General features: G+C 39.7%; 1 long non-coding RNA gene across 11 annotated transcripts; it reads left to right on the forward strand.

The window, feature by feature from the left end:
- Positions 1-6369: 6369 nt before the first annotated feature.
- Positions 6370-11540, forward strand: LOC133778022 (uncharacterized). 11 transcript variants are annotated; one of them, XR_009868973.1, is made up of 8 exons: positions 6370-6564; positions 6667-6720; positions 8065-8165; positions 8392-8563; positions 9197-9293; positions 9584-10070; positions 11262-11315; positions 11429-11540. It is a non-coding gene; the product is annotated as an uncharacterized LOC133778022 (long non-coding RNA). The 11 variants fall into 11 exon arrangements; XR_009868978.1 differs by having other exon boundaries at positions 11277-11315; XR_009868971.1 differs by having other exon boundaries at positions 6371-6564; positions 9584-9751; positions 9940-10070; positions 11262-11540.
- The last annotated feature ends 60549 nt before the right edge of the window (positions 11541-72089 follow it).

Below are 72089 nucleotides of genomic sequence, written 5' to 3' on the forward strand. Positions count from 1 at the left end.
TTATTATTTTTAAATAAATATAATTTAATTATATAAATTATCATAAAATATCTTAAAATTATCATATTTTCATTAATTAATTTTTGTATAAGTTTATGTTTGTTCTAGTTTTTTAATTTGGCAGTGACAACAAGAGATTATATATTATATGTTTTATATAATATCAATATTATACATGGATTTTAAATTTAAGTTTGTTGCTAGTTTTTTTTTTTAGTTTTTTAAAAGAAGTTTTGTTATTAGTTGATAGTAGATTATATTATTGTTACACCCAGATTTCGAGCTATGTTAAATATGACCTCGAAAGTTGGATTCGCAAATAAGTGGACTCATAAGGTTGGAAACATGCTCCAGGATTGAATGTCGAGCCTGCAGGACATAGACGACCTCGAGTATGGTGATCTCGAAGTATTAATGATCTCGAAAGGTAGCTCCGGGGACGCTCTCATCTTCAGGGATGATCTCGGATCAGGGGTCCCGAGCTCGACGCACATACGATCTCGAAAGCCATGTGGCCTCGGGAGATGTTTCTAGCTCGATAGATGACGGGAAACCTGGGAAGCTAAAGCCTTAGAGATACGCGATAACCACCTTGAATATCTACAAGTGTTATAAATACGAGATGTAATCCTCATTTATTATTATAAATCCCCTAGAATCGTGGGATATTATTTAGTCAGTTATACGTCTCCTGGTCTTCAGGGGACGTTTCCTTTTATATCTGATTATAGGCATTTAAAGCCATTTATTTTATTTATACAAAAAGAGTAACTACCCAAAATATGTGGGATAGTATTCTTCGATCTTCTCTATAAATAGAGAGGCCATGCACCATTGTAAATGACTCAAATTCTGATCCTTGAGAGAAAACTCTGGAGAATTCATTCCTGAAGAATTTCCAGAGATAATCCTGAGCTTAATAACAGAGACTCGTGGACTAGGCAGATTTAACTGATGAACCACGTAAAAATCGTGTGTTTATATTGTTTTATTTCAATTGGCCATTATCAGTTATTGTTTATGTGCTCTTCTTTCACTGTTTGACGAAAAACGGCGTCAACAGTTTGGTGCTTTCATTGAGAGCCTTAAGCATTCATCCCTGAGAAAATCATGGCCACAAACAATCAGAACACCCTTGAAGAAAATTACCCAAGACGTCCTGGAAAACAACCAATGGAGAACCCAGATGTTGAAGAGAGAAGTGGGTCCTCTGATTCCCGGCGACCACCTCCTCCACCAAGAGATGAGGATATGTACTACAATCCTGAGCGGTACGTTCCTATTATGGAACTTGAAAACCAACAACTGAAGCAGCTGTTGGCAGAAGCCAACAAACGAAATGAGGAGTTGACAAGGATAGCCGCAGAGGCGCAGGTGGCTCAGCCCCCGCCTCCGCGCGAAAACCAAGTCCCTCCTCCAAGGGACATACATGTTCCTCCTCGGAGGCCCCACGGGCGTCCGCGAAAGGTTGCTGCCACAAGGAGGCCGACTCAACCTCCGGCACCAGCAGAGCCATCCGCTCCACCTAGGCCCCAGAGGAGTACTCAAGCTCGGGCCCCGGCTAACCCGCCTGTGGAAGTGCCTGCAGGAGCTGAGAATAACCGAACCCCTGCAGAGGCTCGGACTCAGGTGCCTGGGAGCGCACCGAATGCAAGTGACCCATCTCGGGCAAATTCTGGACCCTCCAGACCGCGACAAGGGTGGTAGCCACCGTCGCCAATACGGTTCCCTCCGTCACCTATAAGATACCCTTCGCCCCCACACAGAAATGCTCAACCTGTTCGGGATCAGGATCAAGGGCATGCGGGGGAAAGACAAGGAAACAGGGAGACTTTCCAGGATCGGAGAGGTGCTCCATCTGAGAGAAGTCAGACGTCTCGATCTCGCACTGCAGAGACGAGGCGACGTGGAAAGAATCCATCGCGAAATAACCGAACAATGAGTTTCACCAGTGATGAGTCCGGAGAGACCAGGTCCGTCAGTAAACACGACCGAGGTCGTAAGAATACTGGAAGTCGCAAGAATCATCCTGACCTGCGAAATCATCTGAATCAGAGTCGGGGGAATGGAGATCAAACAAATCCGGACCTGAGGGATCGCTTGAATAAGCGTAGAGATCCCTTGCGAAGACGCGAGCCTGGAATCACTGTCAATGACAGTCAATTCCAGACAGCACCTCCTACTAACCCAGTCCAAGAAAGAATCGATCAGCTCGAAAGAGCCTTTAGGCTTTTAAAGAATGAACGAGGAAATGGTCGATATGAGGACTCTGATGAGGAGCTCGAGCCGTTTGCTCCCCATATTTCTGATACTCAATTTCCTCAAGGGTTTCGGATTCCTCACGTCCCTACGTTTGAAGGAAAGACCGACCCGTGTAGTCACCTGAGCACGTTCAACACTATCATGAGAGCCAGTAACATGGGTTACGAGCTCAGGTGCATGTTGTTTCCAACATCATTGGCAGGACCTACCAAAAGTTGGTTCGAAAAGTATAAGAGACACTCAATAACCTCATGGGAGCAGTTGTCTAAAGACTTTAAGAAGCAGTTCAGAGCAATGGTAGGGGTCAGACTAGAAGCGTCCACCTTGACTAACGTCCGGCAGCAACCGGGCGAAACATTGAAGAGTTACTTAACAAGATTTAATCTGGAAGTAGCTCGAGCTCGGGATGTCGATGACAGTGGACACCTCATGGCTATTTGAGCTGGCGTATTACCAGGAAGTGCCCTTTGGGACGACATGCAAGGAAAACCGGTGAAGAGCGCAGAGGTTTGTCAATGTAGAGGAAGCGAGGTCGACCCTCAAAGCGACCTCCCAGTCCGAAACTACAACGATAAATATCAACTCTGCCTCAACCTCGGCGGACCCAGCAGCTCCAAAGCCTGCCACGGAGAACCCCTCCAAGAGGAAAAAGAGCGAAGGAAGTAACCCCGAAGCTGAGGGAGGAAAGAAAAATAAAGGGGAAAGGTATTTCTCCGTGTATAGAGTATACACCGAGCTCAATGAGTCTCGAGAGAACATATACCTGGCTAATGAGAACCAGGTCCCCTTTAGGCGCCCCGACCCGATGAGAAATCAAAAATCCAAGAGGGATTCCAGTAAATATTGTCGTTTCCACAAAGACACCGGACATACAACCGATGAATGTCGACAACTGAAGGACTAGATCGAAGGGTTGATCTCGAGAGGTTACTTCCGGCATTATGTCAAAAACCAGAGTACTGGTCAGGCGGCAGCGAACCAGAGAGTAGTCGCGCCTCCGACCACGCAAAACAATAACTCCCGAGCTCGGGAAGAGGACAGGCCCCCGCCGATTGATGGAGAGGATGTAATAACCATTTCGGGAAGGCCTCACCTCGCAGGAGGGGGCAGGAATGCCCAAAAGAGGTATGTTAACGAGTTGAAGACAGGGGACGAGTCTCCTTATGAACCCGAACTTAGGGCACCAAAAAGCCAGAGGATTGAAACACAGCCAATAACATTCACCGAGGAAGACGCCTCTCATGTTCAGTTCCCTCATCATGATCCGCTGGTCATTACTCTTTAGTTGGCCAATAAAAGGGTTCACTGAGTTCTCATAGATAATGGGAGCTCAGTCAGCATCCTTTACAAAGCAACCCTAGAAAAGATGGGACTCTCCCTTCGCGACCTGAAACCGTGTGCAACTACTTTATACGGCTTTTCAGGAGAAGGAACTGCCTGTATGGGATCCATTGAGCTCCCCGTGACCTTGGGAGACTATCCAGTCTCGGTGACCAAGATAATGGAGTTCGTGGTAGTAGACTTACCATCCGCCTATAATGTGCTGCTCGGTAGACCCGCCCTGGTCGGGCTAGGGGCAGTTTCATCAGTACGGCATCTAGCCCTTAAGTTCCCGACCCCCAGCGGAGTCGGGACATTAAAAGGAGACCAGTTGGCAGGAAGAGAATGCTATAGCATCTCCTTGAGGGGAAAGAAACAAACAAACGCTCAAGCACTCGTTATCATACAAAAAAAAGACGGAACAGTTTTAGAAATTAACGAGGAGATTGATCCGAGGATTGAGGAGAAAGCTGACCTCGAACCTTTGGAGGAGCTCGAAGAAATTCAGCTCGAAGAAACTGATACTTCGAAGAAAGTGAAGGTCGGAAAACACCTCCAAGATGAGGCAAAATAGCAATTAATTTGCTTTCTGAAGAAAAACCAGGATGTCTTCGCGTGGTCGCACTCAGACATGGTGGGAATAAGCCCGAATGTAGCAAGCCACGCTCTAAACATAGACAAAAGCTTTCCCCCAAAGCAACAAAAGCAAAGACAGCTCGACGAAAACAGAAAGAAAGCATTGAAGGAGGAGGTTGACAAGTTAAAGGCAAACCATTTCATTAGGGACGCCTTTTACCCTAACTGGGTTGCCAATCCAGTTTTGGTCCCGAAGCCCAATGGGACGTGGCGAACCTGTATTGACTACTCAGATCTCAACAAAGCTTGCCCAAACACTACTACAAAATTGTACTTAGATGACATGCATGAGATGACGTTTGTAGTAGAACTGTCGTGCCATGTTAAAAATATACATGACACAACAGTCGCTCACAAACTGTTGGGCCATGCAAATTAAAACTCACATGAAATGACAGTTCTAATGAGAATGTTGTAACATGTCTATTTTTAACATGAGACAACAGTTCTACTTAAACTGTTGTCTAATGCAATACAAATTTTCTAATCAAGTACTTGTAACGCCCCACGTCATTATGGTTGCTTCTTAGAATGACAACTGACCCTACAAACCAACATGAGTCTTTCCAGCGTGTTTTGTCCTCACTCGCACGCTTCTTGGAAAAACTTCTCAGGAGGTCACCCATCATAAGATTGCTCCAAGTTAAGCACGCTTAACTTTGGAGTTCTCAAGTGATGGGCTACCAAAAAGAAGATGCACATTGTTGGCATAGGTAGTACCCATCAATCCATTTAAGCCCTCTTCGACTGTGTAGTCCCATACCTACACAGTCTTAGAATCATCACACTTGACCTTCCCCAGGCGGTGTGGGATTGCACAACTTTTTCCCGGTCTTTCCCCCCACGGATCACGGGATTCTGACTGTCACAATACTAATTTAATTTGTATTTTTTAAATATAATTTAATACATTTTATGTAAATATATTCATAAAAAAAAGTTTTAATTAATAATTTGAAACACACAATAGCTACTTGTTAAAGAATACATTTTATTTTTAAATGAGTTATTCAAATAATTGTTTAAATTTTTAATACTTTTTTTGTAATATTAATTGTTAATTGAATTATTTATTATATATTTAATAAAAAAATATTTCTTTTATTAAAAATTCATTAATGATAGTGTTGTTTGGTAACATTTAAAAAATAGTTTTTTATTTAATTAATCAAATATTTGACAATTAAACATAAAATAGTGTTTGGTAACTTTATTTTTATTTATTATTTTTAAAATTTTAAAATTCATTAAATTTTGAAAATATAATTTTTTTACTTTCAAATTTATTTTAAACCGTTTCGAGTTTTTGTTTCTTCTCTTCTTCAAATCAACACCTCATTTTATATGGTTAAACAAAAATTAACAATAAAAGTTATCAAACACATTTATTATTTTTTGTTTTTAAAAACAAAAAACAAAAATAGTTACCAAACATATTTTTATTTTTTAAAAATAAAGAAACAAAAATAAAAATAATATTTCCATTTTTGAGTTTGGTAAAATTTTTGTGTTTAAACTCAAATATTTTACCAAATTTTATTTTTGTTTCTTTATTTTTTAAAAATAAAGAAACAAAAATAAAAATAATATTTCCATTTTTGAGTTTGGTAAAATAAAATAAAATTTTTTTTTGAATTTTTTAAACGCAAAAATAGAAATATTATTTTATTTTTGTTTCTTTATTTTAAAAAAATAAAAATATATTTGGTAACTATTTTTGTTTTTTGAAACAAAAAATAATAAACACTTTTGATAACTTTTATTTTTATTTTTTGTTTAACAATATGATGTGTTGATTTGAAGAAGAGAAAAAAAAGAAAGTAAAAGTCGAAAACGGTTTAAAAAAATTTAAAAGTGAAAAAATTCTATTTTCAAAATTTAATAAATTTTAATTAAAATTTTAAAAAATAATAAATAAAAATAGAGTTACTAAATACATTTTATGTTTAATTGTCAAATTTTTAATTAATTAAATAAAAAACTATTTTTTAAGTTTTACCAAACAATATAATTTTTTTTTTTTTACAAACACAACCTATACTTATTAAAAATTGATAGTATTAATTTTATTTTTTCTTTTAAAATTAATAAAAACTATTTTTTAAAAAACATATTCTTTTTTCTCTTCTTTATTTTTTTAAAGAACGACTTTCTTAATGATTTCCGGGTTAAAAAAATTGCCACAGACCCCCCTCCACCTCCATTTGACCTCGCGCGCAGCTCCTCTGTGACGGCGCCCCCACCTCCATTCGACAACCCCGAACAGCACCTGAAGACAGTAGCCCAGCCGCCGTTCGACCCCAGGACAACAACCCCGCCATTATTTCGACATCCGCAACAGATCTTGTGATTGGAGTCAACCTCTCTTCTTCATTTTCTCTTTTCAACTTATTAGTACTGTCTTGTATCTCATCTCATGTATTTCTTTCTGTGTATCTTTCATTTTAGATAGGAAGGAGAAAGATCTAAAGAAGCGCAGCAGCAGCCGCAAAAGAAAAAAAGGTGGTTTTCTTGTCCAATTTTTCAATTGTTTACTCATTATAAGTGCTCATTGCCCAGTTATAATCTCTTCGATGCCTTTCTTGATCAAAATTCAATACTTTATCTGCTTCTCAATAAAACTGTAATAATGAATGCTGAGATATACTTGGATACTTAATTGCAGAGAACTATAGACAACTTTTTGTAATGAATTGATTCAAAAAATACAATAGCAATCTCAAATGGGACTTCATTGAAGTTTAAAAACAAATCTCAGTGCTTAATTAGAAACAAATCTCAAATGGCGATTACTACTTGAATACAATAATAAGTAAATAAACAAAACTAGCTTTCTTTTAATTAGAAAAACAGAGTTCTTCATAAAAAAATTTATAGGTAGAACTATGAAGAAAAAAAGTTCATTGCTTAATTTGTGGCAATAAGAATCAGAATGGACAGTATAGTTCAAATGACAATAATAGATGTGCGTGTATATTAAATTTGCACCCAAAATTGACTACATAAAACCAAATAAGTTATGAACTTTCTACCATTTGCTGTTAAAATAATCCAAATTAATGAGATTTATGTTCATCTCTTGTTGTCTTGACTGTAAATACACATGTTATGTCAAATGTTAATTAGAATAAGTATTGCTACTATGATATGATTAGCTCAAGAGTCAAGAGGGAACAAGTCATTTTGTGCTTATGTGCTCATATAAAGGGGATTCTGTTTCATGTCAAATTAGTACTGGTGGCTGATTGGATCTAATTCTTTCGTTTCATTAGGATAATAAGATTAGATAGTTCCCCCCTTTAATAACAAGTTTGAGTTCTCCTTCATTTATTTTTTTATATTTTCTGCTATATGAAAACTCATTAGAAAGCTTCGTACCATTTTCATTGATATATAAATTCTGATAAATGAGACTTTAAGTGGCAAGAGTGAAACACGATTTGGAACCTCCAAATAGTTTCCAAACATGTTTAACATGTCCTGTCTTCTACTTCTAGGCCTCACTTGATTAATGCTCCTCTCTCACTTATAATAGATGACAATAGAAAATAGAAAGAAAAAAGATGAATGAATTGATGATTGTCTATGAAAAAAAGAATTTGATATGAGGGACGGACAATTGCATAGTATAAATTATCCCACTATTTCTAAATGGAAATTCTATTAATGTATCAAACATGCTCCTTAAATGCATGACAAAAACAACACATGGCAAAATTATCTGAACTCACATTCCTAGCATCTCTTCTCTATAGTTATGTGTATGTATTTGGTATTCATTTATGTTTTATCTACAAAAATCTCTAATGCTATAATACAAGTCTAAGAAATGTCCTACTACTGTAGCATTCTTCAAGAAGAAGATCGTCTGAATCTAGTTCATTGTCAAGCTCATCAGAGGATTCTTCTAGCAGTGATGAAGAAGAGAAGGAAGCAAGAAGATCCAAGTACAGAACAACTATTTTATATTGATTATCTTTTCTAAAATAATATCAGGTTTCTATAAAAATTCTTTACTTGGCAATTGGGGCTGCTGCAACAATTCTCTACAACTACTTCTCATGCTCAAGCCATACCAAATTTGTTTTATGCTTAAAAAAGTTGCTTGTAATAATCTACCAATATATGTAAAGTGCAATTAACACCTTTTTTTTGTTTGTAAATGTTGTTTAGAGATGGCTTGCTGAATGGCCACATGAAAGAGACAGGATGCAATGAGTTTGTAGCTGAAAACTATATTGAGACAAGATATAGTTTTCTTTGATAAAGAGACCAACACAAGCGAAATTGTTGGCATTATGTTTGGTGACACTTTTTTTTAATCCAAGTTGCAATGGGAGAGAAGGTAACTGCTGAAATAATTCAAATATGTGCATTGCAATGTTGTGCATGACCTTTTAGTTTTAGTAGCTAAATAATGTGTTGCAATTGTGATTGCTTTGGTTAGAGGATAACATTCAAAACATCATCATCATCATCTCAAAAATGGCATCCTCTGGACAAACTGCTACTGCTACTGCCAAAGCAGCAAATGTAGTTTATCAAACATTTAGTTCGATAAGAACTGTATGTATTTATGTTAAAATTTGATTTCACTTTTCAATAAAAGGATATACTATAACTATACAGTTTCTTCAATTTCAAAACTTAGTTGCACATCAAGCTATTTCTAACTACCAGTAAAAAGTTAATTATTTTTGGATTCCTTTATGAAAGTATTCTCAATATTTTGAAATGAGCATTCAAATGTATTGTCTTTATACTATGAAGTTATATTTGTTATATCTTGAAATAATCGAGTATATATAACATTCAAATGAGTGCACGTTCGACACACTTGCCTTCTAACTAGTATATAAATATATATAATAAAAATATATGTATGTTTACATTGTCTCCTGTTGAAAGTCAATTGTGTTTTTGGGTATTTATTTCTTTCTCTGTGTTGTAAATCAATTGTGTTTTTTTATGTTTGTAGGTGGTGGTGGTGGTGCTCGTGATGATGAGGATTGGAGATTGTATTTTATATTATGCAAACAAAGCAGTTTGATGAATGCATAAAAGAAGGTTCCGAGGTATTGAGTTGTTTTCCTTTTGCTTTCTATTATACTATATATAAGTCAACTGTGATTAATAATCAAGACATTTATAATAATAACACCAAAGCTAGAGGATTATTTGTCTCTAATATTGCTTTTGTATTTTCTCATTTTCAATCTATCAGTTCTAATCTTATAATAAAAAAATTGTTTCAGAAAATAATGCTTTTATGTTCAGAAGGTATATGCAAATATTAACAATTCATTAATGCTCTTTTTCTTTTTTAACTTGCTCATCAACTTAAAAATGTTTTACATTGTTACAGGTATTGGGATATGATGTGAAGAATGTGAAAGCACTTTACCATAATTAATTGTTACATCATATAAGAGGGACCATAGAATATATATATTGATTGTTGTATGTTCATTTGATTTTGATCAACAGTAGCAGTTTTATAAGCTTAGGACACACAAGTAATCCCTGGATTAAGGTACTGTATCAGCTTGCATATATTATGATTCTTGAACCATTTATTCCCTACATTAAGTCAATGTTGTAGATTGATGATCATGGAGATTAATTGTCATTGAAAGCCTACTTTTTTATGTTAAATTTCTAAAAAATTTACTGTGAAATGTATTGTTATGAACTTATGGCGTATACTATGTGGAAGTTCAGTACATTTCGAAGAGCTGTAACTAGTAGCCTATAATCTGGCTAAATGGGCAGGAAGAACAGGTGCCATGGAGAGCTGAACAATGAACATATCCCTACATGCATATTCCAAGACCACAAGGAGTTTTAGTAAGGTCAGTCTATGCCATTATCCATTTACATCTGGTGTGCTAGGGTCTTAAGTCTTTGTGTTGTTGTTTATTTCTCTATTCTGTAAGCCTTTATATTATGTTAGTTTACTTTGTTTTTAGTGTAATTCCCAGGTTTAGGTCCTGGTGTAGTTTGTCTGTTCTAGTTCTTGTTGGCTGGTTCAGCTGTCTCTGTTGTGTTATTAATCTATTTGGTTGCTATGTTTGACACAAGTTATAACAAAAAAAAAAGGATATCTAAGCTCTACTATTGATCATGTGATTCTATTTTTTTTCCTGTATCTCAGATACGAGAATTGTTAATTGAGTTGTGATGAGTAGACTTTGTTTAATTGGGGTTTCTCATTGGCATTGGCTGATGAAATTTTCCATGATGAAATTATATAAATGATACATGAAAAGGGTTTTGAGTGTTACATTTTTATTATTATGTTTTGCTTAAACTTGCTAGTTGACTCTATGTATAGGGAATGATACCAAGGTAAGGACTGAGGTTTATATATGGTATACATGTTCTATTTTGCTTGAAAATTTAATAAAGCCAAATATGTCATGTGACTTGTGGTTTTTATTTTTTCAAGCCATTTTTTAGAATGATAAAACTAGTGCAGTACTATTATAGAGTGAGAAACAACATATATGACTAGGCCGTAGTTGCGACGGGAAATGGGTCATGAATTATCCTCTTGCATTTTTTAGATTTTTGTTTGTATGTTGATTAATGAGTTGCTCTGTTTCGAATGGGATGATAAACACAGCACACACAGATATAATTATTATATATATATATATATATATCTAAAAATATGTATTTTTTCATTTTGAGTAATGAATTGCTCTGTTTCTCGTTCTTGTAAAATGGGTTTCAGTGGTTTTATATATTATTGCAACATCTTATCATTGATGTTAGTTTTCCTTTAATTACCCTTCATAATTTATGAAAATCTATATTTGAATGAATACTGTTTTCTTATTTATTGTCTAAAATGTGCGAATTGGCTGGCACCATTTTGTGTGCCTTCTTGCCATCTCTTATTGTCCTATTATTTGGTGAGTCTCTTAGTCTAAGGTAGCTTACTACGTATGCTATTTTTCTCATGTAGCTTTCTTTGAATTCTTCAGTTAACTATCTGCGATTTGCTTAACTATCTGCTATGTTTCTTTTAATGGAATTAGGCACATCTTTCACAGGTTTGCAACTGGAGTGGACACATAAAGCTTATTCAGATGGTACGTGATCCCTTAAGCTGAACTTTGAGGGGAATATCTGAGTAAAAGTTTATATGTGTACATGTAGCTAATCTTTGCAATTGCGTATTCCAATTTATTTAAAATTGTTTCAGGTTTGTACTATTCCAATAGGAACATTGGATGCTACAAAGCTTCTATGTTTGTATGTTTGTATTATTGGATGGATCTTGGTCTTATTTCTAATATATGATTTTATTATTGATATTTATTAAAATTTAAATTTATTTAAAACTTTCAAAAATATAATATATATCATATAAATTACAATTCAATTAAAAATAAATATATTTTTTTTTAAAAATTGAGATATAATTTATGAAGGTACTCATTGCGAGTCCTAATAAGGTGTTTTTAACATCATAAAGATTTTTTTAGGACTCGCAACGCGTGCCCTAAAAAACTTCACTTTTTAAGGTTCTTAAAAAGAAGGCTCGCAGGGGGAGCATCCTAAAAACTTTTTTGAGGCTTGCAATGCGATCCCTAAAATGCTTTTTTTGTAGTAGTGATAGTTTTTTATTTTGAGTTTTGTAGTGTGGTGAGAATAATACATATACACTTGGTGAAATTAATGAAACTCGAAATGAATAGGCAGCCAAACTTATTGAGCACATGAGTCATAGTTAGAGTAACTTTTGAAATCATAATTAAAAAATATACTAATTGTAGTTTTTAGTTAGCACTTACATAGTTATTCCAAGTATATATTTTGATCTTGTAATTTTTAGATTTGGAACATACTGAGTTCTGTTGATTTTGTCTGCCTATTGATTTTGTCTGAACTATGTTGTAATTACGCAGGAAATTATGAATGAATATAGTGGTTGAAAATAGAGAAATGAAAAAATTCTCATATTCTACATGAGACGTCGGTTTCTACAAAATTGTCGTCTTATGTATTACAGGGGACGATGCTTGCACATAAATTGTCATCTCATGTACTGCAAGAGGATGACACTTGAGTAGGAACTGTCGTCTCATTTACTGCAGTGGATGATGATTGCACATAAATTGTCGTCTCATGTACCACAAGAGACAACGTTTGTATAGGAACCATCTTCTCATGTACGACATGAGATGACACTTTTATTTAAACTGTCATTTCATGTTTTACATGGCATGACATTGCATGGGACGACGGTATTAGAACCGACGTATGAGAGTCCATACAACGGTTTAAAACCATCATCCCATGTCAATTTTGTAGTAGTGAAAAGACTGTTTTCCGTTACCAAGGATTGACCAGCTCGTAGACGCCACGGCGGGGCATGGCCTGATGTCGTTCATGGATGCCTATTCTGGATATAACCAGATTCCCATGCATGCCCCCGACCAAGAACACACGAGCTTCATCACGGATAAAGGGCTATATTGCTATAATGTCATGCCATTCGGGCTCAAGAATGCTGGAGCCACATACCAGTGGCTCGTAAACATGATGTTTTCAGAGAAAATAGGGAACAGCATGGAGGTTTATGTTGATGACATGCTTGTAAAGTCTCAACTCAACAAGAACCATGTTGATGACCTCGAAGAGTGCTTCAGCGTGCTTAGGAAGTATGACATGAAGCTAAATCCTCAGAAGTGCACTTTTGGGGTATCTTCAGGAAAATTTCTGGGCTTTATTGTGAATTCCCGTGGAATCGAGGCTAACCCCGACAAGATCAAGGCCCTGATTAAGATGCCCTCACCTCGAAGGCACAAGGATGTCCAAAGTCTGACTGGCAGGATGGCGGCCCTAGGCAGATTCATCTCGAAGTCTACAGATCGCGGTCTTCCATTTTTCAACTTGCTGAGAGGAGGTAAGAAGTTTGAATGGACAGAGGAATGCGAGCTGGCCTTTCAGGAGCTCAAAAAGCACCTTGCGGAACCACCCATCCTGTCAAAACCTGAAACGGGGGAAATACTGTACCTATACCTTTCAACTACCGAACACGCGATAAGTGCAGTGCTCGTCCGAGAAGAAGAAAGGGTGCAAAGACCTGTTTACTGCATCAGTAAAAGATTACTGGGGGCAGAGTCAAGATATCCACTGATGGAGAAGCTCGCGCTCAGCCTGATTCATTCATCCCGTAAGCTCCGCCCCTACTTTCAGGCACATCTCATCCATGTGTTGACTGATCAACCACTTAGACAAGTCCTATCTAAACCGGAGGCTTCAGGTCGACTTCTTAAATGGGCTGTTGAGCTTGGACAGTTCGAGATCACCTACCACCCAAGAACGACCATTAAGGCACAGGCATTGGCGGACTTTATAGTGGAATGTACGGGTATAGCCGACGACGAGGTAATAACCACGGCCCACGAGCTGTGGAAACTTTACGTCGACGGCTCGTCAAATGAAAATGGAGCAGGGGCAGGGATCATTTTGGTTACCCCCGCAGGAAGCAGATTTCATTATGCCCTAAGATTTGGCTTTAAAGCATCGAATAATGAGGCCGAGTACGAGGCTTTACTCGCGGGACTTCGTATAGCTGAGGAGCTCAAAGCTAAAGCTATACATTGCTACCGTGACTCCCAGCTAGTGGTTAATCAAATCTTGGGTGAATACCAGGCTCGCGGCACGAGAATGACAACTTATTTGGAGAAGGCAAAATCAGCGTTAGAGTGTTTCGAATTCTATACAATCGAACAGGTTCCCCGCGAGAAGAATTCAAATGCAGATGCCTTAGCTCGACTCGCAACGTCCGCCAAAAATGAAGAGCTGAATGTCGTACCCATAGAACACCTATCGGCGCCTAGCATTAACGAGCCAGAAGAGGAAGATGTGTGTATGATCGAAACAGAGCCGACCTGGATGACCCCGATAGTCGATTATCTCGAAAATGGAGTTCTTCCAAAAGATCGGAACCAAGCTCGAAAGTTGATGTATCAACTTCCCCGTTACACAATCTTGGATGGAAGGCTGTACCGAAGGGGATATTCCATGCCGTTACTCAGATGCGTAACCCGTCCCGAAGCTAAGAAAATCATTGAAGAAATTCATGAAGGGTTCTGCGGAGATCACACTGGGGGACACAGCCTGTCCAAGAAGATCATACGGCAGGGATATTTCTGGCCAACCATTAAAGCGGATTCTTTCGAGTATGTGAAGAAATACGACAAATGCCAGAGATTCGCCACGATACCTCGAGCCCCACCATCCGAGCTGACCATGTTGACATCCCCATGGCCTTTCGCGATATGGGGCATCGACCTCATAGGCTCTCTCCCGACTGGCAAAGGCGAAGTGAAATATGCTGTAGTCACCGTGGATTACTTCACAAAGTGGACGGAGGCTGAACCATTGGCAACTATAACCTCAAAGAAAATCCTTGATTTCGTTGTAAAGAGCATCGTGTGCCAATACGGAGTGCCGAGGAAGATCGTATCCGACAACGGAATCCAGTTCGATTGCGACCTATTCACCAATTTTGGTGAAAAGAACGGTATAATAAAGAGTTTTTCATCAGTGGCTCACCCTCAAGCGAATGGCCAGGTCGAAGCTGTGAACAAAACTCTCAAGAGTTCACTAAAGAAAAAGTTGGAGGAAGCAAAAGGACGGTGGCCCGAAGAATTGCCCCAAGTCCTTTGGGGATACAGGACCACGGCTCGAACCTCAACAGGACATACCCCGTTCTCTCTAGCATACGGCTGCGAGGCAATGTTGCCCATAGAAGTCGAAATCCCAACGATCCGAACTCAGATCTACGACCAAAATTCAAACCATACTCAGCTCGAGGAAACCTTAGACTTGATTGAAGAAAAAAGAGAAGAGGCCCAGTTGAGAAATGCTGCCTACCAGCAACGAACTACCAGATACTTCAACAAGAGGGTTCGAGATCGAAAATTCGGAATGGGAGATCTGGTGTTAAGACGCGTATTCTTGGCAACTCGAGATCCGGCAGTTGGAGTGCTTGGGCCGAACTGGGAAGGACCATACCAGATAGAGTCAGTCATCCGACCTGGTGTGTACAAACTTGCGAGATTGGACGGGAGCCTAGTACCGCGAGCATGGAATGGTGAGCACCTTAGACCTTACTATCAGTAGTATAGGAAAAGTGTTGCCTATAACCATGTGTTTCTATTTGTATTAGCTTATTTATTTTTGAATGTCATCAAATAAAAGTTCCATTTCGTTCAAATATGTTATTTCTTTTCATTTTTGCATTCTCTCTTAATTTAATAACCTATGGTCACACTCATAGGATATTAAGGGGGCATCATTGGTACATATACCATCAGCTTAAAAAATAAAATAACATATACAAAAAAAAAACATATAAAGTATTTGGACGTAACCAAATACGCGAGCCTAGATAGTTCGGATATAACCGAATTATCAAAAACATATAAAGTATTTGGACGTAACCAAATACGCGAGCCTAGATAGTTCGGATATAACCGAATTATCAAAAACATATAAAGTATTTGGACGTAACCAAATACGCGAGCCTAGATAGTTCGGATATAACCGAATTATCAAAAACATATAAAGTATTTGGATGTAACCAAATACGCGAGCCTAGATAGTTCGGATATAACCGAATTATCAAAAACATATAAAGTATTTGGATGTAACCAAATATGCGAGTCTAGATAGTTCGGATATAACCGAATTATCAAAAATATATAAAGTACTTGGATATAACCAATTACGTGAGCTGAGATAGTTCGGACATAACCGAATTATCAAAAACCGAAAATGTTTAGAGTTAACTAGATGTGCAAACTTAACAGGTTTGGAACAAATCAGCCAAAAGAAAAAAAAAACTAATCGATGGTAAGTAGAAACCTAAACCTATTTCGAAATCGAGGCTGGAATATCTTAAAGAAAATAGTTTCGAACTCCTAACCTTGGAGCAAAAACCGAGGATGAGAAAAAGTGACTAAGCAAAAAAGATATAACCAAACCATCCACATTACATACCATATAAGTACTTTTGGGTTCATGGTTGAAGTAATATCCGACTTTGAAGAATAACGAGGTCGGAAGCGGATAATTTGAACAAACTATGCATGAATGCATTGAGCTTCGAACCTAAATCCACAATATGTTTGTATGACTAAATAAATATAACTGATTCATCAATATAAAATGTGCCAAATATTTCGAGCCAAGAAATGTAAAGCATATATAAGTAATATTTAAAGAATTTGTATCGGCTCCGAGGGCATAAATTAAAATAATTACAGAAATAAGGGGACGCCGCCCCAATAAATGGTTTCCCCGAGATCAGAGTCAAGGAAGAGGAGTCTCCTTGGCCTTCTCAGCATCTGCAGCACCGGATTCCTCAGGACGAATAGCATGGCTATCCTCCTGGGCTCCCTCCGAAACGGCGTCCCGAGCAGCCTTTTCCTTCTCGAGCTGCTCAGCCTTCTCCTTTTCGAGCTGCTCAGCCTCTTCCTTCTCGAGCCGAGCATTCCACCTTTCGAGAAGCGGCGCCTCGTGAGGACCTAAGAAGCTGATGTCCAGATCTTCATTGTAGGCCCACATTCGGTACATAGCAGAGTCAACCGCTTGATCCTTCTTCTCTTTGTATTCAGCAAGGAGGCGAGTTTTTTCATCCTCCATGATCTCGAAGGTGGCAGCCTTGTCCTCTTCAAGCTTCTTGTTGGTCTCCTGAAGCTGGGTGATCTCCTTCTTATGCTCCTCGAGCTCAGATTTCAGCTTCCCGAGCTTGGTGGCCATGTCTTCATGTTCCTTGGCTCCTGCCTCAAGCTTCGCATTCGCTGCCTTCAGATCATCGCATGCTTTGAGCTGGAGATCCTTCTCTTCCTGAGCATGAGACTTGCTCGAGTGGATCTCATTGTTCAGCTTATAGTTGAGCTGGGCAGTGAAGGCAAGAGCCTGAAAAAGGAAGGAACCACCATTAGCTCCAGGTCAGTGTGATCATAAGTAGAAAAGGAAGGACTATAGAAGGATACTCACCGCGGCAGTATGCTCGATACTCTTCTCGTAGAGAAAAGTGCAGTCTTGGGTGTCATTTAAGCACTGCCATTGGGGAGCTTCGAGACTGCCATTGTTCTGGCCGATCCAGGACATAACATCTGAGACCAGCGTAGCGGCATTATCGACCACATATGCATCCATGTGGGTGGAAATTGATAGCTTCTGAGCTCGAGAAGCAGAAGGCCTTCTAGAAGGCGGATCCAAGGATGACTGAACCACCACGGGGGGTTGGGCCTCTGCCATAGCGGAGGGACCGACCAGCGAGGTCGGCGCCACTGCCGAGGCGACGACCTGCGAGGACGGCGCCGTTGTGGAAGCACCGGCCTGGGAAGTCGCCGCAGCGATGGAGCTCGAAACCGGCGGAGCAAGGGGAGGTGTTTTCTTGGACCTCTTGGGGCCTTTGCCCGGCTGGTCAGTCTTCTACGCCCCCGCTCTGGGGCACTTGCTCCTCTTGGCGCCGGCGCCGTCGATGATGTTGTCGAGGTTGGAGTCCATCTTGCCTGCACAAGTCACAACACAGAGCGAGTTAATAAAAGAGAAGCATACAAGTTGTTTCAGTATCACAGACGTATAAAGTGATGATAGAAGAAACCTAACTGGAACTCTCCCCCAAGCTCGAGCTTGGGGACCATGAAATTCCCCCATCTTTAGAGGAGGCGGGGGGAGTGCCTTCCCTATATGTGGGCGATAACCTCGAAAGGTCCCTATAATCGTTGGTCCCATACTGAACGGCTACCCCGTTCCACATCTCGTCCGTGGTGTACATGGTGTCGTATTTCCCGAGCCCACTATCAAACCTATGGACACAGTCATCTACCCAACTCCATATGTAGAAGTGGTATCTATCCTGTGGGCACGAGACTAACCTATTGGGCCTGTGTTTTAGTAAGGTGGGGGACCACATTCTCGAGGTAGGAAGGACTTTACCTTCATTCGAATCCGAGCTCGAGGCTTCATCATTAGCCTCATTCCCAGACAGCGGACTCCTCGGGCGAACTGGAAGTGGCGGCCTCGTTTCTCTCCTCGGAGGAAGGGCGCCTGTGGGCTGTGGCACCTGCTCCCAGTGTTCATATTTTTTATTGGACCAGTCAAAGGTGGACTGGCCCTCCCCCAAAAGTCCGCACTTTCGGAGCTTATCCTCGTGTAGAAGATATAAGAAGGACCTCCTGCCATGTGGGAGTTGGAGCAGGGTCTCTCTATGCTCCTTCATTGTATCGTCAGGAGTGGGACGCTGAAAATTGGCTGAAAGACAACATATTCCTACTAAGTAAGGATCTAAGAGCTAAAGTCACGAGCACAGAAATAAAGATAAGAAGAATACTTACGAATCCGCCTGAACGAATAGTGTCGAGACGGGGACAGACCGTCTGTCCAGAAGAAGGCCCTTTTGAAATCGGGCGGATGATTGGGAAGATCTTCAAAGACCTTCTTCTCCTTGGGATAGCTCGAGAGGTAATAAAAGCCATCCCCTCCCCGAGCTCGAGAGGGGTTACTTTTTAGACAAAAGAGATACAAGATCTCTTGAGGCGAAGGTCCTTTCCACCCCATCTCGTGGTATAAGGACCTCAGGGCAGACAGTATCCTGTAAGAGTTGGTGTTGAGTTGGAATGGGGCCAACCCAACGAAATCCGTGAAGTCCTTGAAAAAAGACTTCAAGGGCAACAGAGCTCCTGCCCTCATATGTTCCTGGCTCCAGGCCGCGTATTTCACACTGGCGTCGCGGCCCCCAGGGGCGAAGCAGCTTCGTTCATGGTTGACTGGAGGTCGACACTTCAAGGAGCCTGACAGGCTAAGGCCGTGGAAAGCCAGGATATCAGTTATCTGACTAGTTATGGTAACCGAGCTCCAGTAGTGCTCGGCCTCAAACATTTCTCTCCTCGGCTGCGAGGAAGAAGGTTCCCCCATTAGTGAAAATCTGAGCTCTCCTGGACGGTACGCGACAGTAACCTTTAATGCAGGATCGAGAGGAATCGGCCTAGGTCCTGAATGGGATTCCGGATAGAGGGCCTCCCGAAGAAATCTCCTCTTCCCCTCTATGACCTCGTCTATCTGGCGGCGGTAGTGAGCTCGAATGTCCTCTTGCTCGCGCGCAAGCTCGTATTCTCTTATCCGACGTTGATTCCGGGCGAACATCGACTTTGGGCTCGGAGATTTTGGCTCGTAAGGGATTGCCAGCAACGACCCCCACCGTCTTTCCAGATTCTGTGACATCTAGCGAGAAAGAAAAAAATGGTGAGGGCCATGCATGCAAGAGTTCCGAGCTTGAACTTATGAGCTTGGGGATTTAGGAGCAAAACAAGCTAAATATTAAGACCCTTATTGAAGAGTCAGGGCGTGCGTTCCACGAAAAAGAAAGGAGCGTGGATAATCTTTTGAAAATCTCGAAAATCAAGGGAAAAGAAAGTGGCGGTTAACCAGGAAAGGCAGCCTTGGGTTTCGTGCATTTATCAAGGCCCATATTTTTTACCCGAAAACTTAGTGTACAAGAAACGTCGCCTAAAAATTTCAAAACCCAGAAAATTGGAGCCTCACTCAAATATGAAAACTGGGTATAAACCAGTGGTGTAAATCCAGTATGAAAGTCTAAAAAGCATAAGAGCCTATCGGATCAAAACCTCCTATCATATTATGCTAAGGATGTAAACTAGTATATACACATACATAGCAAGAATAGTATGAATAAAAACTGACAAAATGGGAAACAAAGATTGCATACTTACACAATAATGGCGATTGCAGAGAGATTGTCGATTGAAGAAGAGGTTGCAAATAAGAACTCACGGACTCGAACAGACCGGGGTTTCTTTGTTTCTTTGGCCGAGAAAACATGCACAGAACATAAACTTTATGAGGAGGTCTCTGGTTTCGTTTTTCTTCTTTTCTTGCTTTTGGTGAACGAAGGTAAAAATGAAGATGAAGAATGGGGTCTCGTATATATAGATGGAAAAAGGGGGATTAATCCGGGGCGTTGAATGAAATCCTTACTAGATCGGACGGATGGGAATCAATGACAAGATGGCGCCGAAAAGGTGGCAGACGGATGATCGTGGGCATGTTTCCAAAGTACTCAAGTACCAAAAATGAGCAATACCCAACTGACGCGTGTCCATTTTCAAAAGTGTGACGGTACAGTTCTCAAAGAAAGTAGTTCAAAAGTTTCATTCTCTTAGGATTCGAACAAATACTTTTGAGGGGGCAAGATGTTACACCCAGATTTCGAGCTATGTTAAATATGACCTCGAAAGTTGGATTCGCAAATAAGTGGACTCATAAGGTTGGAAACATGCTCCAGGATTGATTGTCGAGCCTGCAGGACATAGACGACCTCGAGTATGGTGATCTCGAAAGGTAGCTCCGGGGACGCTCTCATCTTCAGGGATGATCTCGGATCAGGGGTCCCGAGCTCGACGCACATACGATCTCGAAAGCCATGTGGCCTCGGGAGATGTTTCTAGCTCGATAGATGACGGGAAACCTGGGAAGCTAAAGCCTTAGAGATACGCGATAACCACCTTGAATATCTACAAGTGTTATAAATACGAGATGTAATCCTCATTTATTATTATAAATCCCCTAGAATCGTGGGATATTATTTAGTCAGTTATACGTCTCCTGGTCTTCAGGGGACGTTTCCTTTTATATCTGATTATAGGCATTTAAAGCCATTTATTTTATTTATACAAAAAGAGTAACTACCCAAAATATGTGGGATAGTATTCTTCGATCTTCTCTATAAATAGAGAGGCCATGCACCATTGTAAATGACTGAAATTCTGATCCTTGAGAGAAAACTCTGGAGAATTCATTCCTGAAGAATTTCCAGAGATAATCCTGAGCTTAATAACAGAGACTCGTGGACTAGGCAGATTTAATTGCTGAACCACGACAAATCGTGTGTTTATATTGTTTTATTTCAATTGGCCATTATCAGTTATTGTTTATGTGCTCTTCTTTCACTGTTTGACGAAAAACGGCGTCAACAATTATACTATATGTTTAATATGAAATTATTATAATACGTGAAGTTTAAGTTTAATTAAATGTTATTGAAGTTATAAAATGTATGGTTTAATTATTTTTAAATAATTATCATTGTAAAATATCTTATTTAATTTGTTTAATTATTTATATATTTTTATTTAAGTTTAAATTATATTTACAATTTATAGTTAAATATAAGAATATTTTGTTATATATAGAATATTTTGTTAAAGTTGACAGAAAAAAATAAAAAATCGTTAAAACAAAGAATTTCCGTTATCTACACACTAGAAGATATATATATATATATTTATTGTAGCCCAAACTAAATGTCATTATCTAAATATCACATAAATATTCAGCAACCAATTCGATGATTCACTATTTTGTTTGTCTGGATAAACAAACCTATACAGAATAAATAAATAACCCACTAAATAATAATAATAATAATAACAATAATAATAATAATAAATATGAAGACATTCTTTGATATTATAGGGAAAAAAGATTTAAACATGAAACCTAAAAAAAATATTTATATTATTTTAAAAATAACAAACATAAATTACCATTAGGATATTATAAAGAAATAAGTATAAAAAATTTCAGTAGTGTATAATTACCATTAGGATATTATATGTTTGTTCTAGTTTTTTAATTTAGCTGTGACAACAAGAGATTATATATTATATATTTAATATAATATTAATATTATACGTGTATTTTAAATTTAAGTTTGTCGCTAGTTGATAGTATAATATATTATATTATATATTTAATATCATATTATTCTAATACGTGAAGTTTAAGTTTAATTAAGTTTAATTTTAGTTATAAAACGTATAATTTTATTATTTTTAAATAATTATCATTGTAAAATATCTAAAAAAATATCTTATTTTAATTTGTTTAGTTAATTATTTATTTAATTTTATCTAAGTTTAAGCCATGTTTACAATCTACTGTTAAATATAAAAATATTCTATTAAATATAAGAATATTCCGTTAAAGTTAACAGAAAAAATTAAAAAAACCGTTAAAACAAAAAATTTATGTTATCTACACACTTTTTATATAGATGATATATATATATACCTATACTAGGTAAATGCAATGTACAAGACACGTTGGCTTAGTTTAATTATATTTTTAAGTGTTATTTAATTTTTAAATAAATAAACAATGCATATATTATAAATTAATGACATAAATATATTAAAAAAAAAGTTATTAGCAACAAAAGTTTATTATGCTTTGATATTGTAGCATTAAATCCATGATTTTTGTCAGATTTTTTAAGGCAAAAGTCCATGACGTTAACATATTGGTGCACATGTTCCCTACTCACTCATTAATTATTTTAATTGATTTTAAAATTTTAAAATTCAATAAAATTATATTTTTAATTAATAAAAATGTAAATTAATTTAAATAGTGAATTAAAAAACTATATATTATGTACTTTTTTAAAAGGAAAATAATATATATTACATAAAATTACTAAAATAAAATTTTATTCATTATGACATGTTTACATATTTACTATTTTTTTTACTTATTAATCAAATTAAAATTGTGTTATTTTATTAGTTCTTACTCACACCAATCAAACAATTTTAATTTAAGAACATAAAAACTAATATTGTTGACGTCGTTTTTCGTCAACTTAATTATGTAAAACAATTACACAATTAAACATGAAGGAAATAAAAGAAAGAGTGTGGTTGAGCAGTTAAAATCTGTCTACGTCCACGAGTCACTTTTATTAAGGTCTGTGTTAAAGCTTCAAGAAAGAGCAATTTTCACAGAGTGTTTCTCAATACAAAATTGTGCATGAGTACAAATGATCAGATCCAGGCTATTTATAAACCTAGTTACAAGAATATCTTCCCACAAGTTTAGGGGAGTTACAACATGTATTCAAAATTAAATTCAAATGTATTATTTAAATAAATATCCCATAAAAATAGGGATTTAATATACAATTTTAACCAATCCCAAAGAAATAGGAATTTAATATACGGTTTTAACCAATCCCAAAGAAATATGGATTTCAAATTAGCTTCTCCGTGTATGTATTTAACGCACTTTCGAGCTTGATCACTGCCTCAACGCGCTTTCGAGATCACTCATAGCCTCGAGCTCACCATTCCAGTTGTCGTCACCTCCTTGCTTGATTAGTCTGTTGAACTCATCTCTTGGAGGAGACTGATGCTTTTAAGCCTCCAACTCATGCTCGAGCGCTGATGACGTAGCTATGGAACTTCATGAAAATATGTACAAGTATAATGCCAACACTTGTTAATCCCAAGCTTACACTTTACGAACCTACATTTCGAGGGTGTTTATTTATTATCAAAATTTGGGTATAACATTTTTCTCCCTTAAAACTGTTGGTTTGAATCCCATGATAAGGGAACTTTTGAACTTCTCTTTTGAGAAACGTGCCCACCTACCACACTCGAGGGTGGACTCGTGTCATTATGGGATTGCATGTTGAGAGTACTCAAGTACTCTCTTACTGCACACATCTTTTCCCATTCTTCTTTTTGCCGCCAATCTTCGAGATTGAACGCGGTTTGTTCGATCCCTTTTATTTCCTTTTATACAGTTCTTAGGCCTATATAAACCCTTTCCTCGATCTTAGTTCATCACTTTTGCTCTGGTTTTCAAAAAGCTTGCATGTTTTCTGAGAAGAAATGAAAGGAAATTTCAAGAATCCCTGAATTTCCCACTCAATCCCCTTTCGAAAACGAGTTTCTGAGGATCTTTTTGCACCAATACTACCAGTCGACTCTCCAATTCTCTCATCAACTTCCAACGTGTAAGTTTCTAATCTTTTGTTGTAGTGGTTTATAGAAAAACCTTTTCTTTTTTCTGACTAGTTCTTGATTTGGTTCTTGGAAATTTATAGAATAGATTGTATTTTGATCCAACATGCTAGTATAAAAATGGTAGAAAATGAGTGTTTTAGGTAAATTTGCAGAATAAATGGTATTTTTTTCCTTCTGGGATTTGAAAAGGTTACGCGAGGGTATCATATGTAAGCAAGGAATAGGGTTTAGAAATAAAGTTTATATGCACACTTTTCAATGATAATCCATATTTGGGTAATTGCCCACTTTCCCTTGAAAATCAGGATTTTTTAGAATTAACTTCACACTTCGCACGTGGGGACACTCTCGATGCCCCGAACTTGTATTAGCTCGATTAGGTCATTCGAGTTGCCTTCCTTATTTTCAGCTTTCAGTCTCGAATTCTCAAGTTTTTCTAATTTTAACTCACCTTCCTCCATCCCTTTGTCTCGAACTTTCGAGCTCAAGTATTCAAAAAAAATTTTTTATTCTTTCCAAGTGATGGGCCCTCAGCTTTTTCTTTCTAATTAGATGTCACAATCTTCAGAGAATAGGACGGTGCCCGAGCTTACAATCCCTTACCACCCACCATCTCTTCGAGTTGAATCTCTGTTTACTAGAAATCAGCAGTAGATCCGGGAGCACGAGGAATGTCTCAAACCTAAAGACATTCAAGCACACTTCCGACGTCAAATCACCGAGGTCAAAGAAAGAAAGCAAAGGAGATTATGGTTTGCTATATATCCAGATCCTGATTTTGAGATCCATCCAATTCCCTTAGATCCGCAATATAAGGTTACAGTAGCTTATCTCCAAGTTAGTTCTCCTTTCAATTCATGGAAATCTCGTCAAGCCAGAACCCCTCATCTGCCCATCCTCTCTCTTATATTCCTACTCTTTAGTGTGAGTTTTCGAGGTTGAACTATAGAAGAGTACTATTAGCACTACAAGATAGATTTCGAATATCCTGTCTCGTGATGGTCTTAAGTTGACTGAGGAGCTCATTTGTCGAGCTCCTAAGTTTGATGAGAGAAGTTGCTACGCTTTGGGTGAGGACGACCCGGAGAGAAAGGTCAAGCTTGCAGCCTAGAGTCGTGAGCATATGCGAGCTGGGGCAGTTTTGCCTTTAAATGATTACTTTAGGAAGTTTATCGACTATGTCGGTACAACCCCTTTCCATCTCCAAACAAACTCTTATATAGTTCTAGAAGCACTGAAGTCACTTTATCGTGAAATGAAATGGGAAGGTCCATCTCCTTACGAGATCCTGTACCTTTTTCTACTGGAAGAGCAACCCCACAAGAGCTAAAGGTGGAGTGGGTTCTACTATTTCTCCAATTGGCCTCGAGAGAAGAGGTTGTTCAAGGATATTCCCAACCATCCTCCCAACTTCCAGACACATTTCTTCTAGACAAACAACCTCAAATCGTCCAAATTCCTTTCATTCCAACACCCTAATAAGTTATATGATGTTTTTTCAACACTTAGTTTCTCTTACAATCTTTTTTAGAGCTCGAATAGTCATGCCTTTTTGTTCCTTTACAACCAACTATGACCGCCAAAAACCAACTCAAGACATGGAGGCTCGTAGGGAGAAAATTTTGAAGCTCTCATACAGGTAGTGACCCCTCCATCTCCTACTGCACGAGCATAAACTGCGCCTCTGAAAGCTTCTAAATGAAAGTGAGGCCACAAACGACTTTCCAACCAGCAAGTATGATGGATGGGAAGATGTCCCCCTTCCTCCCACCTTAACTCCTTGAAAGAAAAAAAAAGGGAAAGACTCGAGCATAAAGCTAGTGGAGCCTTAAGGGTCGAGTAGCGAGGCTCAAGATGAGGCATCTCCAGGCTCGTCGGGAGGTAAGGTAGTATTGGATATGTCTACGTGGTCTCCAACTCTTTTGAAATATGAGTCCAGCTTTCTTGTTCTATTTGACAATTCCAGAACAACTGTTAGAAATAAAAAGAACGTTCAGAACGTTCTCTCTCTCTCTCTCTCTCTCTCTCGTTCCCTTTTTGACACCGTTCGCATTTTCAAAGGAAACTCGAGTTTTAGGACTCGGATTCAGGCAAGGATTGAGACATAGCGATTCTAGGGAAGATTAGAAGCTTATTAGCCAGAGGATTTAGCTGGGAAACAATTTATTCAAAGGTAATCCAAGTTTTAAGTTTTGAGTTTTCGAGTTTTTAAGCTTTGATTGGATTTTATGTTTCGATAAGTTTTTGGATGTTTTGAGATTTGGGTTTTGATGGTTTTGGACCATTGGGATGTTTGGGAACTTTGTTTTCGGGATTTGGATATGTTTTTGGAAGTTTTTAAATGAAGAAAACGAAGGTTTTGGCTGGGTTCGTGGTTCGGCTGCGGCCCTATTCTTGGGCGCCATAGCCTAGGCTTGATGAAGGAGGAGATCTGCTGTTTTGGAATTTAGGGCCGTGGTGCAGGGTAGGTGCACCGTGGTGCGAGGTGCAGGCAGAGAAGGGGCTTGGCCGTTGTCTAGAGGTGGGCCGCAGCTCAGGGCTGGGGGGTCGCGACACTTAAGGGAAAATTTTCCCAGGTTAGCTTTTTAGTTGTGGGAACTTAACTCTAAGGGCTTGGGATCGATCCTAATACTTGGTTAGGTAGGATTCGATGCCTCGGAGTCTAGGACATGGTTTGGAAGTCTTTATTTACTCATTTTTTATGGGATTCTATATTATGTTTGTGACTAGGTTGTCGCTAGGGACTTGGAAATAGGATTGTGCTCGAGGGTCATTTATTGGTAACCTGTGCTTGAACCAAAGGTAAGAAAATTGCACCCAGTATGTGATGCATGTGATTATGACATGGCATGAATGTCGAATATGGAATTGATCAGAGCTTGAGTCTCCGTAATTGTTCATGATCATAATTATGCTGGTGATTGTTGATTAAGCAAGTTGAATGCCTTATATCTGGATATATGACATATGACATATGCCTGTTTGCATTACCTCATTGAGGAAGCACCGACTTATTAGTTAAGAAACGACAATGGTGTTTAGTGCTGGTCGTGAAGCTTTGACTTATCAGTCATGATCGACAATAGTAGTGAACGCTGGTCGTGAAGCACTGACTTATTAGTCAAGAGCGGCAATAGCGCGTCGAGCGCTGGTCGATATGATTTGATCTAATCAACAAGAGCATTATATGCTCGTCCGACCCCATAGTCGAAGAAAACTAAAGCGCTTGGCTAGTCTAAGGCTAGTACTCAAGGCCAGGGCTAAAAGGCCCAGGTGACTTGATGGTCACATGACTTAGGGCACAGAACACCAGGTTGACTTCATGGTCATCTATTAGGACACAGTACCCTGGGTTGACTCCATGGTCATCTATTAGGGAAAAGGGCCCCAGGTTGACTTGATGGTCATCTGTTCAGGCGTAGGACCCCATAATGACTTCATAGTCATCTATTCAGGGCACAGGACCCCAGGTTGACTCCATGGTGATTTATTCAAGGCACAGGATCCCAAGATAACGACTGGTCATCTATTCAGGGTGTAGGACCCCAAGTTGACTCCATGGTCATCTGATTAGGGCTGGAAGCCCCAGAATGACCCCATAATCATTCATTTGTACTTGCTTGCATGCATGAATAGGGTTATTACTGCTAGACATGCCTATTATGATTTGGTGACATGTTATTAATTGATTATGAGCATGTCTAGGTTTTCTTGCTGAGCCTTGGTTCACGGGTGCTATGTGGTGCAGGTAAAGGTAAAAGAAAGCTTAACCATCCTTGAGTTGGAGAGCTTAGATGACGATGTGTACATATGTGGCTGCTCGACCACTGCAGCCGATGGTTTAAAGAGGAACTAGGGTTAAACCTTATTTTTCCACTCAGGTCGGATGGTTGTAAACTTTTATTGTAATTAACCTTTTAAATGTATTTTGGGATCCCAATGTATACATCAAATGTTTTAGTGAAACATTTGTATCCTTGACCAAATATTTTAATCCTAAATTGTTAATCACATTTAGTTACACGTTTATGGCCAAATGAGTCGTTTAACGAGTTTAGCACTATTTAAAATACACAGAGTAACGGTCCCTGGGTAGTAGGGCAGTACAACTTGGTATCAGAGTGAACCAAGGTTAAGGGTTCCTATAGACAAGTTGGGCATGTACACTCGTCACTATAGACAAGCTTCACTCATGGTATGGTAACTATTTGTGTGGTTATGTGATTAACAACTTAAATATGATAAATGCTTTACCTGCACGCCTTATTAGGGAGCATAAGATTCTGTTAGGGCCTTGCCCTTGACTATTGATATGATTAGATGATTACATGCTCAGTGAATATATAAATGTGTTATTTTCATATGGGAATTGAGAGCATGGTATGTATGTTGCAAGAGCAGGGGTTATGATTGATGTATGAATGTTGTGGGTGTGTTTTTAGCACTACGGTGGTTTGTGAGTGTGGTGCTGTGTGATTATTCCCGTGTGGAAGGCTTTTGAATATGCTCATCATGTTTAATGAGTCAAGTTATTGACTGCAGATTCAATCAGAGGTTATGTACCCAAGGCAGTTAATGAGACCTGGTGGTAGTTATACCGAGGATGTGAATTACAGCTAGGGCTTGAGTTCTTCACTTGCCCCTCAGAATTTTTCAGCAGTTGTTTATAGATATGCAATTAGGATTGCAGAGACAAGAGGATGAGTTCAAGTGTTTAAAACAGCAGCATGTTATGTCAGGGAACACCTCTCATGCTAGGAGTGGCACCAGTATTGGCTCAACTTGGGGTTGAGAACAGGTTGGAATTTCTATTGATCGATTTCAGGAATATTACCTTCCAGCTTTTGAGGGAGGCCTAGATCCTTTCAGAGCTGAGCAATGGATGGGCATGATCAGTTCAAACCTCTATAGTATGGGGGTGGTAGGTCACGATAGGGTAATCTGTGCTACATATGAATTGCGGGATGATGCCCGAACGTTGTGGGAAGTGGTATCCTAGACACGAGATACAGTTGCAATGAACTGGAAAGAATTTAGGCAGCTATTTAATGAAAGATATTACTGTGATGCAGTCAAGACTGCTAAGAAAAATGAGTTTATGAACCTGGTTCAGGGAAATACAACAGTAACAGAGTATGTTAACAGATTCGATGAGTTAGCCAAGTTTTCTTTTGATATGATACCCACGGATGTAGCTCAAAAGGAAAGGTTTATCCAAGGATTGAATCCCATAATAGCTCAGGGCGTTAGAGTCTCCCCAATACATGAAATATCTGCCTATGCTCAGGTGGTAGGGAAGGCTCTTGTTGTTGAGAGCATAGGAAATGAGATTGAGAAGGAGAGTGTCAGAGAGCGTGGAGCTCAGACAGTGATACCCCAGTTTATTGGATCAGGCAAGGACAAGGATTGGAAAGTCTACCCAAAATGCACTCGGTGTAAGAGGCGTCACTTGGAGAATGCTGAGCAAGAGCATGTTTCCTATGTGGGATGGTTGGGCACTTCAGGAGAGATTTCTGAAGGCGAAGGAAGGATGAGAAAAAAGGGGCGGATAGCTCGACTCCAGCTTGAGTGTTTGCTATGATGCAATCAGAGTCAGAAACTGAGAGTGAGACTGAGGCTGGTTCCTCAGTGGTGGCGTGTCAGCTTTTTAATTCTGATTTTTTGTATTATGTTAATTGGTTTGGTGCCATGGTGTTCTCTGTTTTGTTGCATCTAGAGAGGCATAGACTTGATATGCAGGTTACATGATTATGTTGTGATGAGAATATCATACTCTATTGGTAATTTTAAAAGATGGGTTAGGTTATGTTGTGGAGGGACTCATCAGTTGACTTAATAGAGTTGGTTATGACTGATTTGATATGATCTTGGATATGGATTGGTTAGCCGAGTTTGGGGCAATAATAGATCGTAAGGAAAAGATGGTACTCTTGGGCTTGAGGATGAGAAACCCTTGTATTTGTTGGCACAGTGCATGGACCCCATATATTTATGACATCTGTATCTAGAGCTAGAGACCTATCGTAGGAGGATGCATAGGACTCTGAGCTAGTGTGGTGGATACCACTCAAGTCATGCCAGTGGGACCAAGACAGACTGGATTAGTCTGTGAGTTTCTGGATGTGTTTCCAGGGGATTTTCCAGGATTGCCTTTACACAAAGAGATGGAATGGTGATTAGGTTGGTGCCGGGGAAGGAACCATATCTAGGACACTGTATTGTACGGCTTCAACAGAGCTGTAAGAACTAAAGGTTCAGTTATTGAGTAAGACGATATTCTTTAAGGTGAATCTTTGATTTGGTTATTACCAGCTGAAGATCAGGGAGAAGGATAAGCAGAAGACTGCCTTTTATATCAGATAAGGGCATTAGGAGTGCTGAGTTATGTCTTGTGGATTTGACTTATGCCCTAGTTGTTTTAATGGATCAGATGAATGAGGTATTCTAAGATTATCTAAATTGGATTTGTGATCGTCTTGATCGATGGTATTGTGGTATACTCTTAGTTAGAGATTTTTCAAGGCCAGGGAACGCCTCAACGATCAGGAGTTTCCTTGGATGGGCAGAATTTTACATGGGTTTTGTGAAAGAATTCTCGAGGATTTTTACCTCATTAACAGAAAAAGGCAATTTCCTATGCATCATGTTAGTTAAAGGATATGACTCGAACTAGAGTAGAGTTACTGATGGGCTAGTTAGCAAACATTACACTTAAGTTTACTATTTTAGAGAGGATCAAAGGAAAAACAATTAAGTGACCCACAAATGGGAAGAATTAAGGGGAATGTCTTAGCTGGATTAACTAAGGATTATGCAGTGCCAGTTATGAGTTTATTGAGGTATTAGGATCGGACTGGGGATCCGAAGGACATTGGGATTAAACCGGGGATTCTGGATGAATCTCATTTATCCCCTTATTCTCATCATCCAGGCATCATGAAGATGTACCAGGATCTGAAAGTTTTATATTGGTGGCATGGGATGGAGAGGGACGTAACTGAATAGGTGGGAAAGTTCCTAACCTATTAGCAGGTCAAGACATAGTGTCAGAAAATCAGTAAAGCCAATACAGCCTTTGTGTATTCCATAGTGGAAGTAAGGAAACACCGCGATGGATTTCGCGGTGGGGCTGCCCAGAATAGTGGGCCAGCATGATTCAGTTTGGGTCATTATGGACAAGTATACAAAATCAGGTCACTTTTATTTGTAAGGACGAGCAATACAGTTGATCAGTATAGATACCTCTATGTGAGAAAGATAGTACACCTTCATGGAATTCGAGGTCTATCTTATTAGATGAGGACCCTGTCTTTACTTCCAAGTTTTGGGGGATGGTTGCAGAAGGCGATGAGTATACAATTGGAGTTTAGTAGAGCTTATTATCCTCAGATTGATGGTGAATCAGAGGGAGTTATCCAGTTATTGGAAGGGCACCTTATGAGATGTTGTATGGTAGGAAATGTTTACCGCCCATTCATTGGGATGAGATGGGTGAGATGTTATATTTTGATCCCGAGGTAGTTTAGGGGACCATTAAGGCTATTGGAAAGATTAGAGTTTGGATGCTCGCTTCTCAGAATAGACATAAAGGTTATGTTAATTTAAAGTGAAGGAACGTGGAGTTCTAAGTGGAAGGCTATATCTTCCTTAGAATATCACCATGGAAAGGGGTGAGGAGATAAGGGGAAGTTGAGCCCAAGATTAGTTGGACCGTTTGAAATCTTGGATAGGATCGGCCAGGTTGCCTATGGATTGGCCTTAGCTTTAGCACTGTCGGCCGTAGACAATGTATTTCATATTTTCATGTTGAGGAAACATGTGTTAGATGAGACTCATGTGTTGAGTTATAAGGATATGGAATTAGAGGAGTTATCCTAAGAAGAATAGCCAGTACAAATATGAGATAGAAAGAACAGAGTTCTGAGGAAGAAAACTATACCTTTGGTTAAGGCGTGGTACAGAAACGGTAAGGTCGAAGGAACGACCTGAGAACTGTAATCAGTTATGCGGGATTGATGTTCCGGGCTATTCAAATAAAATTTCAAGTATGAAATTTCTATAAGGAGGGGATAGTTGTAACGTCACAGATTTCCTAATAAGGCATAGAGCCTTGATTAGGGGGCCAGGATGGAAACTTATGTTATTATATGATATTTATGTGTATTATTATGTGATTATGTGAGTAATATTATAATATGACTTGATATGCTTGTTTTAGTGTATTAAATATGTATGTGGGCCCATTTCTATTTAATTAGGAAATTTTCATAATTTGGCCCGTAATGGGTATATTTGGCATATATGTGGTATGTGCGTGGTACTTCATTATTATATGGATATGTTTAGGTTACTTGACACGAGATGATCCTAGGGAGCAAGCTAGTGGGAAAGTCACAACGGGACCCATACTTGACATGGAGTAAGTCAAGGGGTATACTGGGTATTTAGCACATTATCAGGATACTGGGTGATGGGAATGATTATTTGATGATATATTGGGAGTTAGTGAGATTAGGAGGGAATTCTGGGAATTTTGACTATTTTACCCCCGAGGGCGTTTTTGGGACCCCAAGCATTAGGATTTGCTTGAGGTTACTTAAGCTCAAAGTAACCTATTAGAAATAAAAAGAATGTTCAGAACGTTCTCTCTCTCTCTCTCTCTCTCGTTCCCTTTTTGACACCATTCGCATTTTCAAAGGAAACTCGAGTTTTAGGACTCAGATTCAGGCAAGGATCGAGGCATAGCGATTCTAGGAAAGATTAGAAGCTTATTAGCCAGAGGATTTAGCTGGGAAATGACTTATTCAAAGATAATCCAAGTTTTAAGTTTTGAGTTTTCGAGTTTTTCAGTTAAGAAACAACAATGGTGTTTAATGCTGGTCATGAAACTCTAACTTATTAGTCATGATCGGCAATAGTATTGAACGCTAGTTGTGAAACACTGACTTATTAGTCAAGAGCGGCGGTAGCGCATCGAGTGCTGGTCAATATGATTAGATTTAATAACCAAGAGCATTATATGCTCGTCCGACCCCATAGTTGAAGAAAAATAAAACGCTTGGCTAGTCTATGGCTTGTTACTCAGGGCCAAGGCTAAAAGGCCCAGGTGACTTGATGGTCACATGACTTAGGGCACAGGACCCCAAGTTGACTCCATGGTCATCTATTAGGACACAGTACCACAAGTTGACTTCATGGTCATCTGTTCAGGGCACAGGACCCCAGAATGACTTCATAGTCATCTATTCAGGGCACAGGACCCCAGGTTGACTCCATGGTCATTTATTCAGGGTGCAGGACCACAAGATAACAAATGGTCATCTATTTAGGGCGCAAGACCCTAGGTTGAATCCAAGGTCATCTGATTAGGGCTGCAAGCCCTAGAATGACCCCACAATCATTCATTTGTACTTGTCTGCATGCATGAATAAGGTTATTACTGCTAGGCATGCCTATTATGATTTGGTGACATGTTATTAACTGTTTATGAGCATGTCTAGGTTTTCTTGCTGTGTCTCAGCTCACGGGTGTTATGTGGTGCAGGTAAATGTAAAAGAAAGATGAACCATCCTTGAGTTGGAGAGCTTAGGTGACGATGTGTACATATGCGGTTACTCGACCACCATGGCTGAGGGTTTAAAGAGAAACTAATGTTAAACCCTATTTTTCCGGTTAGTTCAACTAGTTGTAAATCTTTTATTGTAATTAACCTTTTAAATGTATTTTTGGATTTCAATGTATACAGTAAACGTTTTAGTGAAACGTTTGTATCCTTGACCAAAAATTTTAACCCTAAACCTTTAATCACATTTAGTTACACGATTATGGCCAAATGAGCTGTTTAACAAGTTTAGCACTATTTAAAATACACGGAGTAACAGTCCCTGAGTAGTAGGGCGTTACACTGGTGTCTTAGGAGTCGATATGTGCTCTGACTTGCTGTCTCAAACTAACCAATCTTGTAGCAACCTCGATACTAACATGTGGAGATTTCTTAAGGTAAACAACACCACCGCCCTCTTTGAATAGACCATGGAGCTCGAGGTTTCTGTAATTGTCTCCGCCTTTTTAACTCTTTATTTTCTTAGTTTGTTATTCTCTAACTGTCATTGTTTGTCCTTTAGACTCTCCTTAGGTTTATGTGCCAATGCTCCTTCCTGTGCCACATTCGTGACGCTTGCTAACATGCGTGATATCCTTTCTCAATCATCCTCCTAGCTTTAAGAGATGAGATAAGTGGTGTCCATAGTCCTGAATCCTTTCCCATAAAACATAGTTTCTGACCCTCAGGGGTTTCAAATGTCACTTGCATACGGCTACAATCGATGGTTGCGCCATGTCTCGCTAGCCAGTCCATGCCTAGTATTACGTCAAAGTCCTTGATCTCTTGCTCTATTAGGTCTCCTTTTAGCTCCGTGCCCTCGACTTTGATTGGTACTCCTCTATTGACCCTCGATTTGGCCAACGACACGGAGCCAGATTAACGACAAAGAAATAAAGAAATGACACAAATGATTTATAGTGGTTCGGCCCCAACAATGTGGTAACAACCTACATTCACTTAGTGTTATTATTGATGTTGAATCCCAATGCCGTGGTCAAAGAACTAGGGTTCTTGAGTTTCACAAGCTTTAGGAGAATTACAACTTTTTGGTGGATAATCACACTTACGCTCTTTCTATGAGTATTCAGAAAAAAGGTTCAAAAGTCCCTTCCTTGAGCCCTCTCCTTCATATTTATAGGCTGAAGGGGGTTACATGGGCCAATGGGCCTTAATTATCCTTAATATCAGCGTATCAAGGCAATAAAGAGAAAATAATAAATGTAGTTATTACAAGATTACATATCTTTAAAGGAAATAAACCGAAGCATGCGACCATGCTGGTCGCATCTAATCGTAAGATCTAATGAAGCAACAAGAAGCTGGTCGATAAACGAACAACACCTCTTCACTTTGACGCTGCCACGTGCCAACCACGTGTAATAAGTTCTTGCCACGTCATCAAGAGCCATTTTTGGGTAAACATTCCCCCCCCCCCCCCCAAGTTTATTTTACTGCGACCAGCATAAAGTAAACTTAGGAAACTGACCCTTCGCGTACCCCACCAAATCTGTCAGAGCCACCCATGCCTTTTTGAAAAAGGCAACCAATCATGTCTTTTCAGTTTACAAAAAATTGTCTGACGGCTATTGCGTTTCCCCATGATTTGAAAAAAGTAATTCCATGATTACCTCTTTTACAGTGCTACGATCAATAAAAATAATCCTTCACGATCATTTTTCACTTTTTACTTTTCACTTTCTCTTCAAGAACACTGAAGAACAAGGTGTAGAAAACTCAGAAACCTCAGACGAACTGGACGATCCACGGAATTTCTGCCTAGCCAACCGACTTAGTGTCTCAGAAACTTGCTTCAATCTTTTATCCAAGTAATTTTATCGACCTTTTCAGTCGTTGAAATGCCATACAGTATCTATTTTACATCTGTTTTGTATCCTGAGTTCTTGAATGTTCTTGAGAGAAACTGTTTGGGGGTAAATGGACATATTAATTTGCACTAAATTTGGTAGGAGAATAACATTTTTCTTGGATGACGAGGTAGTTGGGTAGTTAGGATTATAACTTTAGGGCGTGAAATTGAAGTAAAATTCGATTTCTAAGCTTGTAGAAAAAACTGGGTTTTTCCCACCCTTTCAGAGTTGAAAAGATTTTCAGGAAAAACTTTTCACTTCTGCTTTTTAATCTATTTTCCAAACTGTTTGCTTGAAGTATAGTGTTTTTTGTTAGAATGTTGCTGGTCGTATAAAAGCTTAACTTTTACACACGAGCAACGTTATTCCAACTTTTAAACATCTTGATCCTTCTGGCCATTAGATTCTCATCTCCCCTTTTCTATTCGCAGATTTTCATGCAAGATCCGTGGGGAGGTGAGAGGCCAATCGACGACGATCTACTGACCCAACTGCTCGAGGACGAAGAAAAACCGTCATGGCTTATTCTGGAGATCCCTTTTTCTCGAAACACCCTAAGTAATCCTTCGACCCCACCTCAAAACATGGTTCGAGTAAAGTCTACAGCCTAGAAAAAGAAATCATCCAACCCTTCTTCAAATTAGCCTGCTCCTCGGGCTGAAATTCCTTCGACCATTGGTCGAGATGAAAATACTCCTGATCCAGAAGTCCAAAATCAAGCCCAACTGTGAAGCGTCCTTCGACCAGCTGTCAAATGGTACATTGCTCCTCCTAGCCGAATCACGGTTAGGATGATAGGCAATTATATCAGGAAGTACAGATTTCCTGGGGTAACCTTAGTCCAACCCACCAGAGACCAGCGGGCAAACCTGCCTGGAGGCACCTTCAGCACCTGGTCGTAGTTTCATATTGAGGCAGGAGCGATCCTGCCTCTCCATCCTTTTTTCCAAGGAGTGGGCAACTATTTTGGGGTCGCTCCTTTCCAAATAACCCCGAACGGGTATAGAATGCTCTCCGCACTCTATATCCTTTATAGTCATAAAAAGTGGCCTGTTCCTACGCCACACGAGGTCAACTACCTGTTTGACCTCAAATCCAACCCGAACCAAGAAAATAAGGGGTTTTCCAATTTTTGCCACCAGGAAATGACCCGCACCTTTCTGAGCGATACCACTTTCATCTCTAATGTGGGGAAGTACCACCTGGAGTACTTTTTGATTACCGACATGGTCGCCAATAACCTAGGCTTCACCCAAGGAGGTAATATCTTTCCTCTCCTGGTCATTTATTTTCCTTGTATTTTATCTGCATTCCCCTTAGAGATTTAGCATATTTCAGGTCCATGGCTGCGACCGCCTCCTACTACAGAAATGGAAGTCCGGCCAACACTCTTGGCCAGCATGACTTACGTAGAGAAGAGCGTCAAACAGTTGGTCACTGAAGCCAACCTGAGACTGGTCGGGCTTCTGGCACCTCACCAGGATGTGAGGGAGTCAATGGTGGGGAGTGCCACCATCAAGGAAATTCTCGAGCAGCACCCAGATGTGTCGCAACCTCAAAGGAGGAGACCAACTGGAGTGACAATTAGGGAACCCTCCAGCACCCCGCGAACGGCCGCTCCCCCTGCCCCTTCGGGAAAGGGAAAGAAGAAAGCTTCTGAATCCCTTGCACCTATCGACGAGTCTTCGAATGAGAACGGTAATGATCTCTCGCTCTTAGATAGTTTGCCAATTCCCTGTCACTTATTTTACGGGGACGACAACTTTAGGTATACGCCAAACTTAGATTCATATTTCTTGTAGGCAGTAAGTGAGGGTAGCAATAGTTCAGTAAGTAATGTAGCGACCAGTAATTATAGCTCGGGTATTTTACTTACAATTCCTTTGTTTCCTTCTTTGTCATAGCATACTCACTTATTTATACTGTCTAACTATTCGTGTATGTAACGCCCTGGCTACCCCAAAACAGTTACGGTGAACGGTGGACTGGAAATTTGACTCACTACCTGAGTCCTTTGGTAAAAAACGTGCTCTAAGTGTAATTAACAGGTCAAGGTATAAAACCAGTAAAAAGGTAATGGAGATTTTCATTACAAACTACTCTGCAGAGCTAAACAAAACGTTTACAAGCTGTTCTCAGTACAAAATGGTCACCACTGTTGTAAAGTTACAATCTCGCCGACCTAAGCAGAAAAAATAGGGTAAACCCCCTAGTTCCTCTGAGAACACCTTGACCATGGTGGTCAAGCGGCTGCATTTGTACACACCACCACATCAGCTCTCCACTCAAGGCTAGGTGAGCTTCTCTTTCCCTTTACCTGCACCACATAGCACCCATGAGCCAAGGCCCAGCAAGAAAACATAACACTTTATATAAACATTATCAAATGATTATCATTATAATCACACTGAGCATAAAGCTTTCAAACAAATGAGTAAACACCACATGAGGTCCTGATAAACCACACTGAGTGACTGACAAGCAAGTCACTATTTCAAATGGAAGAGTGGCTGATAGGTAAGCCACTAGCCTTCAACAGGTTCTGGTAACCGTACTGAGTGACTGCCATGCATGTCACTAATTCATGTGGGAGAGTGGCTGCTAAGTAAGCCACTAGCCTCCAAGCGCTTATTTCATTCGTCGACCCTCGAGGTCGGTCTGGCATTAATGCTCTCTGAGTCATTCAATGCTGATAATTGATTAGATCAAATCTTACTGGCTTGCGTGACACACGCTAAGGCCGTCCTGACTAATGAGCCAGCTCAACGTGATCAGTGCCCAGTACCACCGCCGAACCTGACTAATAAGTCACAGCTTCACAGTTGATACTAGCACCCTTGCCAAACCTGACTAATAAGTCAGTACCATGCACAAATGAGCAACATATGCTAAGAATTCTATATTCAATCCATGTCCATATTCTCACAATCACATGCCTCATGAATATCCACACATGTCACATTTGGGGTGCAGTTTTCTTACCTTTGGTTCGAGCAAGAACGAATAAAAGAACAACCCTGAGAACGATCGACTTTTTGGTCCTTTAACGGTTACCTGGTCATAACCAAATCATGGGATTCCATCAATAAAATGAATAATAAAAGGTTCCCAAACCAAAACCTAACCTCCGGGACCTCAAACACTACTCAACCGGGTAGTAGGTTCAATCCCGAGGCCTTAGGCTTGCATCCCCGAGCCAAAAAGCTAATTCTGGCCAAAAATGCCTTAAGGGCCGCGACCCTCCTTGGCCATGCCGCGGCCCGCCCCTCAGACAGGGACGCCTAAACCCAGCAGCCCCCAAGGGCCGTGGCTCACCTCTGCCATGCCGCGGCGCAAGCTCCATTTCAGCCAAAACCCCTGTTTTTCCTCCCTTGCGTTTTCCCTTGAAACCAACCCTTCAAACCCAATTTAAACACCACCCAAACCTCTCTCAAACACCCATTTAAACCTCCAAACATCACCCATAACTATCCCTCATCATAACCCAAGTAAAACATCCCAAGAACTCCCCTTGATTCCAACTTTCCATACCAAAATCTAAAGCTGAAAACTATGAACGAAAACAGAGCAAAACCAGTAAAACAATGGATAAAACTCACCTCAAATTCGAAACCAAACCCTCTTCAATGACTGAGCTATGTCTACAACCTCAACCTCCAAGTTCCCTTGCTTAATTCCACACCTTGAGCTCAAAACTCCAAAGAGGAAGAAGAGAGAAATGAACTTACGGGAAGGAGAAGAAGCAAAACTCTGTTTTGTTTATGTTTTCTCTACAGCCATCTAAACCATATATATCCAAATCCCAAATGACCATTATACCCCTAGGTCTTTAAAGCTTCTAAAACCAACTCAAGGGTAGTTTTGACATTTTCCACCTACACCGTTAATCATAATTAACGCTTCCCTTTTCCCGCTAATCTCAATATTCTCAAACTCCAATATTTCACATCCCGTTACCCTTTAATGCCCGGTAACACTTTAATCATTAAAACACCCCGATACTCACCCCGAGCCCCGGGCTTATGCCTGTTATGACCAAACCGATAATCAACATTCCTTGATCATCTCATGCCAAATGGCTCGAACAAACCCACATCATAATGTGGTCTCAATCTATATTACCAACATGCGTTCAAATAATCAATTTACCCTTAACGGGCCAAATTACCATCACACCCCTGTATAAAGAGATATGGACTCACATGCATGCATTTCACATCATATCATAACATAATCAACATATACATGCATTTTATCAATTAATAACATAATTAAGCAAGTATGGCCCTCCCGGCCTACTGTTCACGCCGTTAAACACAACGGAGAATTCGGGGCATTACAGTGTATTTGTCTTATTGCAGACATGCTATCCAAAGAGATGTTCGATCTTTACAGTGCGCTTGATGCTCCTGCAAGCAGGCAGCATCACAGGGAATGCAACAAAGAGCCTCCGACCAAGAAATCTCGCACTGAGGACCCTCCAGCATCTGGTCCTTCGAAAAATACAACACCACCTCTATCTCCCCTCGAGCAGCAAACTTCGCCTGCACTAGTCGAGTTGACCCCTTCTCCAACGGCTCCTGTCGATCAAACACATCCAGCAACCCCTGTTCAACCAGGGGATGACATATCAAGCCGCGCTCTAAGATCGGCCAAGGACAGGATGACAAGAATCCTAAGGCACGAGCGCAGACGAGATGCTATGGCTGGGACAGAGTCGATGGATGTCGACCAGATCTTGAACCGCGTTCTAAACGAGCTTGCCAGTATAAGTTGTCTCTTCCCGTTGAGACAATCTTTTATCTATAATAGTCAATTTAACTTTTATTCTGATCGCAGGCAATGCTGACTGTGACTGGCAGTCGGCTCCACTCGGGGGTCATCACTGAGCATTCCAAGTCATCCAAGCAACGACATGCTGAAGAGCTTAAGGCCGTCGAAGCAAAATATGTCGAGTAGCTTGAGGCAGCTCAGAAGGAAAATGCGGCATTGCTCGAGGACAAAAGTCAACTGTCTAAGGAGATAAAGGAAAAGCAGGCTGCCCTGGACAAAGCCCTCGAAGCCAAGGCAAAGTACAAAGAGTCTCACCTTATCAATTTTTGTGAAGATAAAAAGCTCGAGGCAGACCTGATCGAGAGCATGCAAGAGGCTGATAAGTTGGAGGCTCGCATCAAGGATTTCGAAAAAGCCAACGCCAGCAATCTGGAGAGGTAGAAGGGCGCCACGTCCAAGTGTTTCCATGATTTATGGAAACACAATCAAGGGGCCAATTTCTGCTATCTCCCCGAGCGCATGAGGCAAACTGAAATAGCCCGGTGCGTTGCCCGCTTGGCGGAAGAAGAAAAAGCGAAGATCCCAGCCTTGCCCGAAATCTCTTTGCCCACTGGCATTGAAGGTGTGGATAATGAAGCCGAAGCTGCAGTCGACCAGGAAAATCCACAAGACCCTTCTACCTCATGATTAGAATGTTTTTATATATTTTTTTTGTTTTTTATTATTTCTCTGTACTTTTAAACAATTATTTTTATTGCTGCATGGGCAGCTTTTACTTTTAATCAGACATTTACATCCGAGCAGTAACTGCTCGCGGTGTAAACGATTCCCTTTTTGATATTATAATACTTGCATTTTATTATAACATTTGTTCGCATGATTGAACTTAGCATAGTACTTTGGTTTGATTTAACAAAATACAAAATTTTGAAAAATACTCTATGTACCGTAGCATGCTTTCACTTATTTTGCTCATATGTTTACATACCTTTCGATATGCTTTGCCTACTAGATGCCTTATATGCCCCAAGTTATTGAGGATCTCTAGGTCCTCGATCACTTGCCTTGACCAAAACCTGTTCAAACATTTCTGCTTGGAATGAAGACTTGTAAAAATGACAATACAACAAAATAACACATGTAATGATAAAATACTTGTAATAAATACAATAGTTGGCAAGAATGATTTGCTGCGCACAATCCCTTTTATTTCTCTTAATAACTGGACAAAACATGTCTGTACGAGTGATCAACAAAATGATCTTACACTTATAATCGATCAGTCACATAAATGACCAACCCTTTTTCATAACTTGTAAAAACTAAAATTAATACAAGCCAATTCTTTAAGAAGAATTGTTTATTGATAGTAATTGCGTAGGTGTTCTCCATTCCAATAGTGAGGAATGAGATTTCCATTTAGGCGAGCAAGTTTATAGGTGCCTGGTTGAAGGACTTCTTCAATTTGGTACGGTCCTTCTCAATTAGGTCCGAGTACTCCAGCGGCCTAGTCGCAGGTGTTGAGGAAAACCCTCCGAAGTATTAGATCTCCTACGTTGAATTTCCTTTCACGTACTTTAGAATTGAAATACTGGGCGACCATTTGCTGGTAAGCTGCTACTCGGAGTTGGGCTTGCTCTCACTTTTCATCGACCAAATCAAGAGATTCCATCAATAGCTGGCTATTGGAGCCTTGATCGTACGTTATTCTTCGATTCGACAACGGATCTAACTCAAAAGGAAGCATAGCCTCATATCCATAGGCCAAGGAAAATGGAGTATGGCCTGTTCCTTTTCGATGGGAAGTTCTGTACGACCAAAGGACTTCAGACAATTACTCTGGCCATGCCCCCTTCGCTTCCTCAAGTCTTTTCTTCAGAGTATCCTTTAGCATTTTATTGACTACTTCGACTTGTCCGTTTTCTTGAGGATGAGCGACTGAAGAAAAGCTCTTGATAATTCCATGTCGCTTGCAAAAATATGTGAACATATCACTATCAAACTGGGTGTCGTTGTCTGAGACAATCTTTCTTGGCAATCCATAGCGACACACGATGTTTTTGACCACGAAATCCAGCACTTTCTTGGTCATTATGGTTGCGAGTGGCTCAGCTTCGGTCCATATAGTGAAGTAATCGACGGCCACTACGGCGTACTTGACACCGCCCTTTCCTGTGGGAAGAGATCCGATTAAATCTATACCCCAGACTGCGAACGGCCATGGACTTTGCATCTATTTTAGCTCATTAGGGGCTGCTCATGGAATTTTGAAGAACCTTTGGCATTTGTCACAACTCTGCACAAACTCCATCGAGTCTTCATTCATTGATGGCCAGAAGTATCCTTGCCTTAAGATCTTTTTTTATAAACTCTACCCCCCAACATGGTCCCCACAAAAGCCTTCGTGGACCTCTTTCATCAATTCTTTGGCCTTCTCTTTCGAAATACATCTGAGGAGTGGCATTGAGTATCCCATTCGGTACAAGATTCCATCGACCAGGATATACCTAGCAGCCTGCCGCTGAAGGGTCCTAGCTTTGTTTGTGTCCGTCGGTAACATGCCTTGCATTAGGTACTCTATGTAAGGTGCTATCCATGTATCCGTTGCCAAGATCACCAAAGAGGTCTCCTCTGCTTGGATGCTCGGTGCAGGTAGTCGTTCAACTAGCACTATGTTCAGAGTGTCAGCATCCTTGGCACTTGCCAGTTTGGCCAAAGCATCAGCATTTGAATTTTGGTCGCGAGGTACCTGTTGGAGGGTGTACTTATCAAACTGTGCCGATACATCCTTCGCCTTATTCAAGTAAGCGACCATTTTTAAGCCTCAGGCCTGGTACTCTCCAATGATCTGATTGACTACTAACAGAGAGTCACTGTAGATGTCAAGTGACTTTATGTGCATGCTCCTGGCTAACTGTAATCCAACGAGCAGTGCTTCATACTCACCTTCGTTGTTAGAAGCAATGAAGTCAAACCTGATTACGCAGTGAAATCGATGCCCCTCGGGTGTTATCAAAATCACTCCTGCTCCTGCGTGATGTTCATTAGAAGAGCCGTCCGTGAACAACTTCCATGAGGGAGTTTGGTTTTGAGGCTCAGGCTCTTCAAGCACTTATGGCTGCTCGATATCTGGAAGCCCAGTGAGTTCTGTGATGAAGTCTGCCAGGGCTTGCCCTTTTATCGCTGCTCATGGAAAGTAGGAGATATCAAATTGCCCTTGTTGGACCGCCCATTTCAACAATCTGCCTGCGGCTTCTGGCTTCTGCAGAATTTGTCGTAGAGGTTGGTCGGTCAAAACCATGATTGGGTGAGCTTGGAAGTAGGGCCGTAGCTTCCTGGAGGCTAAGATTAAGCAATAGGCTAATTTCTCAATAGGTGGATACCGCAGCTCCACTCCTATTAGCCTCTTGCTTACATAATAAACAACCTTCTGCATGCATTCTTCTTCTCTTACTAAGAGAGAACTAGCAGCATATTCTGTGACCGCCAAGTAAATGATTAAAGTTTCTTTGTCAACTGGCTTTGATAGAATCGGTGGCTGTGACATGTGAGTCTTCAAAGCTTGAAAAGCCTATTCGCATTCCTCCGTCCTTTCGAATTTCTTGCTGCCTTTGAGTCGATTAAAAAATGGGAAGCATTTGTCCGTAGACTTGGAAATAAATCTACTGAGAGAAGTAATTCTTCCGGTCATGCTTTGAAAATCCTTGATCTTTGTTGGCGATTCATATCGACCAGTGCTTTGATCTTCTCGGGATTAGCCTCAATTCCTCGCGAGTTTACTATAAATCCCAAGAACTTCCCTGATCCTACTCCGAAGGAGAACTTGAGAGGGGATTCAGCTTCATTTGATATTTGTTCAAGACGTTGAAGGATTCTTGCAAGTCCCTTATATGCCCTTCCGCCTTCTCTGACTTAACCAGCATGTCATTGACATATACTTCCATGTTTGTTCCAATCATCTCCTTGAACATGTGATTAACCAATTGCTGGTAAGTCGCACCATCATTTTTCAAACTGAAGGGCATTACCTTGTAACAGTAAAGCCCTGTATCAGTCCGAAAGCTAGTGTGATCCTCATCAGGAGGATGCATACTAATCTGATTATATCCGGAGTATGCATCCATGAATGAGAGAATCTCGTGCCCTGCAGTGGCATCGACTAGTTGGTCGATTCTAGGGAGTGGGAAACAATCTTTAGGGCAAGCTTTATTGAAGTCTGTGAAATCCACTGTAATGTTCCAACTACTCTAGACTTTTGGACCATTAACGAAAACTAAACATACTAATCCTTAATAAAACTTACATTGTGAAAATACCATAACTTTATTAGGAAGCTTGTAAAAATAAGAGTTACTTACATAAAATGTCAAGTAGGATATGGGATCCCATTGTTTTTAAAAACAAAACATAATTTAAAATAAAAAAAAAGTTACATAGCAAGTGCGGAAAAATACATGTAAAACCATAAAAACAAGACTACATCCTCGAATATCGAACTCTCGACTCCTTGAATCCATTCATCACCGATACACATTCCCCAAGCATCCACGAATCTTACCGCCACTATAGCTATTTTCCAGCAAGGAAAATCTACCACATAGTTCATATACATAAATTTCATAAGAAACATAAAAACATAACATTACACTTATTTCATACACATACTATAATGGCCATTATTACTTGGGGTCCCATAGACTAAACAAGTCATATGCCCATGAGATTAGTGGGGTCCTACTAGCTAAGCAGGTCATATGCCCATAATCTATTTGGGGTCTTGTTAGTCATATGGGTCATATGCCCAAGCCTACAAACATACATATCATAACACTTATCATAACATAAGAAACATAAGATAACATATAAAACATATAACATATGAATTTCTATCCTATTTTCCTTACCAAAATTACTAGGATAAGAGGACAGAGGTGGGACTTTGGAACACTCCTAAGAACCATTTGAAAAAGAGTGAGTATAGAGAAGAAGAGAAATGAAAGGAATGGAAGGACTAAACCATTGAGAAAAATACTTACCAAAACCTTTTTGCTCAAGAACTTAGATTTCCTAACCAAAATAAAGATTAAGGTTAGAGGCTGAGTAGAAGACTATGAGAACTTAAAATAAAATAATACCAATGAACTAAGGTGTAGAAATACCTTGAAGACTTGTAGACCAATCTAAACCTCGAACTGAAATACTATGAAACCTTACTTCCCCAAGTGTTTGATAAGCTTATGATTTCCCCACCCAAGTGTTTACACTCTCACACTTACCTAGCAACTTGCAGCCTCTGAACTTAGAGTAAAAGGTGAATAATGGTTGGGTACTAGGTCCTATTTATAGAGTTTAGGAATGAAAGGATCTTAATTAAACTTGAATAAAAATAATGGCTTTTTAGGTAAAAATAATTTGAATAATCGTTCAGCAGAGGCTGAAGACTCATTTAAAAAGGTGCTGGACTTATCAAAAGGTTGAATGGAAAAAAAATTCAAAAACTTTCAAAATAAGCTGAAGGAGGCGATATATCGCCCCCTGTGGGCGATATATCTCCTGGGCCAGTATGCCCGAGGCAGTCGTGCATCGTTTTGTGTTTTCCGTATCTACGTGCTGCGATATATCGCCCCCTATAGCTGTGATATATCGGCATTCGCTGATTATTTAAACATGAAATTACACATTTTTAGCTTAATTCAAATTGAGTAAACGGCCTTGACTAAGCCCTTAAACGTATTCAAAACTGCTGACTGACCTTAGAGCATTCAAACTTTACCCTTATTAAATTTAATCCTCAAAATACTTAATCCTTAAACACCCATACATAACATGTGCTTAAAATACTATTGGTTCTTAACTAAACCTTATAGTATAATAAATATTATCCTTAATATCAGTCATATTAATCAAACCTTAGGTTAAAATTAATATTCTTAAACTATAGGTTAAACTTGGAAAATCTACAAGTACTACTATGAGTGTTCAAAAAAATTCCCGGTCTGAACCAAAAATCCACAGTCATAAAGATAATACTATAGTTACTATAATACTACTATCTAACTAGCTAAGTGAAGTTCTTGGACTCTACATCCACGCATGTTCGCCACTTGCCATTTAACTTGGGAACAAGCACGAGATTAGAGACCCATGATGGATAAAATGCTACCCTGATGAATCCATTCTCCTTCAGCTTCTCGACTTCTTCCATTAGAGCCTTTGATCTATCTTTGTCGAGCAGCCTCCTTTTCTGTTGTACTGGTGGAAAAATCTTGTCTATGTTTAGGACATGGCTAATGACTGCAGGGTCTATTCCAACCATGTCTTTGTGCGACCAGGCAAAGACTTCCTGGTTTTTCCTCAAAAATTCCACTAGTGCTTGCTTCGTTGTTGTCTCTAAGTTTTTACCGACTTTCACAACCCTAGTCGGATTTTCTTCATCGAGTTGGACCTCCTCAAGGTCCTCGATGGGTCTTATCCCTTCATCAAAATCCCCAAAGCGAGGATCTAAATCTCTATCCTCACTTTGGAAAACGCCCTATTTGGTGACATCATCACGTGATTGGGCTTGTACATCAATTTTCCATTTGCAACTCTCTTCCGGCAACTTCCCTCGATACACCTTTCTTTGCCTTAGATATCGAGGCGTTGTAGCACTCCCTCGCTTCCCGCTGATTTTCCAACACGCATTCTATCCCTGCGTCGATTGGGAATTTCATGGCAAGGATCCATATCGAGGTAACAGATCGCAGGTCAACCAAAATAGGCCTCCCAATTATAGCATTATATGATGAAGGAAAATCAACTACTAAGAAAGTAGCAAGTAACGTCCTGTTTGCTGGTGCAGTTCCTGCCATAATTGGGAGCCTAATCGTCCCAGTTGGGGCGAGCCCTTCGCCAGAAAAACCATAAATGGTTTGGTTGCATGGCTCTAGGTCCTTGACAGACAATTTCATTCTTTCCAGTGAAGAATTGTATAAGATGTTGATTGAGCTTCCTGTGTCAACTAACACCCTCTTAACCATCATGTTGGCAATTTGAACATCAACGACCAGCGGATCGGAGTGTGGGAATCGTACGTGCTGGGCATCGTCCTCAGAGAAGGTTATCAATTCTTCCTCTGTTCGATCCTTCTTTGGCGCTCAATCCTCCAAACTCATTATCTCGATGTCCTGGTCGTGGCACAAGGTTCGAGCGTATCACTCCCTTGCCTTCCCACTTTCCCCTACAAGGTGTGGGCCACCACAGATGGTGAGTAACGTACCTGCCACAGGAGCTGGCTATAAATGTGGCGAGTGTTGGTGTACAGGCGCCTTCTCGTTGCCACCTTGAGCCTCTCGTTGAGACCCTCCTATAACTCGCAAATATCTCCTTAGATGTCCCTGCCTGATCAGGAACTCAATTTTGTCCGTCAATTGGTTACACTCATTGGTGTCATGTCCATAGTCATTGTGAAAATGATAGGATTTTGTTGTGTCTCTCTTGGAGATATCCTTCCTTATAGGGGCGAGTCGCTTATAAGGAACATTAAAGCTGGTCACCTGGTAGACCTCTGCTCGACTTTCGATGAGGGCCGTATAGTTGGTGAATCTCGGCTCGTATCTATTGCCTTTGGGGCGTTTATTGTCAAATGTCGACGACTCATTGCCTGCCCTTTTTCCACCATTTCTGCCATTTCCGTTCCCGTTGCCTTTACCATTGCCATTGGGTTTATCCGACCCGTTGGCAGCCTTGGCAGGATCTTCCTTCGGTGCCCTATTCTTTGTAGGCGACTTCCCCTCGTTGGCAATCATGTCCTCGAGCTTGATGTATCGATCAACTCGATCCAAAAACTCCTGGGTACTCTTTACCTCATTCTTTCTTAGGCTATTCTAGAGGGAAGAATGGCGTCTGACCCCCGACAGTTAGGGCCATCATCTTTCCCTTGTCCCCCACTATTTTTGCTCCAGCTGTTGCCCACATGAAACGCTGGACATAGTCCTTATAGGCTCTCCCTCCTTTTGGCGGATTTCCACTAGCTGGTTGGCCTCAATGGGGTGTACGCGACCTACGTAGAATTGTCCGTAAAATTCCTTCATGAACATTTCCCAGGATACTATACTAGCAGGAGGGAACTTAAAGAACCACTTCTAGGCGGTGTCAGATAGTGTACCAGGGAAGATCCTGCAACGGGCATCGTCCGACACTTTCTGTATATCCATTTGTATCTCAAATTTGTTGATATGAGATACTAGGTCTCCGTACCCATCAAAGTTTGGCAGTACTGGCATTTTGAATTTATTGGGGGTTTCTGCCACAACTATCCTCTGCACACACAGAGTGCCTCTCCTCCGGTCGTACTCTATGTGGGATGTTCGACTCCTGACCAGCTGATGTACTGTCTGGTTCAGAGCATCTATTTGTGACTAAGCTGCGTCTGGGATCGCTGGGGCGATCGGTGCTGGAGGAGCGTACTCATCGTACCTCTGACGACAGTCCTTGAGTACGTCCCTCAAATCATCAACCCCTACGCCTCTGATCGCTAACACCTAGCCGATCAATGATGTTATTTTGTTGGGGTTGCCCCCCAACGTTATGGCTCGCCGACCTATTATCTCTAGGTGGGGGGTTTCCACCTCTATTTTCGTTCCCCCGACCAGCATTCCCTTTGCCCAAATCAGCCTCATTATAGTCAAGATCTTCTCTAAACTGTGGCCGACTATGGCACGATTGGCTGCTCACGCTGTTTTCTCCTTGGGCTGGCATCTCCCGAGCGTCAGGGGGAGGCATGCGCTGGTCGTTGGGACCCCGTGCATTATTATGCTGTGGGGGGCCCCTGACCGCAGAGCCTGGCTCATTGTTCCTTCTGTTGGCAGAAGGATGTTGCCCCCTGCTCGGTGGAATTGGCACTTCGTCCTCTGGATGTTTAGGGCTGCGGGGTGGTTGCCCGACCCTATTCTGCCTCTGGCGCTGGGGATTTCCTCGACCAACTTGAGATGGCTGATTCTGTTCAGGATACCGAATTGGGACATCATCCTGAGCCATAGGTGGTTGCTCCGGCCTTTGAGGGCTTGCTGGCTAGAGCGGAGGACTTGGATTGGGAGCCTGTTGAGGTGGTGCATACGATGGCTGATCCGGTTGAGAGGTCAGTGCAGCCTGTCCTCGAGCCAATTAAATGGCTGCTTCAAGAGTGGCTGTGGCATCCCTCCGCCGACGATCCATGTCCGCCTGCCGCTCATTCAGCTCCTGGCGCTGAAGCTCAATCTCCCTTTGCTACAGCGCCAAGGTTTCCGTTGCATTCTCCTGATTGGCCAACTCGTCCTACAACACCCCTAATGTTCCCCTCAGCGTCTCCAAATCTAATTCCTCCTCTTCGAATTCCAAATGTGGTTCATTCTCAGCCACATTTGGAGGAAGAGGTTGAGATGATGTAGCACCAGCGGTCTGCCCAACTCTCTTGGATGTCTTCGCCATTTTATTTTCTTAAAGCTTCTTGATCATACTCTCAATGTAAGCACCAGAATGTTGACCCTCGATTTGGCCAACGACACAGAGTCAGATTAACAACAAAGAAATAAGAAAGTAATCAAGAATGGAATCAAATGGTAAAGAAATGACACAAATGATTTATAGTGGTTCAGCCCCAACAATGTGGTAACATCCTACATCCACTTAGTGTTATTATTGATGTTGAATCCCAATGCCATGGTCAAAGAACTAGGGTTCTTGAGTTTCACAAGCTTTAGGAGAATTACAAATTTTTGGTGGATAATCACACTTACGCTCTTTCTATGAGTCTTCAGAAAAAAGGTTCAAAAGTCCCTTCCTTGAGCCCTCTCCTTCATATTTATAGGTTCAAGGGGGTTACATGGGTCAATGGGCCTTAATTATCCTTAATATAAGCATATCAAGGCAATAAAGAGAAAATAATAAATGTAGTTATTACAAGATTACATATCTTTAAAGGAAATAAACCGAAGCATGCGACCAGGCTGATCGCATCTAATCACGAGATCTGATGGAGCAACAAGGAATTGGTCGATAAACGAACAACACCTCTTCACTTTGATGCTGCCACGTGCCAACCAAGTGTAATAAGTTCTTTCCATGTCATCAGGATCCATTTTTGGGTAAACATCCTCGTACTATTCTTGATGATAGAACAACTTTGACCGAAGGCAGTTCCGTAGCAAACCTAGTTCTAAATCTTTCTCAAGGTTTGTCTAATTTCTCTAGCATTCCTAACAAGATATACGAATGTGTTGCTCCCGAATCAAACAATATTGAACATATATTATTGAGGATAGGAAGCTAACATGTGACCACCTTTTTACTGGTTTCAGCTTCTCCCTTGATCAAGGTAAAGACTCTGGCTGGAACCATCTTATTGTCATTCTATTCTTTTGTTTTGAGTTGCGGACAATCTCTTTTTTGATGACCTTCCTGGCCATAATTGTAACAACCCTTTCTGTTTGCACGACACTCCCCATGGTGTATTTTCTCGCACTTGGAGCACTGAGGGTATTCCACATAACCCAACCTACTATTACCGCTATTAGTATGTGCTCTTTTGTCAGCGTCGGTCTGCTTATTATCAGAATGCTTTCTTTTCTGCCCATTATTGTTATGATGGTTGTTTTTGTGATTTTGACCATTCTGAGTCTAATTTTGCTGCTTGGGTTCAGACTTGCTTGCCTCTTCCTTACTAACATTTTCTTGGAGGCTTTCCACATCAATAACCATTTCCAAAACATCTGCGTAAGAAGTGGTTCTAGGGTTTGCAATCTTGACCCCTAATTTGATCTTGGGTCTGAGTTCCCTGGTGAACTTGATAACCCTCAAGTAGTCGTTCGAGACCAACTCTGGTGCGAACTTGGCTAGACGATCAAATTGTCGAGCGTACTTGACTACCGTCAAATTTCCCTGTTTCAGACTGGCAAACTCTTCCACCCTTGTAGCAATGACTACCGAGGTGTTGTACTTTTTGTGAAATAGCTCCACAAATCTGGCCAAAGTCATGGTGGTGATATCGTGATTCTGTTGTATAAAATCCCACCAGATTTTGGGATCCTTTTTCAGTAGAGAAGAAACGCAGGATATGCGATCCGTGTTGCTGAGGTTCATGTGTGCTAGAATCAACTCTACATTCCTGAGCCATTCTTCAGCCTTAAAGGGGTCAGTTGTCCCTTCAAAATTTGGAGCGTGCTGCTTATGGAAATGCTAGTAGACTGGATCTATGTACTGAGGTGGATAAGGCGCATAATTTTCCATTGCCCACCCCCCATATGGATATCCTACATTCTGCTCTTGCTGGGGTGCTTGAGTCGCTGACTGAGGCTGCAGCTGAGGTTGCGGCTGAGGCTGTGACTGTTGTCATTGTTGCTACAGTAGTTCTTGTACTTGTTGCTGTAATTGGATAATTTCAGCGTTATTGTCAACTGGAGGTGGTGCATTTCTATTAGTAGCAGCAGTGGTAGCACGTGTTCCCCTTCTTCGTACTGGAGGGGCCTCGTCAGTCTCATTGGCGGTGCTGGGGGCATTTTCGTTCGTGCATGCAGACCTTCATAGCGACATCTTTAGCAAAGTTCTAACAGTCGAGAAAAATACATTAGAACTTACCCTAATAGTTTCTAAGGCAGAACTTAGTCTAAGCAAACATAACTCGGACCTATCAGTTATGATTTCTTATGAAAATTTGTGAAGTCGTCTGTATGAATTAAGGTGTGTTTCTATACTTAGACTATTAGGCCATCTTTATTATTTTCTAAGTCTGTTTCCAACAACCTTATATGACTTAATTCTCAGGCTCAAAACTTGTCGCTGTTCCAAAGTTAACCATATTGAGGGAGGGTTGGGATCAGTAAAATGGTTCCCACTACTATGGCCCCCTAAACTCTCAATACAGAACCCGATTTATTGATTTGTATCCACCCTCATCGAACTCATTCATTATTTATTGAATTTATTCTAACTTAATTATGATTTAATAAAAAATAAATTCAAAACAAAATTCATACATGCCATTCAAAAATAACAACTTTATTCATTTGAAAAAATATTTTCACTTATTACAATAATCATTCAAAATAAATAAAGAAACTATACTAATAATAGCTAGGGTAAAATATCTAAAAATCAAGATCTTCTATATCTGACCCTTCATCTAGCATATCATCAATTATTTCCTCATAATCATCGATATCGTAAGCCTTGAAACTACCACGGGGAATATTCATTAGGATATTATTCTTTTGTTCATTGTTGAATTGGAACTCAAACCTATAGGTAAACCTAAGTATAAGAAAATAATATCTCATGGCTACCGCTAAGTCATCTTCATTATCAATAGTTTCCCATAATTCATCCAATTTTGAAACCACAGAAGGAAAATCCTTAGAAAGCCTAATTACTAGGACATATTGTTCCATGGATCTCATCATAATTTGCCTAGTGATTTGCAGGTGAACTATATCCTTGTGAAATTTGACCAATCTCTGAGTGATTCTTTCTAGCACTACTATTGTATCCCTTGGCTCTCTAACCCTTTTCAATGACTAGAACGTTAGCTTTTAACATAAACATAATATTCATAACATAAACACTTACATTGGTAGTTAGATTTGGAGCTTTTGTGTGTGTATCAAGGAGAATTTCATGCATATGAATCGTGGCTCTGGTACCAACTATAATGACCCGACTAACATAAAAATCTCGGACCATTAAAACTACTAAGACATAACTATTATTTTTGAATACATACATAAAATAATAGAGCTTTATTATAGAAAATCCAAAATATGGGATCACATTGTTATTACATAAAATCATAAAGAAAAAAAAAACCTTTAATTAAATATTCAAATACTAAATGCGGAAATCATAAATACATAAATAAAAAGACTCGAAACATGAACGTGATCCTCGATCGATTCCATCGATCCATTCCTTCAGTCCTCTTCCAATACACATGCCAAAGCCACCTAGAATCTGTCCCGCCTTCCTGCACCATCTAAATAAAAATAAATGAGCCTAATGCCCAATAAGGAAAAACTATTAGAGCATAACATAAAACATAAGACGTAAAAACAAAAAACATAAGACTACAAATTAATGGCCATTAACTCATTACTGCAGTATGTGATAGAAACCATCTAGGTTCTCTTGCTACTATTTAGAGGTAGGTTTAAACACAACTATAGTCTATGATAATGATAAAAATCTCGGGATTTGCTTATTTTCTATCTAAGCAACCATATTTCCCAAGCGACTACAAACATAAAAACAACATACATACATACATACATACATACATACATACACACAACATACATACATAATCATAACACATAAAATCTAACTTATTTTCCTTACCAAAAACTGGGGTATTGGAGATACGTGCAGGATTGGAAACTCCTAAAACCAAACAGTAAAATCATAAGTTTCCTAAAGAAAAGAAAATGAAAAGAAGATCTAAACCATCAAGATACGAACTTACCGAAAACCTTACATTTCAAGAAAATCAAACACCTAACCAAAAGTCATTATAACAAGTTAGGATATGAAGAAAAAGAAAATAATAAGAGGAACTATACTAAACTGAACCTGAGGATAAAAGTACCTTAGCTAGCTTAGAATGTCGATCTACACCTCGATGCTGATATCACACTCTAGCTTACTTCCCAAGTGTTTAGAAAAGCATAGATTTGAAGGCTTTTAACCCCAAAACCCTAGTGTTTCTCTCTAGAACGAAATTAGAACCATGGAGGCTCTGAAAAGTGTTTGAATGATGATACAAATGGCTGAGTGAAGGGTCCTATTTATAGAGTTCAAGGAGTAAAACTAACTCCCTTTAAAATGAATAAAAATTGAATTTTATGCTCAACAAATGCCCAGAACTTTGTCAAAATTGTTCAAGAGCAAGTCCAAGTTGTTGAGGGCTATTTCTAGCTTGGATTCCACAAATTTTCAAAAATGGCTGCCCCATATTCCCGAGCCTCCATGGTTTCGTTCGTGCGAAGTCGACTTATTTTCTATATCAATCATAGGTGATATATTGACCCCTATAGTTGTGATATATTGACTTACGCTAATATATCAAACATGTTTTTGCCCACTTTCAGCACACTTGAAGTTGTTTAAACCACTTTGACTGAGTAATACGTGATCCTAACATATGAGTAAAGGTTCTCGACTTCCTACGTTTATCCTTAATTAATTTATTCATCTAAAATCCTTAAATTTTTAATAAATATACATGTGACAAATGTCACAACCTTAATTATTCTATCTAAACCTTACGTTATAATAAATAGTATTTCTAGGACCAACTGTATTCATCAAACCTTATGATAAAATCAATATTTCTAAACTATAGGCTAAACTTATATAATCCATAACTATCTCTATGAGTTTCCAAAAAAAATCTCGACTTGAACCAATAACCACGAAAACTAAAATACTACAGCACAAGCTACTACTATCTAAGTAAAATTCTGAGACACTACAGCCGGTATTGAGTTGGTAGTTAGACACCTAGCCAACATCACCCTTCAGCCCACACTCCTTGAGAGGATCAAGGGGGCACAGGGGGAGGATCCCCAGTTGAAAGAGCACATAGAGGGCGTCTTAGCCAAAGCGGCTAAGGAATTTTCTATTTAAGAGACGGGCTTGGTGAGGTACAAAGGTCAGATTTGCGTTCCCTTGGATTCTAGTATCCAACAAGAGATTTTAGATGAGTCTCATACCACTCCTTATTATTTACATCTGGATACGACAAAAATGTACCAAGATTTGAGAACTTGCCCGGAATGAAGAGGGGTGTGGTGGATTATATGGCCAAGTGTTTGGCTTGTCAACAGGTAAAGGATGAACATTAGAGGCTAGTAGGGTTGCTGCATCCTCTAGGGATTCCAGAGTGGAAATGGGAGGATATGACCATGGACTTCGTGGTTGGATTACCGAAGACTGTGGGACAACATGATTCAGTGTGGGTGATTGTGGATAGATACACCAAATCAGCCCACTTTTTGCCTGTTAAGATAACTTACACGGTGGAACAATATGCTGAACTTTATGTGAAGGAAATTGTACGACTGCATGGGGCTCCGAGGTTGATAATATCCGACAGGGACCCCACCTTCACCTCCAAGTTTTGGGAGAGCCTGTAGAAGGCTATGGGTACACCGTTGCGATTTAGTACCGCTTATCATCCTCAGACAGATGGACAGTTTGAGAGGACGATTAAGATACTGAAGGATATGTTGCGAGCTTGCGTGCTGGATTTTGGTGGATCTTGGAGTACGTATCTCCCTTTGATTGAGTTTTGGTACAACAACAGTTATCAAGCAACTATCAGAGTGGCTCCGTATGAGATGTTGTATGGGAGAAAATGCAGATCACCCATCCATTGTGATGGGACGAGTGAGAGGAGGTATTTAGGTCTTGAGGTTGTTTAGAGGACCAATGAGGCAATAGAGAAAATCAAAGTCTGAATGCTCACCTCCCAGAGTCAGCAAAAGAGTTACTCAGACTTGAGATGTAGGAGCGTAGAGTTTCAATTCGGTGATCACATGTTTCTTAGAGTTTCTCCCTTGAGTGGGGTGAAATGGTTTGGAGTAAGGGGAAAGTTGAGCCCTAGGTTTGTTGGCCCTTTCGAGATTCTAGAACAAGTTGGAGAGGTAGCTTATAGATTGGCGATGCCTCCAGCTCTATCACAGGTTCACAATGTGTTTCACGTGTCCATGCTCAAGATTCTACGTACGCACTGAGTTATGAAAATCTAAATCTGTATCAGGATTTATCATATGAAGAGAGGGTGGTTCAGATTCTAGACTAGAGAGATAAAGTCTTGCGGAGCAAGACCATCACCTTAGTGAAAGTGTTGTGGAGGAGCAGCAAAGTGGAAGAGGCGACTTGGGAACTTGAGACTGATATGTGGGATCGGTATCCCGAGTTATTCAGGTAATTTCGAGGAAATTTTTTTTGTAAGGAGGGGATAGTTGTAGCATCCCAAATTTGCTAATAAGGCTTAGGGCCTTGATTAGCGTGTCAGGAGGGCAATAATTGATTTAATTATGCTAATATGTGAATTTAATGATTATGTGATTAGAAATGTATGTTTTGGTGAATTAAATATGCATGTGGGCCCCATCTGGTTATTAGGGTCATATTTGTAATTTTAGCCCGTTGAGGACATAAATGTGATATATGTGGGCATTGTGATTGAGACCACGAGGGTGTGGTGATATATTTTTGATGCACGATTCGAGACGATCCTAGGGAACAGTTTAGTTAAATAGTCACAACGGGGTCAAATACCCGTCTTGGGAAGAGCCTAGGGGTATTTTGGGAATATGGTATATGCTCGGGAATTATTGGGTAGCAGGTAGTAATTTAGCAATTATTTGGACTTGTTGAGATTAAACGGGGATTTATAAGAACACTCGAGGATTTAGTGGGATATGAAAATTGAAGGGATTTCCCTTGATGGCATTAAAGGAGTGAGGATAGACATAGGGGTATGTTGGTCATTTAGGTACCTAGAGACTTTGAGAAAACACTGGAATGAGAAAAAGACAATGGGAAGGAAACAAAAAACAATCACAACTCTCTCTCTCTCTCTCCTTTAGCGTTTCTCTCTCTCTCTTGGTCTTTGGAGGGGTTTTGAGAGTTTTGAAGAAAGTTATCCAGAAATTGAGGATTCAAGGCTAGAATTTGTTGAGAATAAAAGCTAGAAGTGCTGGTAAGTGGCTCAGGGTCGAATTTAGTACAAAGGTAAGATCCTATCCCCAATCTTTTTTGTTGAATTCTACCATGGATTGGAAGTGGCATAAGAGTTGAATTTTTGGTTTGATTTTGAGTGTTTGATGAGGATAAGGAATTGTTTTTAAATGGTTATGATGCCTAGGCTGTATGGATAGGAAATCTAGGTCCAATTCTGAGTATAATTGGTGTTTGGGGTGAGAATTAGTGGTTTAGGCTCGGGGAAAGATGCAAGAAAATAATGGATGTTTGGGTTTCGAATGCTCGAGAAGAGGCTGGAGAAGCCTCTGGTTTGCCCAGGCGTTGCGACCCTATGGGGGCATGTCGCGACCCGCATCCTTCAACAAAGAGAGTTATGCTCTCTGACTTGTAGGCACACTACGGCTCTAGAGGGTATGCCACGACCCAAAATGGAAATAAAAGGGAAATTAATGTTTTAAGCTCGGGAATTCGAATGTTAAGGCTCGAGAAGGATTCTACTACCTGGTTTAGTGGAATCTAAGATCCCGGGGGATGGATTAATATTCTGAAGTTATTTATTGGTTTAAGGCTTGATGGATGGTTATTATGAATGTGTTGTCACTAGGTTTTCAATGAGGCTCGGATTAGGGGATTGTGCTCAGGATCGCATTGGCTTATCAGCTTAGGGCACAAGTAGGACAACTGTTGTACCTGTAGAGTAAGGCATGACCCTATTATTTGTTTGTGTTTCAGGGCGCGAGCCTATTGTTTATGCTTAATGTATGTGTGGAGATCTGTGATTATTATGCTATGTTATGCATGTTTGTGAGTTAACGACGAAGGCCGAGAACGGCGGAGTCCGAGAACGACAAGAAGCCGGGTGCGGCAAGGGGCCATGATCGGCATTGGGCACGCAAAGTGTAGGCTGATAGGGTGAGACCCACCTAGGGTGTTTTATCCACACGCTCGGTGAAGGCCACGAACCCACTTCCTGGTAAAGTGCCTAGGACGGCGTAGGACGCTATGTGTTTAGCTCGTTGGCTGTTTTGCTTGATACTGTGGAATGTTATGTTATATGTTATATGTTGAGTTTTCTTGTTGGGCTTCCGCTCACAGGTGCTCTATGGTGCAGGTAAGGGCAAAGGGAAGGTCGACCAACCATGAGTACGGAGAGCGTGGAGCGACGAGTACATGTTTGGCCTACCTGGCTGCCACGACCAGGGTTATTTTGAAGAAATATATTGTATTGAACCACTTTGTTGCTTAGGTCGACCGTAATTATAATTTTGAGTTGTAATATATTTTCGAAACAGTATTTTGGGATCCCAACTGTATAACTTTTCTATGATTTCAATGAAGGTTCAAATGTTCATAATTAATGTCAACAAACGAGTTTTATTCTAGTTTAGTCATACCTTTAACCCTAAAACCTCGATTAGCAAGCTAATGTCACATTTTTAAATCACATAGAAATGGCTCTAAAGAAGTAGGGTGTTATTGGGTTATTAGGATAATGTCTGCCCCCGATCTGCTTTTGTTAGAGGATCCATCGATACGTATAGTCTCCACAACTCGCGGGCTGGGGTTACGACTTCTTCGTTGGTTATTCTTGTACATTCGACTATGAAGTCAGCTTAGGCCTAACCCTTTATTGTTGTTCTTGAATGATACGTAATCTCAAGCTACCCAAGTTCGTATGCCCATTTCAATAGTCTACCGAATGCTTCTGGTTTCGATAATATTTGTCTCAACGATTGATCGATAAGTACATGTATGTGGTGTGCTTGAAAGTAAGGTCGAAGTTTTCGAGACGCATGTATTAAGCATAATGAGAGTTTTCCCATCAGTAGATATCTCAATTCTGCCCCCAGTAATCTTTTGTTGACATAATAGATGGGCCTTTGTACTTTTTTATCCTCCAGAACAAGTGTTGAGCTGATTGCATGCTTGGTTGCATCGAGGTATAAATACAATATTTCCCTCGTGACTGGTTTGCATGCTTGGTTGAGAGCCTGAAAAGCGAGCTCACACTCATCTGACCATTCAAACTTTTGGCCTCATCTCAAAAGATTAAAGAATGGTAGGCACTTGTTCATATATAGGCACTTGTTCGTATATTTTGGGATGAACCTACTAAAAGCTGTCATTTCTCCAGTTAGACTCTGGACATCTTTATGCTTTCGAGGTGAAGGCATTTCAATTAAGGCCTTTATCTTATCCAGGTTTGCCTCGATGCCTCGAGCATTCACTATAAATCCAAGAAACTTTCCCGAAGATACTCCGAATGAGCAATTTTGTGGGTTGAGTCTCATGTTATATTTTTGAAGTGTTGCAAAGCATTCTTTGAGGTCATCAACATGGTTATTACTATGTTTGGACTTGGACAATATGTCATCCACATACACTTTCATGGTGTTTCCTATTTGCTCAGCAAACATCGTATTTACTAGTCTTTGATATGTAGCCCCAACATTTTTTAGAGCGAAGGAATTCACGTTGTAATAATATAGCCCTTTATCCATCATGAAGCTCGTATGCTCTTGCTCGGGTGCATGCATGGCTATCTGGTTATATCCAGAATACGCATCCATGAATGACATGATGTCGTAACCCGAGGTTGCATCCACGAGCTGATTGATTCAAGGCAGAGGGAAACAATCTTTCGACATGTTTTGTCGAGGTCCGAATAGTCGATGCAAGTTCGCCACTTGCAATTTGGTTTCGGGACCAATACAGGGTTGGCTATCCATTATGATTAGAAGCATCTCGGATAAACCGTTTTGCTTTTAATTTGTCGACCTCCTCTTTCAAGGCCTTCATCCTCTCGTTGTCAAGGAGTCTTCTCTTTTACTGTTTTGGAGGGAAGCTTTTATCGATGCTTAGTGCATGCCTTATAACATTGGGACTGATCCCAATCATATATGAGTGCGACCATGCAAATATTCCTGATTTTCCCTCAGGAAGAGAATTAACTAGTATCTCGCTTCCTTTGTGATGTTCTTCCCAATCTTCACCACCTTGGTGGTGTCCTTTTCATCTTTGAGCTTTTCAATTAGACTGAGATCAGCCCTGTCTTCTTCTACCTTTTGGTTGATCTCTCCATCGACCTCGTATATTACTTCATCAATCCTCAATGATGACTAGTGCATGTGCACTATCTTGGCCTTTCTCCCTCATCAAGATGCTATAGCATTCTCGAGCTGTTAATTGATCTCTTCTTAGTGTCCCGATACTGCTAGGGGTTGGGAACTTAATGGCCAAATGCCTGACATATGTAGTTGCCCCCAACCCGATTAGGGCTGGTCTCTCAAGCAAGACAATGTAGGCTGATGAGGTGTTTGCTACGATGAACTCCACCATTTTAGTTATTGAGATTGGATAATCTCTCAAGGTTACTGGGAGCTCGATAGATCCTATGTTGGAGATTACCTCTCCTGAGAATCAGTATAATGTTGTAGCACAGGCTTTAAGGTATCGAACAGACATACCCATTTTTTCCAAGGTCACCTTGTAATGGATGTTGACTGAGCTCCCGTCAATGATCAGGACTCAGCGCTCTCTCTTGTTGGCAAGCTGGAAGGTTATGACCACGGGTCATGGAGAGGAAATTGCACGTGCAAAGCATCGTCTTCAGTGCAAGTGATAGGATGGGATTCAACTCTCTGTTATTTTGAAGCTCGTGGTTCAGGCACATAGGAAGATCCATCATTCGGTTTGAGCTCTTGGACATATCTCTTCTGAGTGTTTCTGCCCGATCCTACAATCTGCGGTCCCCCTGCAATGGTTTTTACGTCTTCTCCATTGATTGGGGGAGTTCGATTACCCTCCATTGCAGGTGGGGTCGTGGCTTGTTGGGTAGGTTAAGCCGAAACTGCCTTTTGACTAGGTGGAGCTTGGACTTATTTCTGGTTTCGAACATACTGTCCAAGGTATCCTATTGAGATCATCCTTTCAATCCCATCTTTTAGTTGACTGCATTCCTCAGTTGTATGACCCACATTTCTATGGAATCTGCAGAACTTACTTGAATCCTTCTTGGTTTGTTGATGTCACATTCCGTCAAGTCACCTGAAGGGGACTTAATTCTCATTCACAACAAATATATTCTACTGAGTATATGTGAGCCCAGTGTATACTGTGTAAATATAGAAGTGTTTTTCTCCTTTCTTTTTCTTACCCCCGGCAGCCACAGGGTTGTTCCCTTCATTCTTCATTCTCTTAGAAGAATTGTCTCCTGAGGGTGGAGTTAATGTTTGTCGTTGTAGTTATTAAGGGTGAAGGAACTAGTTTAAGTGCTAACCTCACCTCTGTACATTGAAAAACCTCTGAGCTCGAGTGGTGAATTCGGCTATTGTCCTCACACAATTCCTTTTCATGCCGTCCCAAAAAGGACTTCCTGGCAATACTCTAGCTCATACTGCCATAAGACGACCATTGTCATCAACATTGCGAGCTCGGGCTGCCTCTATACTAAACCTCTCCAGGTCTCTCTTCAATGATTCACTTGGTTGTTTTCTAACATTCGTTAGGGTGGAATCCTCAGGTTTGATACTCTTCACAGCTTGGAACTGCTTCTTGAACTCCTTAGACAACTGATCCCAATAAGAGATTGAGTGCCTTCAAAACTTGTCAAACCAGCTCTTTGCTGGTCCAGTGAGGTCGAGAAGAGCATGCATCTAAGCTCATATCTGACATTGTTGGCTCGCATCACAGTGTTGAATGTACTCAGGTGGCTGCCTGGGTCGGTAGTCCCATCGTATGGCGCCACGTGGGATATCTTGAAACCATTGAGGAATGGTGTGTTCGAGATATGGGGAGCAAAAGGATCAAGTTCCTCATCAGAATCGTAAACCTTTTCTTTGTTTTTCCTTCTTGAAGGAGCCTAAATGCTTCCTTGAGTTGGCTGATTCTCTCCTGAACTAAATCCATTGGAGGGGGAGCATGTGCTACTAGGAGCTGGTTGTTCTTTGTAGGAACTCCAACTCCTTGTCACAGTATAGGTTTGTAGTGATTTCCATTTATTGATTGTAGAAGCTCCCTTCGAGCATTTAAGTGTGCCCTCAGGTCCGAGTTTGGCTGATTGAACTGCCCTTAATTTCAGTTTAGGTAGTCCCAAAGATTAGGATAATCGTTTGGATAGTTCTCGTAATATCTAGGCTCGGTGTTGTAGACACTCACCGATTTGCTGTAATCTTGACTTCCATCAAGGAAGCTGACAGTTCTTTCTGGCAGTTGCTGCTGCTGTTGTGGGGTTTGAATGCGAGGTGGGTTATTCACATGCACCCTAATTTTTGTTCCTGTGACCTTGACACATAACTCCCAAACAGTTGGGGTTGTCTAGCATGTCTATGTTCCTGACATGCCCCCAAGGGACTTCGCGTTCACCCTTATGCTCGAGTCAAGCATGATGGTTCCTGTCTCGACTTCCACTTCTAATACTTTGAGAAGGCCTCTGAGGTGCTCTCTCCCCAACTCGGTTTCTGCTGGGAGCTTGTTGGGGTACACCCCGAGCTAGAGAGGGATGCTTGAATGGTGATGGAGGATGCTTGAATGGAGACGGCGATGACCTCTCTTTGTTTGGCCTTGCAGGCTCAGGATTATTATTATTCATGGTAGGTCCTGGGTAATCATTCCAAGCTGCTGGGGGAGCTCGGTTATTCTTGGGGTCTGCGGGAATGTCCTTATCAGGATTGTTCCTGGTAGGGTTTCGTGATGCACCCTGGGTAAGTTTTCTCCAGTATTTTCCCTAGCCTTGGTTGAGCCTGTTGGACCCTTTGTTCGGCCATCCTGGTAGTCGTACTTCCTCCAGGTCGTTCCCTGGTTCTCCGTGGGGGTGCCTAGGCCTCAGCTGCTCGTCTTGCCATCCCTTCATTTAGTTGTGTAGCCTTGGCTAACTGTTCACGGAGCCTAAGATTTTTCAAGAGCAATTATTGGCACATATCTTTCAGGATTATAATAATTCTTCTCATTAGGTCTAGAATTTTGACCAGGTCATTCTTTGGGAGACGATGAAACACTCTCCTCTTCGGGACTCTGGTCCACTATTGGCTATTGGCTAGGCCTTCGAGGATGTTCCTCAGTACATGGAGTATTTTCCTTATGAGTTTGGGGAAATGGTCGCCTACTTGTTCTAGAAATATTCAGAGCAACCATTTTCGCTAAGCGGAAAGTTTTATGCTAAACGATAAGAAGAATTGCTTAATGCTCTCAATGAAAGCTCTAAAATGTTGACGCCGTTTTTCATCAACTTAATTATGTAGAGCAATCAAACAATTAAACAGGAAGAAAAGAAAGAGATTTTCATGTGGTTCAGTAGTTAAAATCTTCCTACGTGCACGAGTCACTTTTATTAAGGTCTGTGTTAAAGCTTCAACAAAGAGGAATTTTCACAAAACGTTTCTTAGTACAAAATTGCGTGTGATTACAAATGACAAGATCCAGGCTATTTATAGACTCGGTTACAAGAATATCTTCCCACAAAGTTAGAGAAGTTACAACATGTATTCAAATTTAAATTCAAATGAATGTCCAAATAATAATAATACAACTAAAAGGCATTATTTAAATAAAGATCCCATAAAAATAGGGATTTAATACATAGTTTTAACCAATCCCAAATAAATAGGGATTTCCAAACAGCTTCTCCGTGTATGTATTTAACACGTCTTCGAGCTTGATCACTGCATCAACCCGTTGAGATCACTCATAGCCTCGAGCTCACCATTCCAGTCATTTCCACCTCCTTGCTTGATCAGTCTGTCGAGCTCATCTCTTGGAGGAGACTGACGCTTTCGAGCCAGCAACTCATGCTTGAGCGCTTATGACATAGCTATGGAACTTTTTGACAACTTGTACAAGTACAATGATAACACTTGTACAAATTTCGAGGTTAATCCCAAGCTTACATTTTATGAACCTACATTTCGAGGATGTTTATTTATTCTCGAAATTTAGGTATAACATATATAATAACATAATTTTGATTTAATTAATATGTACAAAAATACTTTAGTACATATGTGTTAATGAATAAATTTTCATTTTAGTAATTTTAAGTAATATATATTTTTCTTCTTTTACAAAAAGTAATATATTTTTTAATTCACTATTTAAATTAATTTACATTTTTTTATTAATTAAAAATATAATTTATTTGAATTTTATAATTTTAAAATCAATTAAATAATATTTTAAAATAATTAATGAGTCAGTAAGGAATAGGTGCACCAATATGTTAACGTAATGGACTTTTGCCTTAAAAAAATATAAGGGACTTAAATGCTACTATATCAAAAGATCACAGACTTTTGCCTTAAAAAAAGATGAGGTACTTAAATGCTACACTGTCAAAAGATCGGGACTTTTGCCACTAATATTCCTAAAATATTAAGCCAAAACATATTGCCTATAGTTTTTTTTTTAAATGATAATTTTTAATTTATTTTTAAAAAAATCATTAAATCAAGAATCTATTAGATATACACTTTTTGCATATAAAGATATGACACATTCTAATTTTAAAGTAAATTATTTGATGTTGTTTATTAGTTTGTAATTTAGTGTTCATAATAATTTAAATTTTGGTATTTTTTATGCTTTGGTTTATATATTATATATATTTATTCTAGTTTAATAATTAAATAATTTTTTTAAATTTTCTTTTAGAAAAAAATATTCAATAGAATAAAATATTCAAAAATTCCAAATTAAAACTGAATTTAAAAAGTTATTCGATCAAATTTTATTTATTTAATTTAAAAAAAATCTAAAGCCAACAAATTTTTTTTATATAAATATATATTATTTGATTAATGAATAAATCAATTAAAATAAATAATTTCTCATAAAAAAAACTAAACGAAAAAAATAAGGAATATGTATATTTATGTCTTATGTCACTATTACATATATATTTTGATAAAATAAATAAATTAAATGACAAAATAAATAATTAATAAAAAAAGAAAATAATAAATTTAAGCACATAAATATTTTTCTTTTATAGTTTTGAAAATATAATTGATAGATTAATTTAAATACTTTAATATGAAAATTTAAAATATGTGATGAGATATTATTATGACTCAATTATTACTTTTCATTTTTAAAATTTATTTAACTTATTTAGATGACTTTAATACTAACGGTGTTAGAAAACAATAAAAAAATGATTAAATTTAACGGAAACCAACAATTTTTATTAGACTCACATTTATAATATAAAGATATATATAATGTGATTTAGAGACATATGTCAGCAACAGAAATAGATGTTTTTTTTTCTGTAGTTTGAGGAGGAGAAGGCATACCCACATAAAAATAAAGAAAGAAAATGATAAATAAATAAATAAATAATAATGTGGCAGTGTAGTCTTAAGTGGGGGTTTGATATGGACAAGTCTAGTATAAACTATACCGGGGAGACAAGTCCCTTTTTCTTCTAGTGTGAAATGCACAAGGAAAATGGGACCTTGGTTCCTTAGTTGAATTTGTCTTAAACCCGTATTGCTATATAATTTATGGGAGTTTATATATCGACATTGATGAGATAAATTCACATTTTTTGTTTTATAAAAACAAATTAATATTCTCAAACATAGAGTGAGAGAGTGATTAAAATATCTACCAAAGATTTTAAAAAATATATATCAAAGAAAATTGATCCCACGTTCTTGAGAATTGAATTCAATTATGAATCTATACAAGGAAGAGGTGAGAATGAGAGAGTAGCTCTCAAGTGAGTAATAGAAAAAGTAACCCCATTTTCTTATTTTCTTTCTTTCTTTCTCTCTTTTTCATTTTCTTTTGTAGGTTGTTACTAAACAATGAATACTTTTATATGGTCCCACTACCACGTATGACTTATCAAAACAAAACACTTTCCAAAAAGTTCAAATGACACATTAACACCACAAAAGAAGACTAAAAAGTTACTTAGTTTTTAGTCATTAATTTTATCAAGCGCGATCTCTTATTACGAGTTGACATAATCATTCATGAAAAAGAAAGTTCTAGTGTACAGCTGGGAGATTATTACAAAGAGTATAAACTTTAGAGTTTTATTGTGTGAGACTGAGTGTGTAGCACCTTAGTTTAGTATTTGTATTGGCTACTTTTACATTGTATGCAGATTTTGTTATTTGGCTTCTTCATTTGGAAGAAGGATTTGATCTTTGGAGACATTCTTCGAGAAGAATAAAGTATTATCTTTGAGAAAAGATTCATCCCCGTTTGTTGAAGAGAGTTCAAGAGTGAAGGTGATCGTTGAAAAACTAGGTTTGAAGAATAAATTGCTAATATGACTCAAGAATAGAGGTAGTATTTCTTCGTATAAGTCAAGCTTATTGTCATATTATTGAAATTACTATTCAAAGTTTTATCTCTTGACGTGGCCTCGTAACTAGGTTTACCGAACCACATGAAAATATCTTGTGTCATTTATTTTTTCCAATACTTAATATTTTGTGAACAATTTGATATATGAGTTTGTAAAAATATTATAAGAAAATAATTCTTGTATATTGATTTTGAGAAGAATAGTGTACATTTATAGGCAGTACAGAATAATAAACATAAAAACAAAATAAACTAAATCCTATAAAAAAAAAGGAAAGTATATATATATAAAGATCATAGAGCTGTAATCAAATCATAATGAGTTGATTTTTATTATAATTTGATTTCCTTAATAAATTTGTTTACACTCCCCTCAAGCTTGACTACAGATGTTATGAGTCCAAGCTTGTTTAATAGGAAATCAAACACTTTCTGTCAATCCCTTTGTAAGTATGTCAACCAACTGTTGATTAGTAGGCACACACTTGATACAAATAATCCCTCCATCGATCTTCTCTTTATTGAAGTGACGATCCACTTCTACATGCTTTGTTATGTCATGGTGAACATGATTATGAGCTATACTGATGGTGGATTTATTGTCACAATAGAGTTGAATGGGATGTTCATACTTTTTCTTCAACTCTTCAAGTAGTCTTTTTATCCAAATGACTTCACACACTCCTAGGCCATAGCCCCGTACTCTGCTTCTGCACTGCTCCTTGAAACAACAGATTATTTTTTACTTCGCCATGTTACCAAGTTACCCCATAGGAGAGTAAAATAACCAGATGTGGATTTTCTGTCGTCGATTGCTCCAGCCCAATCAACGTTAGTGAAAACTTTAACTTTTCGATCACTCATTTTTTTGGAATATAGCCATTTTCCTGGTGTTTGCTTTAAGTATCTCAAAATTTTATAGACAACATTCAGATGTCCTTGATAAGGACTATGCAGATACTAACTTGCAAGACTAACAACGAAGGCAATATCTTGTCGAGTGTGTGAGAGATAGATAATCTTGCCAACCAGCTGCTGGTATCTTCCTTTGTCAATAGGATCTCCTTCGAACATTTTTTTTTTGTTTCCAAGTTCAATAAGAGTTTTACTAGGCTTGCTTCCTAGCATTCCTGGTTCTTTTAAGAGGTCAAGAGTGTATTTCCTTTGGGATATGGAAATACCCTTTTTGCTCCTTGCAAATTTCATACCTAGAAAATACTTTAATGCGCCAAGGTCCTTAACTTCAAATTCATTTGCCATCATTTTCTTGATAAGATTCATTTCTCCAATATCAACACTAGTAACAATAATATCATCAACATAGACTATTAAAATAGTTACGTTCTCTTTCTCTAAGTGCTTAGCAAATAGTGTATGATCAGTTTGTCCTTCAATGTACCCAAGATTCTTGACCACCTTTGAAAAATGATCAAACCAAGCTCGAGGGGATTGCTTTAAGCCATATAGTGACTTGTTGAGTCTGCAGACAATCTTCTTATCAAGAGTTTCTTCAAAACCTGGGGGATGACTCATGTAGACCTCTTCTTCTAGATCACCATTTAGAAATGCATTTTTTTACATCAAGATGATGTAATTCCCAGTCTAAGTTTACTGTTAGTGAGAGTAGGACTCTGATGGTGTTGAGCCTTACAACTGGAGCAAAGGTTTCAGAGTAGTCAATTCCATAAGTCTTTGTAAATCATTTGGCCACCAAACGTGCTTTGTATTGCTCGATAGAATCATCAGCTTTATACTTGATAGTAAACACCCATTTGCACCCTACAATATTTTTATCGGTTGGAAATTCCACTAGGCTCCAAGTGTTATTTTGTTTCAATGCTATCATCTCTTCAAGTACAATTGATTTCCATTCGGGAACACCAAAAGCTTCTTCAATATTCTTGGGAATAAAAACACCTGACAAACTAGAGGTGAAAGCTTTGAATGAAGATGATAGATTCGAATAAGAAATAAACTTGGAGATAGGATGTTAGGTACAAGACATAGTCCCTTTTCTCAATGCAATAGGGACATCTAGATAGGATTTGAATGATAATTACCTGACACATTTGAAGATGGAGGTTCTATCACCGGATCTGGCTCTTGACTGTGATGAGGATTTGTGACTTGGTTATTTCTTTGAGAGACATTTCTTCTAGTGTAGACATGTAGCTCTTGAAGTTGTTGAATCAACTCAGGAAGAGTTGTCCTTGCTTCCATGATTGGATCAGGTTAACTATTTGAAGTGAAAGTAGATGGAGCTATAGTAGAACCAGGAATGAGTGAATAATTAGGAAGAGGAGTTGGAGTAGAAATAGGGACAGCTGGAACATTCGTACGAGAATGAGATGGAGTTAGAGTAGGAAGATCTAGTGGTAATCCTAACTGCAGGGTGTCCCATGACCACTGAGCTTCTTGCTCTAGATGAGTCTACTCCCCCTGGTCCAGCTTTCCTTTCCCCTTGCCTGCACCACATAGTACCCGTGAGCCAAGGTTCAGTAAAAAAACTTAAACATGCTCATAAGCAGTCAATAACATATCATAGGATCATAATAAGCATGCCTAGCAGTAATAACCCTACTCATGCATGCGTTCTATGCAAATAAGTTACTATACTGTCACCCAGCAACCCGTTGCCCTAACTAGATGACTAATAAGTCATACCGGGTCCATGCCCTAGGATATGAGACTAATAAGTCACCCTGCTTAGCGCTATTATCATCCTTGACTCATAAGTTGAGCCTTTCTCAATCAAATAATGCAAACAGACATTCATTATATAAAAAATATTCAGATATTGAGCATTCAACATGCTTAATCAAGAAATCACAGGCATAATCATAATCATGCACATTTACAGGGACCCAGAAAATAATCCAATCTATATTTAACAACCGGGCCAAGCCCTCACGTACATCACATATTGGGTGCAGTTTCCTTACCTTTGGTTTGAGTGCAAGAAATTAGGCAAGCAAGCACGACTCCTGAGAACGATCCTCTCCCGATCCCTAGCGTTAACCTAGTCACAACCCATAAATAACGTTCTCATTGCTATTTGATTCCATAATTGAATCCCACGACCAATCGCGTGCTTTCGGGACCTCCAATTCCCCCACACGGAGTGGTGAAATTGTCCCCGAGCCCCTGGGCTTACGCCCTAAAAAATCAAAATTAAGGCACCTTAAAATGGTCTAGTGCTGCAGCACCCAGCTAGGGCCCCCTACCCTGGAACATCCCAGCGTTGCGGCGACCCTACGTGAACCCATAAAAACTGGGTTTTCACAATTTTTTTCCCTAGCCAAAACTCCCAAATCTCGTCCCAAAGTTGCATCAAGGCCCCAAATGAGTCTAAAATCCTAAACAACACATCATAAGTAGTACAAACACCTCAAAAACAAAACCCAATCTCTAACCCAAATCAAAACGCAGCCCTTGGTTTAAATCTCTGATAAAACATAAACCATGGCAAGAATTCACCAGAAAACATAGTATAATCTTACCTTACTGAAGAACCACACCCTTTATGCTGCTTTGAGTAAATTCTAAGCTCCAACCCTCCTTCAATTCCAAGCTTTCCTCCTTGAAATTCAACAAAAATCCCCAAGCTTAGGAGAGAGAGAGAGTATGTAACAAGAGAGAGAGAGAGAGAGAGAGAGAGAGAGAGAGAGAGAATGAGCTGAGAGAGTGTTTCCTTAGTGTTCTGTTTCCTTCCCCTGAAAAATTCTAGTGATTAAGTCCCTCCAACTTGGAAAAAGACCAAGCTACCCCTAGTTAAACTCTTACTCATTAAACGTTCTCAAGGGTGAATCCTTCTTTGGCCACTTTTCCTCGTTAATCATAATTTATGTCTCATAAATTCCCATTGGAACTCCACGTTCCTACATTTCGGATCAACATAACTTTTTTGTCTACTTTGAGAAACGAGCATCTGAGCTCTGATCTTCTCAATCGCCTCATTTGTACTCTGAACTGCCTCAGGACCCAAGTATTTCCTTTCTCCTATCTCATCCCAATGAATGGGCAATCTACATTTCCTACTGTACAAAATCTCATAAGGAGCTACCCCAATGGTTGACTGATAGTTGTTATTGTATGAAAACTCTATCAAAGGCAAAAGCTTACTCCAGCACCCTTCAAAGTCCAGTACACATGCTCGCAGCATGTTTTCTAATATTTGTATCGTCCTCTCAGATTGACCATTTGACTGAGGAAGATAGGGGTACTGAAATTTAACTGTGTACCCATGACCTTCTACAAACTTCCCTAAAACTTGGAAGTAAATGTGGGCTCCTGATCTGACACGATCGACCTCAGAGCCCCATGAATGTGCACTATCTCTCTCATATAGAGATCTGCGTACTAGTCGACTGTATATGTCTTCCTCACTGGTAAAAAATGAGCTGATTTGGTAGATCGATCTACGATAACCCACACTGAATCATGTTGACCCACGGTCCTGCATAACCCCACCAAGAAATTTATCGTGATGTCCTCCCATTTCAACTCTGGGATGTCCAGAGGTTGTAATAGTCATGTTGGTCTTTGATGCTTAGCCTTGACTTTTTGACATGTCAAGCACTTAGCCACATATTCTATCACACCTCTTTTCATCCCATGACACCAATATGCTATCTCACATTCTGATACATCTTTGTGGTGCCTGGATGCAAAGAGTAAGGGGTAGTATATGATTCATCCAGAATCTCCCGTCTGATACTAGTGTCCATCGGAATACAAATTTGACCCTTATACCTCAACAAACCCATAATTGACACTGTATAGTCCCTAGCCACTCTAGCTAGGACGTCCCCTCTGATCCTCATCAGTTGTGGATCATCCAACTGACCTTCCTTTATTCTCTCCAACAGTGTAGACTGTAGCGTAATGTTGGCCAACTGGCCCACCAACACCTCTATTCCAGCTCTGGTCATATCCTCTGCCAACTTTCTGGATATCTGTCTCGCACTGTATAATTTTCCTGGACCCTTCCAGCTTAAGGCATATGCAACCATGTTGGCCTTCCCTAGGTGATACAGGATTTCACAGTCATAATCCTTCACTAACTCTAGCCAACACCTCTGTCTCATGTTTAGATCTTTCTAAGTAAAGAAGTACTTCAAGCTCTTGTGGTCAGTGTATATCTCACACTTCTACCCATAAAGGTAATGCCTCCATTCCTTAAATGCAAAGACCACTGCTGCCAAATCCAGATCATGAGTGGGATATCTCTTTTCATACTCCTTTAACTGACGTGATGCAGAAGCAATCACCTTCCCTGTTTGCATAAGAACACAACCCAAACCCTATCTTGAGGTATCACATTACACTACAAACTTCTCCTAATCTGTCAGAAGACTCAGAACTGGAGTTGTAATCAATCGTTGCTTCAGTTCCTGGAAGTTTTTCTCACACTTATTTGACCACGCAAACTTCTGATTCTTGCGTGTCAATTCTATGAATGAGGTAGCAATCCTTGGGAATCCCTTCCACAAAACGCCTGTAATAACCTGCCAATCCAAGAAAGCTCCTGATATCTAAGGCGTTCCTTGGCCTTGACCAATCTCTGACTACCTCAATCTTGGCTAGGTCAACCTTGATCCTATCCCTACTAACAATGTGTCTAAGAAAAGTCACCTGTGGTAACCAAAACTCACATTTCTTGAACATGCACACAATCGGTGTTCCCTCAACCTCTATAGAACCAACTTGAGATGTTGCTCACGTTCTGCC

The sequence above is a fragment of the Humulus lupulus genome, chromosome 5, assembly GCF_963169125.1.
Source record: "Humulus lupulus chromosome 5, drHumLupu1.1, whole genome shotgun sequence".
In the NCBI taxonomy this organism is placed as follows: Eukaryota; Viridiplantae; Streptophyta; class Magnoliopsida; order Rosales; family Cannabaceae; genus Humulus; species Humulus lupulus.